Source organism: Vipera ursinii (assembly GCF_947247035.1).
Source record: "Vipera ursinii genome assembly, chromosome: 2".
Classification (NCBI taxonomy): domain Eukaryota; kingdom Metazoa; phylum Chordata; class Lepidosauria; order Squamata; family Viperidae; genus Vipera; species Vipera ursinii.
Window position 1 is genome coordinate 87049573 of NC_139513.1, and position 72089 is coordinate 87121661.

Sequence of the window (72089 nt, forward strand, 5' to 3'; positions counted from 1 at the left end):
TTCTCTCCTTGACTAGTTTCCATCCATTGCTTCTTGTCCTGCTTTCAGGTGCTTTGGAGAATAGCTTGACTCCCTCTTCTTTGTGGCAGCCCCTGAGATATTGGAACACTGCTATCATGTCACCCCGCACCCTTCTCTTCGTTAAACTACACATACCCAATTCCAGCAACCGTTCCCAGTGTTTTAGCCTCCAGCCCCCTAATCATCTTTGTTGCTCTTTTCTGTACCCTTTCTAGAGTCTCGACATCTTTCTTACATCATGGTGACCAAAACTGGATGCAGTATTCCAGGTGTGGCCTTACCAAAGCATTGTAAAGTGGTATTAGTACTTCACTTGATCTTGATTCTATCCGTCTGTTAATGCTGCCTAGCACTGTGTTGGCTTTTTTGGCAGCTGCATCACACTGCTGGTTCATATTGAAGTGATTGTCTACTAAGACTCCGAGATCCCTCTCACAGTTACTACTATTGAGCAAGGTACCACCTATACTATACCTATGCATTTGATTTTTCCTGCCTAAATGTAGAACCTTACTTTTTTCACCACTGAATTTCATTTTGTTAGATAGTGCCCAGTGTTCGAGTCTGTACAGATCCTTCTGTATCTTAAGCCTATCTTCTGGAGTATTGGCTGTTCCTGCCAGCTTGGTGTCGTCTGCAAATTTGATGAGTTCCCCATCTATCCCCTCATCCAAATCATTGATGAAGATATTGAAGAGCACTGGGCCCAGAACAGAGCCCTGGGGCACCCCACTACACACTTCCTTCCATGTAGATGCGGTTCCATTGAGGACCACACGCTGAGTACAGCTTGTCAGCCAGCTACGAATCCATCTGGTGGAGCAGTGGGCTAATGCCTCCTTAAGTAACACCAGCTGCCTGCACTTAGTGCAGGTTCGCATCCCACCAGGCTCAAGGTTGACTCAGCCTTCCATCCTTCCAAGGTAGGTAAAATGAGGACCCAGATTGTTGGGGGCAATAAGCTGACTTTGTAATAATGCCGCTTGGGGGTGTATGAAAGCCCTAATAAGCAGGCATATACATAGAATGAAGGCTACTGCTAAGCTTGTAAGCCGCCCTGAGTCTTCGGAGAAGGGCGGGATATAAATGGAATTAAATAATGCTATCTAACCCACATTTTTCTATCTTATCAAGTAGTAGGTTGTGATCTACTTTATCAAATGCCTTACTGAAGTCCAAGTAAATTATATCTACAGCATTCCTCTGGTCCACTAATTTTGTCACTTGGTCAAAGAATGTAATAAGATTTGTCTGGCACGATCTGTTTTTGACAAACCCATGTTGACTTTTAGTGATGACTTTTGTTTGCATCAAGATGTTCGCTGATTTGTTGTTTGATTATCTTTTTCAGAATCTTCCCAGGTATTGAGGTCAGGCTGATAGGTCTGTAGTTTCCTGGATCTATTTTTTTCCCTTTGTTCTGCTTATTGCGAGGTTCAATTACATGGAAAACGGGGAGCTATAACATTCAATCCTGGATCCCCGTGGTCTGCACGTTTTGAATAAGTTTAATTTTATTATATTTGTATACCGCCCTTCTCCCAAAGGACTCAGGGCGGTGAACAGGGCACATATAAAATACAAAGTACAAAAGTTAAAAGGGAATTAAATATAAGCCCGAGCTAAAACAATAAGTAATAGTGTAAAAAAACCGCAATAAAAACCCCAACACATCCCCCATCAGGCCAGTCCGGCTTGTTCAAATAAATAGGTCTTCAGATCGCGTCGGAATAATTGTAATTGTAATTAATAATTGTAAAGAAGCAGCCTTCTTCAAGCAGTTGTACCAAGGACAAAGGGAGAGGCATCAGCTAAGGAGAGGCGGCTTTTTTTTTTTTTGCGCAGCAAAAGACGCCAGCGGGTCTCCTCGGGGACAGGAGAGGGCCAGAGAGGGAGCCTTTCCAGCCACTTGCCAAGCCGCCGCTCCCTCCTCTCTACCCCAGGCTCGTCCCGGAAGGCGGCCGTCGAGCCAAGGGAGACCCAGCAGGCGGAGCCGCAGGGGGGCTTACCTGCGGTCCCCTCACCGCGGAGGCCGGGCAGCAGCGCCCTTTCGCCACTGCCCGCCGTCCACGCCCTCCCCCCCACCCGCTGACCCAGGGAGCCTCCACGGCCGCTCGTCAGCCGAGAGAGGGCAAGCGGCGGCGGGGTCCTCTGTGCGGGGCCTCCCGCTGGGAGAGAGGCAGGCGGAGGAGGAGGAGGAGGGAGGAGCGCTGCCCAGCAACGCGGCGGTGTTCAAAACGCCGCGGAAGTGAAGGAAGGAAGAAGGAAGGCCGAGACCACCGCCGCGTTAGCGAGCGAGCGCGCCGCGTTTCTGCCCCGAGGAGGAGGAGGAGGAGGAGGGGATGTGACGAGCGCCGCGCGCTGTGCATTGTGGGACGCCCTTGCACGTTCGGCCGAGTCGTTCCAATTCATGCGCGACTGAGCTCAGAAGGAAGCGGGAGACGCCGGGGGACATATTGCTGCTGCTGCTGCTGCTGCTACCGCTGCCGCTGCTGCCGCCGCCGCGTTGTAAGTGATCTACGCTGCGTTTCTTTCCCGGACCTTCCGGGAAAGCGAGCGCTGCCAGGCGCGGGGCTTGTCCTTTTGTATGCCCACCGCTCTTCGCCCGGTCGCTTGGGAAGGTGGGGCTGGGAACGGCTGGGTCTTTCGCTCTCTTTCTCTTCCCGTCGCAGCACCGAAGGTGGCCGTTTTGCAGGCAGCAGAACCTGTCTTGCCCCTGCCCGGGAGTCGCCGTCGAGTTAAGCTCTGTCTTGAGCGATCTTTGGGAGAGCCCAGTCGCGACTTTTTTTTTGGCAGCTGTGATCTCGGTGGGGGGGGGGGCTGGGGCATAGGAGAGAAAAGATCCCTCTCGATCCGCCTGAGAACGGGATCGACGGGGTTAAAGGGAGAGCTGGAAGACTTCTCCGCTGTGCCCTTAAAGAGAACCAAGAAATAAACTCTCTCTTCCCTCGCAGGGTCGTTGCATCTGTTCTCACTTTGACTTCATCTCGAGCTACGGGTAGGATTGGGAAGCGATCCGCAAATCCCGAGGAAACAAGCTCCGTTGCATCATAATGTTAAAACACTAAAAAAAAAATGGTTTGGCTTGCTCCAGTAACGTTTCTCATTCCCTCCCTCCGACCGTCCTTCACTTTACTCTTTCATCTCATCCAGGTCATTGGACACGAACAGATAATGAACAGAGATTGCAAATAGAAATGCTGGGGGGTTAATGGGGGTCATGTTCCCTGTTTCAGGGCAAAGGATGCTCCTGGCCCCAAATTATTGCCTTAAAAGAAGCTTTTTAAACTATATTATCAATGGGATGGCTGAAATAACACTAGAGAAAATACCATGTCAGGAAGGGTGGGGGGACCAAAACACACATCTAGAGGATATTTTAGAAATCTGAACCAAAGCTATGATGATGAAGCTGCAAGATTTATCCTATGTTCTGGAGCAGTGAACCATAAGAAAATGTATAATGAATGTGTTAAAAGGTTTTATAATTCTTGGATTATGATATGGTTGTCCCAAACAACTTCAGGACTTTAGAAGAAGGTGAATTGGGGAAATAAAAATTAAGTATCAAAGCCAGTCATAGCCCATCCAAGAGAATAAAGTCCAAATTGAGGTAGTTCTGCTTGTTTACATATGGTCCACTGTCATTAATAAGATACTGTTTGAATCTGTTCAAAGTATGAAGTACACTTCTTACTGATTAGGATATTTCTCTGAAGTGTACATGGATGAAATTTTAAACTTACTTTCTGGTAAACATATGTTGTCATTTTCTCTTTTGGGGACCAAATTGTACCTTGACTTAATTCGTAACTCCATATGCAGATTTTTGCAATGTCGAGTTGTAACAGTTTTTTTTCATGATCTGAAATTTTGTTCTTCTCACTAGAGTATTAATATTTATGCGTTACGCCTATTGTGAGAATGTCACTTAGCAACAGGTGCATGGGGATTACTCTAGCTTACATGCTACTTTTTTCTTAGGGTTTGAAAATAACAAGCCCCAAAGTTAGTCATTCTTTCATTCAGACAAGAAATGCCTGGGTGGGTGAAGAGAGATCTATAGTAGGACTCTGTATACTTTAGATTTGATTTCATAGTAGCCATTTGGAGCATACAGAGGAATAAATATAGCATCTGTGTGCAGGTTTTTGAAGCAGCTGCATTTTCTTTTTGTAAGAAAACTCTGTAAACTGCTATATGAACCCTGGAAAAGATGTGACTACTTGGTTGTTATAGGTATTACATTAATGTACCCTCATAATCCAAGGCAGTGTTTTGGAATCATATCCAAAACATTGCATAACCCTAATATTTAAGACAGTCAGAAACCAGAATAGCAGTTACTGATGTCTGAGAATACATTAATTTACTAAGAATTTTCTGTTGTGGGTTTATAGTATATTTTGTTCTGGACACATATTCACCAATTTTCTTCTTTAACTAAATCTTTAGATTTAACTAAAACTATGTTTTTCTTTCTCTCTCTAACCAGATTCTAAAATAAGAAATGTGCAGTAATGCCTATATTTTGTGTATAATTAAAATCTTAATTATAAGTATTGATTATTATCAACTGCTGTATATATTTCAACTGTTTCTGCTATTGCTTTACACTAGTGTAATTGAGAACAGAATGTGAATAACTTGGTTCAAGTGACAGTGACAAATTTGGAGTTTGCATCTGAATGCAGTATGTACATAGTCTTTGATTAGGGAATATACCGGCAGTTGCAGAGTCATTGAAATTTAAGACATACAGTTTGGAATTCTGCCAGTGGCATTAGTAGACTTTAAAAGAACATAATTGGAAATAAAAGGGGTGTAGCATTTAAGAACTGAAATAAAAGTGTGTATGTGCATGTAAGCACCATTCCAGAATATCAAAATGATTCAATAAAAACTACTTGACAAACTCGAGGAGGACGAATGGATATAGAATAACTGTGATTGTGCTCAGCGTTTTCCTGCATTCTATGTATTTATGTTGTCTCATGCTGAGAATATATTTAAGTAGGATCTCACACTAAAAGAAGTGCATACTTAAGTTTTATGACAGTTACAGAAAAATACAAAAACTACTGCAGAATGAGGAAGTAGAGAGCATATATATTGCAACCGTAAATATTGCCAACCACGTCAACGTTTTCTTTTACTTTGCCTCCTTGATTATACTTGGTAATGTTTAGCATAATATGTTTTCCCTTCAGCAGAGATAAAATGGAAAGGCCCAGTTCCACTTGTCCACATTGTAGGCCAAACCTTTGTTATTCCACCAGATATGCTTTCCTGCCTCCCTCTCTCTGTGTGTGTGTGTGTGTGTGTGTGATTAATGCTTCGTTAATAGCCTCAAAAAGGCAGATTTATACTAAGCTTTAAAAAAAAAGATTGTGAGAAGACTGTAAGTACTTACATATTCATTTTTTTCAAAAATAAGTTTGCCTAAGTACTTTATGTATACACTGTAACAATCGATGGCTAGGTTGGGTATCAAGTGTAAGTCAATTCAACTATGGTTTATTGATTTTAAGAGAAAATAAGATGAGAGTATTTAAAAAGATTTGCTTTTGGTTCAGTCTTCTTTAACAAAGAGAATTTATGTTCCATCAGGCAACTGAAAAACAGGAATTAAAGTTGAGGTTGACAGAGCCATGGGTAGAGAATATTTCTTTTGAATGTATTTAAATCTCAGTGCATCCTAGGATACTGAAGGAATGCTGATAGTCTGGCCGAAATGTTATGTGTTACCTTTCAGAAATCTGCAGAAGTGAGTACCAGATAAATGGAAAAGTATAAAGCTGTCTGTCTTCAAAATCAGTAAAAAGAGGGAACTCTAAACTTGTAAAGGAATGTGCTGTGTTGCTTACAGGCGCACACTTTTCTTTCAGTTCTTAAATGGTGTGCTACTTTCATTTCCAATTGTCTTCTTTTAAAATCTAATACCACTGTTAGAATTCCAAACTATGTGTCACAAATTGAAGAAAGTATGTGGGAAGAAGTAAAGTAAAAAGACAACTCAGTTCTGGAAAAGGGGAAAGTGTGAGAAAGAAACTCAAAATAATCCCGCTTTTATTCTGTGTGCTATATAAGAGGGGGAAGAGGGAAACTCTGCCAAAGTCTCAAGATTCAGTGCAATTCCTCTAATCCTTGCACTGTTTCATGACTTGGCCTACCTCAAAACGTAGACTCATATGAATACTTGGGAAGATTCTAGACCAGATCACAAAGAGATTTATGTGTGAGCACTTAAAAAAACCACAAATTAACAAATTTACAGATGACCCCAAATTATTGGGATTATTTTGATGGGGTAGAGAAATGGGCTGAAATTGCAAAATAAGTATTTAACGGAAACATATGCTTAGCTGTTTACATTAAATAAAATGAAATTCTCAGATGTAAGTTACAGGATAATCAGCTTGGTAATAATACTTAAAAAAGATAATACTTAAAAAAGATTTCTTGGAACATGTAGTGCAACTGAATACTTATTGAACATGAGTCAGCAGTATAATGTGGCTGCACGAAAGCAAATGCAAGAGAATGCTTGATCAGATCCCAGCTTGAATATTGATAGAATATTGAATATTTACAATCTCCAATTGCCTGGAGAAGTTGTGGGATCCCCTTCATTTCATAAGTTCAAGTTGAAGCTTGATGCCTGTATGGTAGGGATGCTTTAATTAAGACTCTTGTTGCACTAAACAAAGGATTGGACTTCATGCCCTAAGAGACCCTTGACTTCTTTCAGTTGACCTGAATCATGGTGGTTTTACACAAAACCCTAAGCCAGATATGTCAAACACAAGGCCCGGGGGCCGGATCCGGCCCGTGAAGTGGTTTCATGTGGCCCGCGAGGCCATCCTGGAAACAGTGAGGGAACGGCCCCCACTGCCTTGGCCCTGGCCCAGAGACCCTCCTTCCACCAGAGACCCTCAGATCTGTCCCACTCCTGCCCAGGCCCCCATAGGCACCCTTGATGCATAGGTTATACGCACTCTAGCCACACCCACCCAGTAGGCCATGCCCACCCTGGCCATACCCACCCGGCCCCTTGAGGGCAACCGCAATGCTGATGCGGCCCTCAATGAAATTGAGTTTGACACCCTAAGCTATATCCAAACCTTATTGTGAAGTACAGTGTGTGAAGCAAGTCTTCACCAAACTAGGATGCTTTAAAAAATAGGGAATTTATGAACATGCCAGTGCCTAGTTATAATTCTGGATATATTTTATATATCTTATTGTCAGTGACTTGTGACTGAGAGCCTGCTATTGTACTGTTACTCAGTTTGTAACCTTCAGCTTAGTGTCTAGATGGTCACCAAGATCCCTAATAACATAAGTCTTTTGTTTGATTCAGCAAGGGTAACCGTATGCTCTTAAAGCTTGTTCTTACTTGATTTTCTCAAGGACACCTAAAAAAAACGTCAGCAGTGGTGATTACTTTTTGTCAGTATTTCAACAGTTCAGGGAGAAAGATGTGGATAGTTCCAAAGAGATCTGCATCTTCTTTTGAAATAGCCGATTTATGATGGTCAGACATAGTTTTCCTGTGTCATAATAATTAGTTGGGGCCAAATGTATTAATCCTATAAATAATTTGAATATTCAGGGTTTATAGGCTTGAACATTGCTTTGATCTCACTGTCTTAAATATACAGTATAGACCAGGAGGTCTTCAAACTTGGCCCTTTTATGACTTGTGGACTTCAACTCCCAGAATTCCTCAGCCAGGCATGCTGAGGAATTTGCCTATACCAGGGGTCTTCAAACTTGGCCCTTTTATGACTTGTGGGAGTTGAAGTCCACAAGTCATAAAAGGGCCAAGTTTGAAGATCCCTGGTATAGGCAAATGATTCTGCATAGAGCTGGAAGTAGAACTTTCTTGAACAGTCTCGGTAGTAGAAAGTTGAATCTAAAGTTTCAAGTTTCACAATTCTGGGTGGAAAGACAGCTTCTAGCGTCATCTCTGTAGCAAGCACTGTGTTTTAAGTGCTGAATAAAGAGGAAGGAAACAGTGAGTAGTATGTACAGGTTGTTGTTTTTTTAACACAGCCCCACTTTACATTGAGTAACTTTCTTGATGCTATTATACAACTTCTGGTGTGGTGTTAATCTGGGATTCTACCATAACTGTCAATAGAGTGCAAGAGACAGTATTACACCTTGGAGAAAAAACAAGAAATTCTGAATAGCAGAACTTGATTGGCAGTAGTGTATTGTAAAAGGAACATCGTTCAGCTGAATACAACAGCAGAGAAATCAATAAATAGGTACACTGTGCTACACAGTGGCGGCCTGAATATAAATATTAGCTCTTAGTTTGCAGAAATATTTTCTTTCCATAGTCAACTTCACATGCTTCTTATGAAGATATCGTGGTAGTTGCAGCCCCTTAATTTCACACGACTAATATGGAGAGCCAGATAAATGAATAAAAAGAGTCAGGGGTAGGCAACCTTGGCTCTTTTATGACTTGTGGAGTTCAACTCCCAGAGTTGGCTGGCTCAGGAATTCTGGGAGTTGAAGTCCACGAGTCAGAGCCAAGGTTGCCTACCCCTGGGCTAAGTTGAAATGGTAGCCATCTGATGGCTATGAATTCACAATCTGGCTGTTCAAGAAGATGTAAATGTAGTTCTAGTTCAGCTTGGCTTTTATCCAGCCTTAGGAGCTGATTATCTAGTAGCGATGCCTTATGTAACAAAATCTGACGTGTATGCAAGCAGTCATTTTCCAAATGCATCCCAGAAGAAACAAGCCACTGCCACATAGACATTAAAAATGAACTCGGTTGAAATATGCCCATCTTCTGAGGGCCAGCTGTCAGTCTGTTATTAAGTTAACCTTCCTGCCAAAAATGCTTCAGAAGCTAGCTGTGTCAGTGTGAAATATGTAGCCCAACTTGCTCATTGGTACAGTCTTCATCTCTTAAGATTGTGAGATGATGTAGTGATATGTGAAAGTGGCCTTAGGAGAGGGGTGGGAGAGCTGCAGATTGGACAATCAGTGGGTAAAAACTACATCAGCCCAGAGAGGACATGGGAAACATTTCAGAAGTGACCCACCTTTGTTTTCTGGAGAATAAAAGGAAAGGAGGGAAGAAATACTTTCTTGCATGATTTTGTTACTATAACTTTAAAATAAACATAGAGCTACTATTTCTGGTTGTGCTTCTTGTCTGGATTACATTGCAGTGGTGACATCCTTCTAGTTGAGCTTGATTTCCGGTGACTTCATGTCTTGCCATATAGTTTTGTGGCAGTAATATTATTTTCTTCAAGATTTTATCCCCAATCTGACTTGTAGTCTTAGTAATTCATGAGGTATTCAAGTCCTAACCTAGTTCAATTCTGCTTAGCATTTTAAGATCAGTTGCATGCTATCACTAATGGGGATACAACATTGTAGCACACCCAATGAAACTGGAGCACTTCTGATTAGATATGACTCCCCCCCCCCAACTTTCAATCTCCTTCCTGTCTTCATTTCTGAGCTACCAGTGGAGGTTTAGCATCTTAAGGCTAAGAATATGTAGCTATGGCTGATTCCCTAAGAATATTATTTGAATTTGACCAAAATGGCTTGTTCCAATTCTGTGATTCTATTGGAAAATGCTAGATTAGATAGCTTTGTGAAAATTGTCACATTACAGCAATATGTACATTAATTTTAAGAAAATATGTTAAAAAATTTAACTTCAGATGGCATCTCAGTTTGTAATTGTTACTAGTAACACAATTACTGGTAGATTTTTAAAAATTTAATAGATGTAGCTTTAAAGTTGTTTTAAATGGTTTAGATTGAAATTTTAATTCAAAATATGAAAAATAATCCATTACCATTATTTTATTTAGAGGTGAATGGTTTTATAATGCTCGATTTCCAGATTGATTGAGGCCTCTATTGTTTTTAAAGACTGGTAGAAGACCCAGAATTAACCAGATGTTTTGTTAGTTACATGCCAGTATTCATTTTTGTTTTAATTCCAAAATGAAAAGAATAATGAGATGGGGTGAAGCTTCTTAACTTTTTTTTACAATGTTTCCATAAGTTTCTGAACAATTGTTGCTGCTGTGATAAGATAATATATTCAGTCAGGACTGTCATGATAGCCTCATTTGAAATAGTACATCTTTTCTGAAATGTAGACAAATTTCCCTATATGGAGTAAATAGAAGTTTAACTACAATCTGACATTTCAGCCTTGTATGAAAACATTCATAGAAATAGTTAAATATTGGATCAAACTGGATAAAATATTTTATTTGGAGATGCCTGTACTTGTGTTTTGATAGATCTTGGCTGCAAATACACAAAAAACTTAGTGAAATTGAATAAGGTGGGGACAAAAAAGAATGGAGAGCAACTAAATAAAAAATTCAAAACAGAGATACCATTATTTAATAATAGGGAAGGAAAAGAAAGTTTGAGAAGAACTATTGTGAAATAATTTCATTTGGTGTGAGATCACTTTTGCCTGACAAGGAGGTTTTCTTAAGGCCAATAAATGCCAACAGATTCTCCTTTGGTTTATAAAATTTTGTTTATGGAACTGTCTATCTCCACAAAAGCCACAGCACAAAATCAAAAGTATAAGATTTTTTGGAAAGTTTTTTTTTAAACCACCAGTTCCCAGCAGAACCACAGTTTCTGAGCTTGTAAACTACTACTCTCCATAGAGCTTTTTAGCATTTTATGGTAATGCCTATTGTCTTAGAAAAATGCGAGGTAAAAATTGCAGGCACTCCACAGAATTATCCATAAAAAGGTTGTTTGTGGTAGTAAATTAACTTGCAGTTTTGGGGCATGTTCATGGGTGTCAAGTGCAATTATGTTTGTGGAAAGTAGTTGTCGAACTGACGTTTATGAAACTCCATCTGGGGAATGGCATAAAAGCCTAGTTGGTAAGGAGATGAATTCTCTACCATTCCACATTCCAGGAATTTAATTGCAACTCTTTATCCTTTCCAAAAAGATAAAAGAACTATACATTGTATATGCAAGTGTTGTTTACAGGGCTTAGTAGGAAGTAGGCCTTGCTAGCCTTGGAATTTGCTTTAAAGGTCAGTCCAAAAACTTAAAAGATACATTGAAGTCTAGTATACTTTCAAGTGAAAAGTGCCTGTAGCAAACTTTATTCAAGTGGGACTAATCAGAACCATATTGTGTATCCTATCTTTGTCCCTCCCTCCCTCCCTATCTCTTGCAACAATCAGTAGAGGAAGTTTGCATGTCTTTATAAAAACAGGAAGCAAAATTGCCCATTTCTAGAAACAACTATTAGGAGGAAAAATAGGCTAGGGAGAATTAGTGTTGTTGTATCAACAGGCTTTTCTGATCTGGAAATTAGTTGGGAATGTTATTGGTACATTGTCCAAATCCCAGGCATGTTTTATATACTTGAGGCACGTGTATACACATATATATATAAGTATGCATTTTGAGTGGTTTTTGTACGTCTTTTGTTTCACCATTATAAATAAATAAATACACATATATGGTTTCAGTAGAAACTATTGAAAAATAATACAGGAACCCTGCTGTTTTAAACAACCATCTATTATCAGTTATATATATTTTTGTAAGAAAATAAAACATCAAATGTAAGCAGAAAGGTATAACAGGATAGAAGCCATGCTTTTTATCTGAATGATATTTATGTAATTATATAGGTAAACTTGGACAATCTTGGATTGAATATTTTCAAAGTCCCTATTAGGACTCTTGCTGGTTTTAAGAAAATATGATGCACATTTCCTGGAGATGAAAACTATTGAGATTTATTCCTGAATAAAGAATCACTGAAATGTATTTCTAAAACGTCAGATTAATTATTCTATTTTTGCTTTGCTTTCTTTCTCCTAAATACATCATTGTGGATGTACATATTGCTGTTGCAGTTATGCTCTGGGTTTTTAAGCTACTACAAAATAGCACAAAAAGCGCTGTTTCGTATGCTTGTAACTTGTTCTGACCCTGTTTTAAATTTAAGGAGTGTGGTCCTCTGAAATTCCATCATCTGTCAAAGATACTAACAATAAAATGCAAACATCAACTAATCTGCAGTTAATACTTTTTTTAAAAATGAGGCCGTCCACAACTGGCTGTTTTGTGATTTCTGTCTTGTGTTGCAGTGTTGTTTTATTTACAATTGTCATGTTTTATAGAGAAAATAGAATGAACAATTGCACATTACACATAAATAGCAAAATCTAGATCAGGGGGTGCAAAAACTTGGGTTTTCAAAATTATAGTGTACATGCATAATTTGTTGCCATTATTTTGAACTTTATAAGGGGTGCGAGAATATATCAGAAGCGTTCTAGGGGTATGGGGTATAGAAAAGGTTGGGAGTCGCTGCTCTAGAGAAGTGGATACGTATGTGCACCTTGGTATAACGTAGATGACAGTAGATGAAGAAATACTAAAATATGCAAATACTGTTAATACAAAGTAGTAGGTAGTGTGTGGATGGTTGTGAGGAATGAATGGCCAAGGAAGCAAAAGTGGCTTCTGTCAATTTTTTACATAGAAGCAAAAGTTGTGCATGTCAAGAGGAACATCACATCACATAACATTCATCCTACATGAAAGCTGTAGGAATGGGGCACTTTAAGATGTAAAGCAAGAAAGAGTCAAGGATGAATAGGTGGTGAATAAACGGCCTATATATAAAAGCGAGTGACCAGACCTTCATTGAAGTGGTATGGTTACATAAGTAGAATGAATGAGACTGTTATCCCATACCCCTGCCACACCTCACCATCCATCCAAGCACCCTTGTGCAGCCCCCCACCACACCCAGCAGCACTTTCCTGTCTGCTGGGTTGCTGACGAGCCGCCGAGGACTTACAACTTACAGGCTTCCCCACTGATTTTTTTCTTCTGAGAAACTGACAAAGTTGCAAGGAGATCCTCGTTCAACAGCCTCATCCTTAATGATAGCAATAGAAACTGCAAAACTTGCCATCACTAAGCAATGTGGTCATGTGACGTCAACTGCATCACTTAATAATGAAAGTTGTGGTCCCAATTACTTCAGGATCACCTGTATTACATTCTCCACCACATCTTGAAATGGTGATTGTGGACATCTGTATGCTTTATTATCAGAATTAGAATTATGTCATTTTGCAAAATTAATTGGTGCATATATGCTTTTCATAATTCACTTCTATAAGATGAATTCATGTTGGCAAAGAGTGATGTAGAATATTTCAATTCTGTAATGTTCTTTTGAATTAAATATAACTTTTGCTTTAAGAGATTTTATCAGGCCTTTTTTTATATCTCTTCTGTTATCTCTTCTTTGCCACATAGCCTAAAAGAAATCCACTCTCCCAAAAGCTGCATCATGTACTGAAATATTGATTATTTTGGAGGCTGTTTTTGCTTACATGCTAACGATGCTTAATTCCATTTCCATTGTTGAATTACGTTAAATATCCTTTATTTGTGATAATATGGCAATTGAAATTGCAAAGTGCACTTAGAAACCATGGACCTTATTTATTTGTTAATATTTTGTAATATTAAGGTTTTATTTATTATTTGGAATAAATATTATGGAACCTATGGGTAGTCTTACTTTGTTCTTTGTTTTTAGTGTGCTTATCCAGACCTCCTTGAAAAAAAATGTCCAGCAGGGGTGGAAAGAAAAAGTCAACCAAAACATCTCGCTCAGCAAAGGCTGGAGTCATATTCCCTGTTGGACGAATGCTTCGTTATATTAAGAAAGGTCATCCAAAATACAGAATTGGGGTCGGTGCTCCAGTATATATGGCAGCAGTACTTGAATACTTGACTGGTAAGTTCATTTTAATAGAATAGTGAGAAAGCAATTAAAAAATATAAAATAATCATAAAAGGAATTCATGAACAAAGTGAGGATGAGGTTTGGTATAGAAACATCATCCACATAATCCAGTTTGTCACGTTTTAATCCAGGTTCCTTTTTTCTAATTCTTGGAAGTACCATACCATATAATTTGAGCCGTTGTAAATGGTTTTTTAATTGGATTTACAGTAGATTTCTCTTAAGATTTGTAGCTTTTGAATAATTAGTTGTAATGCTTAAATACCAGTGCACCCCTACAGTATGTAAGCTTCTAATAAGAATCAAGGTCAGAGTGTAACAGTGATGTTTAATGTATATAATGTTTCTGCTCATAATCCAATTTTACAAAAAAAGAAAAAGACCACAAATAGAAATTTAAATCAACTTTTAAAATAGAAGCAGCTAAGGTAATATTTTTTTAAAAAATCTCTTTTTAAAATGTAAAGTATTAAAAAATTATTGTAAGTATCTTTAATGAAATTTTGTTAGTTTCACTTGGGCTAAATTCTTGTGAGGTGCAGGATTCTGCTTCCTTATTCTTTATAAGCTTTTAAAAGTTAAACATACAACTTTTAAGAAAACTGAATTATGTTTATTTTTAAAAAGATGTAATACGGAGCTGCTTTTAAATATGAAGTAGATCCATATTAAATAATATCAATATAAAACTAAAGTATTCCTACTATTCAGTTTATGTGCCCTTAAGTCTAATTTGATTACTGATTACATGGATGCATCCATATTGTTTCTTGATAAACTATGCAAATGGCTCTCCATTATTGTCTTTAGGATGTGGGGGATTTTTTCAACTTTTTGAGACCTGACATTTCCTAAGTCTTTCATCCAATTATTAATCAAGCTGGACTCTGCTTAATTTTTCAAGACCAACCATGGTCATCTAGAAATTGTCACGTTAAGGCTGCCAGGTCTTCTATTTGTCTCTAAACACGTCATTTGAGATCAAAATAGTGTATTCTTGAGTTAGTCTATTATTGTGATCTAAATATCTAAATTTGTATCATGCATTTTTCTTGGGAATAAAAGGAATCAGACGTGAAATCGAAATCGAAATATTCCAAACTGCATGTCCTTTTACAAAATAGTCTTCGCCGTGTGTCTTATTTAAAAGAACAACTTGCAACTACATGTATTGCTAGAAATGTTTATGAGCAACACATGCCTCCAATTATGTAACTGTTTTCATCACTTCTGTCAGCTGAAGTATCTTGAGCAGAGAAATAAAATGAAGCATGAAGATCAAATTTGGGGGTTGGCAAGGATTGGGGGTGGGGGGGGTAGAAGAATCCGGCATCTTGGGAATTTGTAAACATAGTCTGCATTCACTAAGGAAGGTATTATAGAAAGAACTGAGAAAAAGGCATTGTCTACTTTTAATTAGTTCCATTATGAGGAACTGTGATTACTCTGTGCATGTATTCATGCACATGTTTTCTTTTAATTGCCTTCATGGTTTTTCTGTTTGACTAATTTTTTTAAAGAAGCAAAGTTCAGAAAAAGACGCTTTCATTTGACTGATTACTCTGATGGCTGTGCCCATTTAAAATGCATTACGATCAAAAATGAAGTTGTTTATTTGCAGTGGCAATGTGTCATTATAGCTATTTGCTTTTATGAAACAAACAAACAAGAAGTACTCCATTTCACGGTCCTTTGAAATGTCAATCTAGAGTACTGTTTTTCAACCTTAACAAATTTAAGATGTGTGGACTTCAACTCACAGAATTAATGCCTAGCTGAATTCTGGCTGTGAAATTCTGGGAGATGAAGTCCACACATCCTAAAGTTGTCAAGGCCAGAAACTAGTCTAGACGATCAAGTAAAATTCATCCATTAGACAGCTTCGGTTCCCTGTAATTAAGCAATGCTACCTAGCAGTAAGTAAGTAAGCAAGTAAGCAGCATGTGTCCTCTGGAACAGCACCCCCACAAAGGTTTACAGGACCATCTCCTACCTCAGCAGCCTTTAAAAGAGCATTAAAACCATGGCTTTTTCTATAGGCCTTGGGGTTCCCAACTGGGGGTGTGAGACGATATTCCAGGGGGTGCAAAAACTTGGCTTTTCAAAATTATACCGTGCATAATTCGTTGCTGTTGTTTCAAACTTTTGTAAGGGGCATGAGAATATATCAAAAGTGTTCTAGGGGCGCGGGGTATAGAAGAGGTTGGGATCCGCTGCTGTAGGCCTTGGGGTTGGATGATAGAGCAGGGCCGTTCATTTTTTATCTCCACTGGGGAAAGAATTGGTTGATACTCCAGATGATGATATCTTTTGAATTCTTAAGGGTAGCCCTCAATGTATGACCACAGTTGGGACCAGAATTTTGGCTGCCAAGTGTTGCGGTCGTAAAGCGAAGCATCAGGTGACAGCATCACTTAGCCACTGCAGTCTAGGCAATCCCCACTGCTGTCATTAAGTGAACGTTACTGGTCTTCAGTCAATCTAAGGCATTTCAAGCTTAGTCCCTCCCAGTCCTGAGCCTCAGTAAGCCTCAGTAAAGGTAAAGAACCGCCTCCAACCCCACCCCACTCCCCCCACCTTTCTCTCCCTATTACTGTTCTTTTGGTCACTCTGAGAACTGTATGGCTCTGGGGCTGCTTGCAATGCCCCAGAAGCTGCAGCCACCCACTGTTCCCAATCACCCTCATCACCCTGTGCTATGGGACCCCTGCCACTCTGTGTTGTGTTGCCCCAGGTCACCTTTGCTGCTGCTGCTTCTTCTCTTTTTTTGGCTCCTGTAGCTGCTGAGACATGCCTAGCCTGGTTGCTGGGTCAGGTTTGGGCTTTGCACTATGCCATAGTAACAGAGTGAGCACCTGTTACTCGTCCCAGCTTCTGCCAACCTAGCAGTTCGAAAGCACATAAAAATGCAAGTAGAAAAATAGGGACCACTACGGTGGGAAGGTAACAGCGTTCCGTGCGCCTTTGGCGTCTAGTCATGCCGGCCACATGACCACGGGAGACGTCCTCGGACAAGCGCTGGCTCTTCGGCTTTGAAACGGAGATGAGCACCGGACCCTAGAGTCGGAAACGACTAGCACGCATGTGCGGGGGAACCTTTACCTTTTACCTTTTTATAGCTTAGGGACTGCTCCCCCTACCCCCCCATCCCCAGAGGTGCAACACGCCAAAATACCCCTTTGCACCATGCTACCAGGCAGGGCTGGAGCTGGCTTTGGGCTGCAAAAAAAAGAAAAGAAAAAAAGCTGGGCATTCATTATTAGCAAGGGAAGCCACAAATCAGCAAAGTCCAGGTGTTGTGATGGAGGGCAGGCAGCAGGGGGGCAAAAGGGCAGAGATGGAGGAAGATAAGTGGGCGAGGGAAGATGCAGCACCCCTGCAATCACTAAGCACACGAATTGTGATCACATAACTGGGGTGGTGTGTGTGTGCAGCGGCTGTAACTTCAGGCAAGGGTAAAAAATCCAGCACCATCTAACAGTCACTGAATGAATGGACGTAAATCAAGGACTCCCTGTATTCTGGATTTTACTCTTGATATGTGTTAAACAGCCTAGAGTTGTTAGAGCTGGAGTTGGTTGGCCTGGAAAACTGATTAATAAATAAAATGTTTACAACCTTTGTCTCCAGTCCTGTCAGTTGTGCATTGTGGCTAAGGCTAAGATTTGGGGTACAAAAATCCATTTTAATCCTAGATGGCACTTCAAACTTTCTGTAGGTCTTTTTGTTATCTAGTAGCCATCTGGAGTTGGGCAGCCTATGTATATTCATTTAATTATTCACTTATTATTTACTGCATCTACACCACAGCTTTCCACAGGATAACATGCAAGGCGCACCACCCTTAATTTTAAACTAACAATAACCTTGTGAAGTAGGACAAAGTCAGAGATAGTGACTTTCCCATAGTCAACAAGTTGTCCTTTCATCCCTGAGAATAAATAGGAATCTGGATTTCTCTACTCCTAGTCCAGCTCCTAAGTTCAATGAACACGTTAAGATGCTTGTGAATTTAAGATTTTAAACATTCAAAACATGGAAAGAATTCAAGAAATAAGAATAGGTGATTATAAATATCTTATATGTATTTCTTTGACCTGAGAAATCATGACAGTTACAGAATATTGAAGTTTTGTTCAAAAAGGAGCTTTAAAATAGCCTTGGTCTGTTTGCTTCTTAACTTCCAATGCCGTTTTTCTTCTAAGATTATTGTAATTCTAGAACATTAACAAAATGTAGAGGCCCTTAGAGCCATTAGTCTATGGTGAATGGATTTGTGACATACTATATTTATGAATATGTCAAACATATTTTGCTTTTTTCTTTAAACTAAAATTATTTTATATGCTGTATTGTGTTAATGTAGTCCCATTTACAGTGACCCCATGTGTTCATAAAACATTAAAAAAATGCACACATAAAAATCTTGTAGAAAAAATTTAAAGTCAACAGAAATGAACTTTATGGAAATTTCTGTTAATTTCTTGCTGTACTGAATTGAAGAAAACCACAACAATGAAAGAATGAAATTTATAAAACTGCAGGTGATGTACAAAACATACATTCCTCAAATACACTTGTGTAAAGTGCAGTAGGAAGAATCCTGGAACTGTCTGCTTTGCCTATTAACATTTTCCTTAATTGGAAATGACTTGCCAATACATGCATTTTATAAATTCAAAACAAACAAGTGCCAAAAAAATAGCCTAGTATTGTAATTTCCCCTTGGAGGTGCTGATTTTGAGGTTTTATTCTTGTGTCATGGCATCACCAAAATCCCCAAGAAGTCTCAGATAGTATAGTAAACAATTAGACTTCTGTTGAATCATAATTCATTAGTAAAATAGAGATTTATGCTAAGTCATTGAATGCTTGAACAATAAAGCCCTCTCCTGCTAGTGTGTTTTACTTGTCATTTTAAGTCCTTATTATATTAGTTGTCAGAAGTCATTAGCTTGAACTCGCTTAATCCACAAAGTTACTTTTTTTCCTTCTGTGGAAAAATTGAAGTAATTTAAAAACATGGGGCATCTGTGCCCAAGTCAAAAAACGTAACTGTTTAAAGAATGTTGATTGCAGCGTCTGAGATGTGTAAAAACTAATTTGATTCGATGAATAACATTTAAAGGTTTTGAGTATTACTTAAAATGCATCGTAAGAGGGAATAAAAAGTTTTCAGTGGAAAATGACAGTATCCTTTTGAACACATGCCATTCATGCATATGTTGTGTGTAATGATTTCTATTTATGTTATGCATGTCCAAGTTAAATGGCTCAACTAATACTGAAAACAAAATATATTTTCTTGAAACATTCTCAGATTGGTACAGCCAACGATCCCCTTGATAGGTGGCAAGGATGATATTGTTCTGATAACAAAGGTCTAAAGAGGGTTCCGTGTTATGTGTGACAGGGGATGTTGTTGAAGGACTGAAGTCTCAGAATTGCTGACTCCCATCCAGAAGGCTTTCCACTGTAGTCACACGACTGACCGCCTGTTCTGAAAGAGGTCACATAAATAAAGCAGGCACCAGAGAGCAGAACAGTCAGAGAAGTTAGGAGGAAATTACAAAAGGTAATGAAAGAAGTGAGATTGGAATGAGGACATGCAGGGCCTCTTAAAAAGGACTGCCATTGTTGAACTGTTGGCTCTGTATGCTGTTCTCTAACAAGGCAAAAATAAGCAAAACACTTTTATAGTTAAAATTATTGAAGTTTGCTGCTGTCTTTGAAAATGGAGTCATGTACCATTACAGGTAGTAATGGTTGACTTAACAACCATTCGTTTTGTGGATGAGAAGCAAAACATTTTCAAGAAAAAAACAAGAAAATCCAGTTGCCATAGGTCATGAATGACCATAGAAAGTTACAGCGGCACTGAAGACAGTGACTTATGACCATTTTTCACTCTTAACGACTGTTGCAGAATCCCCATGGTCATGTGATCAAAATTCAGATGCTTGACAACTGATTCATCTTTGTGGCAGTTGCAGTATCCCAGGATCATGTGACCATCTTTTGTTACCTTCTGACAGGCAAAGTCAATGGGGGAGCCAGATTCACTTAACATCCGCGTTACTAATTTAACAATTGCAGCGATTCACTTAACAACTGTGGTTTTTAAAAAAAGTCTTAAAATGGAGCAAAACTCACTTAATAACTGTCTCACTTAGCAATGGGAATTTTGGGTTCAACTGTGGTCATGAGTCGAGGACTACCTTGATTCTGTTACCGTTCCTTTTAAGTGAAAGCCAGTGTGAAATTATGAATTAGGTGCATTTGCAGCTTTAAATATACACAAAACAAAGAGCTTACAGTTTGTTTTAATAATTACTTTTCTGTCTCCTGACTATGCTTTACTTGTTTGGATTTTGGTTCTAATTCTTGTTTTTGTTTTCATCTTTTCCCTAACTTTCGCCCTTGTCTTTTCAACAACTATTTATCCCATCTAAAAAGCAGCAATATTTATTTCTGTGGTTGCATCAGATAAATGCTGATGGATGCCACATTGAGGGTGTTTGGAAAACATAATAGCTTGCCAATGTCTCATGATCACTTTGGCAGCAGGGTTAATAGACAGTATCAATATTTGAGATTAGAATGTTCCTTATTATCTTAACTACTAACTCACACTTTGTATTCCATAGTAGAACATCTCTGTGGTTAAGCATTAGATTCCTTCCATTATATCCCTCATATTTAAAAAAAATCTGTCTTTTGCAAAAACAGATGTAAAAGCATTATTTATAACACTGATTTCAATTGGATTTTTTTTTCTGATTCGATATTTCAGTGCTATGCTTGAATTTAATAACAGACTTGGTCAGGTCTTTTAGCAATGCATTACCATTGATTATTGACATAAACTTTTATTTGATCACTTTTAAATATTCTATATTTTAGTGGTATATTTCACATTGTAGTTGTTTTTTCTTCTGTACACATTTTTTGAAAAATTGAATAGGGACAAATCTCTCTTTCTCCTCCCCACCTTTCTTTCTCTCTCACACACAAATCTGCCTGACAGCCACACATTTGAATGTTCTGTTTCTGCTGCTTTTCAATTAGCCTGGTTCATTAAGGTAAGGAAATCACTCATGAGCCCTATTCCTGTGAAATTCTTTATTGGGGGTCATAAAGTTAGAAGTGGATAAGGTTCCCCCAGATCTCCCTGTGGTGCCAGCAACCATAACTGTGCCACTGGTAAATTTCTTTTTCAAGGTTGGGTTTTTTTAAAATTGGTGAAAAAGGAAAAAAGAAAGCGAAGCTCAAAGACTAGCTTTCTTTAGGAGGCTTAGATTATTGAAAAATCTTGTCATTGTAGTACAAATCCAGCTATTCCCAATTTGTGTGATGGCAAATCTGGTGCAAGGGAGATTTATTAATTTGTTCAAATCATGGAATAAGCACATAATAGGAATGAATGACTGTGGCTAAAGTTAGGCCTCACTTTCTTTCCTACCTGTAATGTTCCCTTAAGCAAGTGTGACAGAGGTAACCGTCTGCTCCAGCAGAAGGTACAAGGACTTGTCCAGTGTTGTATCCAAAGAAATTAGTATTTTGTAATTATTGATGTTAATGCATAAGGGGACACACTTTCAATGTGATTGGTGTCTAATTCGTGTAATTACTAGTTTATAACAAATGCCCTTGGAACTTAAGGATGTAAGCCAAGAGCAAATTTAAGAGCACAAGACCGGTCTTGAATTGTAAACTAATTGAGCCAAAACTTGCATACTGCTTTCACTCAAGCAACATCTGGCAGTTCTTAGTCTAATCATGTTTAGATGTGTTTAAAAGGGGGAAAGGCATGTGTAAACTGTTAAAGAGTAACAACGAAGTGTAAACTGGTAGGCAAAGGAAACACCATTTTACAGACTAATTGAGAGAAGGAAAAAGAAAGAATGGGGACAGAGGAAGCTAGTATGAAAGGATAAATGTTTTGACTTCCTTCTATTAAAGTCTATAAGAAAGCAGCTTATATTTACATTTGTTATCAGGTTTTGGTCCTTTTAGTTCTGTTTTGTTTTTGTTTTTTAAAAAAGCTTCTTCTTCAAATCATAGAATCGTAGGGATGAAAGGGACCTTGGAGGTCTTATAGTCCAATCCCCTGCCCAAGGCAGAAATCCTTATACTATCCTGGAAAAATGGTTGTCCAATCTTTTGTTGAAAACTTCCATTAATGAAGCACTCAAAATTCTAGGAGGCAGGCAATTCCATTGATTAATTGTTCTTACTGCCGGAAACTTCCTCCTTATTTCCAGGTTGAATCCAATGAGCTTCCATCCATTGCTTCTTGTCCTGTCTTCAGGTGCCATGCCACACTCTCTTCTCTGTGATAGCCTTTCAAGTATTGGAAGACTGCTACCATGTCTCTTCTGAGCCTTTTCTTCATTAAGTTAAACCTATATAGTTTCCTTAGCTGTTCATTGTATGATTTAGCCTACAGATATCTTAACATCTTTGTTGCTCTTCTCTGCAATCTTTCTAGGGTCCTCAACATCTTTTTTGTATCGTGGTAACCAGAACTGGATGCAGTATTCCAAAGGTGGCCTCAATAGTGCAGTATAGCTATACTACACTATATTTCTTGTAGTTCAAAAATAATTTGAGAAGAAGCTCCACTGAACTCCATTAAGAGCTAAAGTAATATGGTTTGATAGTTATATTCCCATTTGGATGACTTTGGCTAATTCATCTCTCTAAACCCAATTTACCACACTAGGTTATTGTGAGGATAAAAACAGGATTTGAAATTTCTGTATACTGTCATGAATTTCTAGTGAAAAATGTGATAGAAATGCAATAAATAATAATTGAATGTTTAAATATGCATATAGGGTCACACTCCTGTTGTAAAGTTATTAAGGCACAGCATCAGACATATCAAAGAAATGATTCCAACAAAATTTGTCTGATGCTGCTTCCAAGTAGCTTCTACCATGTGCTTGTCCTTGCTTATTGTTGGACGTTCACAGGAGTGATTCATACAAGAAACCTAAAATAGATTTCCACCTAATATTTTTTCCACCACTTCTTCTATAGCTTGTTAAGATGGAAAGAAGAATACGGCTGAGCAAAGCCTTTGAAAGAGGTGCTTCAAAAAGTACATTAACCTGAATAAAGGACTCTCTTATCAACCATGTCCTTGTATAGCTTATACGGCTGCTCCAAAAGCTACTCTTGATTGGTTTGCATGTGTTTTTTTCACAGATACTGCCTTATGCTTCAAAGGGAACTGCTTTGTTCACATCAGCATGTTTTATAAAACACTTAATTGTGTAGCACAGCCTTAAAAAATAACATGTTCTTCCTTACCTCCCTTTTGCTTTCTGGAAGCCTACGTTTTAGAAACACCTGCAAGGTTGAAGGAAAGGATAGAATAGTAATTTGGCTTGGGGGGGATTTTAATTCTGAGAGGTTTCTAAAGTGAAAATGTAAATTCCATTAAACACTGTTCAGTCAGCTGCATCGTTAAAAGCTGTCCCTTAAACATTTAATGCACAGGCTGGGTGAACAGGTTTGTCAGGATACATCCATGGAATGATGACTGTTGACTGTTAATTATGGCAAAGGTAACCCTGGCATTTTTAAAAGAATTATTTCTAGAGAAAAGAAGTACTTTTTTCAAAATAAAGGAACGTTCAAGAAAAACAGTGCTAATTCTGTTAAAAAAATTCAAACCTATAAGATGGTCTAATCAACTAGTCACTAATAGAAGACTAATTTATGTATGTGTATAACAGGGAAAGGGAATAAGAATAAAGTTTCTGTATGGCTTAGAAATTGTTTATTACAGTTTTTTTTAAAAAAAATTCTGAATGCTAATATCTCTCAGTTTGTTGAGTTTTTCTCAGATTTCTTTTTGGCTGAAGGGTTGAGTTTCACACACTTTTTACACTTTTCTCTTTTTGGCTTTGAGGGTGTTGGAAATGCTGGCAACTGCTCAGCATGTCATCTGTTAGCTGTTAGAAACTAAATTCTCAACATTATGACTTCATTGCAATGAAGTAAAGAAAGGCAAATGTTTTTGAAATCAGAGAAATGGTTTTACTCAAGACATAAAATTTCTACCCAGAAGGGGAAACAAAATCTAATCAAACTTTAGATGAAGTCAGAATTCCTAGCTGTCAGGTATATTCACATTTGCATAGCAAAAATCCAGGTCCTGAACACCTGACAATTACCAAGGACTTTTTGCTTGAACTAAGTATTGAGAAAAGAAACCATCATGCAAATTTAGCATTTAACTTGTGTTCTGTAATGAACAACAGATTTGACTTGAGAGCTGACATTTAACCTACGTTTAAATTTCAAAAGTATGAAATTGCAGAATCGTTCCATATAAATTTCCATAGTGTACATCAAACTTTGAGTTTGATCAGTTACTTCCATTTCAGTACTGTTTTATATGTAAGACTCTGCTTTAAAACATCATGGGAGTTCTACAGTATTTGGAACACCATTGTGAAAAAGAATGAATGCAGTATGTTCAGAGCTCTGACCTTGCTTATTACCATATATCTTGAATCTCATTAGCAATTTATTGTGCATGTAAAAATGTTCACAATCAGAGATCACAGATTTACAGAGTTTGTAACCAAAGTTGCTAGAAAATACCTATTTCTCCCAGTTGTCTGAGATTATAGCAAATAATAAGCGCATGATTATTGTGAAAAGTACTACTCTTCTTAGAAAATTCAGAATTTTCCAAATTATGATATCCACTTTGTATTTTCTATTAATTTTTACAACAGTGAATAAAATTGTGAGAGACAAAAAAACCAACAACAGGTTAGCGTGCAAAAGAGGAGGGAGGCATGTAATTCTTAACATGTTTTAACCCTTTTAAAGCAGAATCCTTAACATTGTCAGGTTGTTATCTGATTCCTGAGTAGGAAACTCTCCAACTGAAGTTCATGTGGAACTGGGAAATATCTGCATTTCAAATATTTGCTAGTAGCCTTACCTTCTCCTGGTATATTGCTAGTAGCTTGGATCTCAATTTTGCTTTTAACCCTGATTGTTTATTTGAGAACTAAACATGACTATGGTTTTGGATTTTTATGCCTCCCTGGATACCAGCATCTGAATGGACTTTCTACACAGTAATGCTGTTACTGTTGCTGATTTGATTATTTGCTCTCCATTCAAGAGTTTCAAACAAGATAAATATTCCCCATCTCCAACTCCTTGGAATTGAGTAAGAAAAAATAACTTGGAGGGAAGTCACGATTTCCAGCAACTGTTAAGCACGTTGTTTAGGCATGTGTTGCGGAACAGTGTCTAAGTGTACATATGTATATTTTTCCTGTGATCCAAGATACCCCTATTAAACCTTGGGATTTTCAATCTCGTAGGCTTTCCCTCCTCTGATATTTAATACATACTTTCAAATTGGGCTAGGCCTGTGTCAAACTATATTAATGGAAATCTGGTATAAAAACCAGAATGTTTCATGAGAACCAGTTAAAGAATTGCAGGTGTAAGTTACATGTGAAGTTTCCTGGAAAAGTTCTGTGTGTCTGTTTCCTATCTTGAAGAAGTTGCTGGCTTGGAGGTTCAGGTTTTTAAGTAGTGGTTTGCAGGCTTGGTTTGTTTTTTGTAAAATATAACTATTGGTCACTTGTTGTATTAAAAAGAAAAGTTCCTCAAACAATCTGTAAAATTCCCCAAACTAGATGGAAAAATGTACTGTTGTTATATTGTGTCAATCAAGGACTGTGAGAATGGGATGCATGTGTTTCTCTTCTGTACTTGCATTCTTTTTGCTGTATCTCCAATTTAAATTCTCCCAGTATATTTGCATCTTGTATTTGACAAGAGATTGAGATATCCAAAGATCTCTAAATGATTATTTGGGGTGGGGGGGTCCCTTTTACAGAGATAACCTTAGAACATTTTAAGAGATAGGTGAAGAACAAAAAAATTATTCCAGTAGAATTTTAGAGAATACTCGTAGACTGTATGTTATGACTTTTTCTATGTTAGATCAGATGTTAACTTAAAATCTGTTCCTAGTCTGTAATAAAGGCAAGGAATGGAATTGCTTGCTACCAAGTAGTTATTAATATAGCTATGGAAGAAAATCCTATCTCCAAATTGAACAGTGCAATTCATCATAATGGATATTGATAACAAGTAGAGTGGAGTATGAATTAGGTAGAAGATAAAATTAGTAAGACTGTCATCATTTTGACTGAAGCACTGAAAAGTTATTTTCTTATTAATGAAATATATTCACAGCTTGTCACAGATTTCCCAATAAACTTTAATGACCAGATTATTTGTAAAAAAAAAAAATCCAGAAAGCATCTGATAGAAGTATACACCCTCTTGACGTTGTTAAATGTATTCAATAGTCTTTTATTACTGAATTTACCTCAATTTTCATATATTCCAATGCTGAAGCAGCTTACAATGAAAATTAAGTTTAAGAAATCACAAAACTGATATAATTAAAAGCAACATTAAAATGAGCCATTAACATAATTAACAGAATTTCCATAGAGTAGGGTGCTTAGTTGAAGTTGTTTAAACAAATTCTATTATTGCTTTTAAATATACCAATAACTAAAGATATTTATGTATACAGTAAGCTTATTTTAGTTATTTATTAGATCTTCTATATCCATTGAATATCTGCTTGCTGATTTTGCATTCTTGATCTATTAACTATCTTTATAATTATCTGTGTGACTCTTTCCATTTAAATCTTCTTGCTTCCTTTACCTGTAGTTGCTTTTTAGTGTTCATTGCCCTGAAACATAGAAAATTTGGGTATTTCCATTGTTTATTTAGCTGGACAGCTAATCCTTGCTCTTTCCTTACATATGTTATGTATCATCTGTGTACAGAGTTATTAATTTTTTTACAGATCAAGTTGTTATTAGCAAAACCCTTAAAAATCTGGTTGATTTTCAAGACTGTCAGATGTGTAAAATACATTTAAAATACTTTCTGAAAGTATTTTTAGAGAACATCTTTGGAGAAAACTAGCACAGATGAGTACCTCTGATGTCACATAGAATTATATTGTCCTCCATCCCTATGCTGAAACAAGATGTTATCAGATTATGCGCAATTAATTCTTATCAAATGTCTTTTCCTATTTATTTTATCCTTAATGTTGTTGTAACAGCTATAGTTCTTTTACTGATTTTAAGATTGCATTTTTTTTTAATTCCTGGATAATGTTATGCATTCTGTTTTTAAAATAAGAAAAAAAGACTTAAAACAATTTTATCTTTCTTTGCAGCGGAAATTCTTGAATTGGCTGGAAATGCAGCACGAGATAACAAGAAAGGCCGTGTCACCCCTAGACATATCTTGCTGGCTGTAGCAAATGATGAAGAGTTAAATCAGGTGAAAATACATTCCATGGTTTTAAGGGTTCATTTTTCTTTCTTTTTTAATTTCCTGCTTATTCTGCCTAAAATGTAACATCTGTTAAATAAGTCGAAATTGCTTCAGTTGAATTATATCATTAGAAAATATATCAGCAGTTGTTAACTCTGAAATTGTCATAGAGTCTCATAACTCAGTAGGGACTTGACTCTTAATTTGGGTATTTCATTATCTTTTTCTTCAGAATCAAAATCTTAGTGTCTTCAAGTTTTAAAAATCCTCAGAGATATCTTTTTGTTCCGCTTCCTTTTAAGTTGTTGAAAGGTGTCACCATAGCCAGTGGTGGTGTATTACCAAATATTCACCCAGAGTTGTTGGCCAAAAAGCGGGGTTCAAAAGGAAAATTGGAAGCCATCATCACTCCACCCCCAGCTAAAAAAGCAAAGTCACCATCACAGAAGAAAACCACAACAAAGAAAGCAAGTGCAAAGAAAGTAGCAAGAAAGTCTAAGGTACACTTAATTTTTTTCCCCCCTATAATCCAGTCTTAACGCATTTTTGCTCAGAAACAATTAAGTTGCTAGATGACGTAGTAAAATATATCTCCAGTCTAATATAATGTAAAAGGCAATTACACTGAATTATTCTAATTCATAAAAATATCTACATTAGTTCTAGGTCATTCAAGAGGGGATATGTGAAATACTGACTTTTCAGATACACGCTAATAAAAATTCAACTTCTTTTATAGATTTAGATGTATAGTTAGACTTTAGGGCTGTGCAGGAGTTACATTTTCAATTCTAGTTTATCTGCTCATTCATTCCTGGCTATAGAGAGAGTCCAAAAAGCCAACTATTCTTGGTGCTATTAACACCAACTATTATTTGTTTTTTAACACAAGAAAATAGATGCTGCTCTTGAAAAAAGATGTGGGAGGGATGGCCAGACTTCAGCATTTAAGTTCTAAAATCAAAATTGTGCTAACTTTCTTTTCTCTCTGGAATCTGCTTATCCCAGCATATAGTTGCTCTCTCTCTCTGTCTCTCCCCCTCCCCCTCCCCCTCTGTGTGTGTGTGTGTGTGTGTTAGTTATATAATGTTTCATTAAAGTTGGATTTGCTAATAAGCTGATTGGTTAACTGATTTATATGTGAAAAGAAACAGGGAGAAGTCAGTAAATCAGCAAGTGCTGACAGCACAACAGAAGGCACCCCAACAGATGGTTTCACTGTCTTATCCACCAAAAGTCTATTTCTTGGGCAAAAGGTAGGTTTGTGCATTTAATCAAAATATTCTGTGTGTGTGTGCGTGTGTGCGTGTGCGCGCGTGTGTGTGTGTAATACATGCACTTAATTGAACCTAGAGGTATACATGAATAAAAGTGCATATCTGCAACTTATTTTACATGTATTGTAAATTATACATATTAAGTACAGAATGCCATCAATTTATAAAACGTAATCGATTAAAAAAACCAGACCCCACTTCGAAGAACAGTAAAATTTAAACAGACATAAGATTAATAATAAATATGAATGAACACAGTTACGTACACTTGAAACTTGGTTACAATTGGGAATAATGATTTGGAGGTTAATCCAAAAGTCACAGAAAAGACAGGCCTCTAGGTGAGGCATCCCCAATCCCCAGGCTGTGGACCAGCCCTGATCCACAGCCTGCCAGGTACTGGGCTGTGCAAGCGAGCAAAGCCCCATATGCCCATATATGGGGTCCAGGCAGCGTGTAAAACCATGCCCTCTCCACGAAAGAGTGCTCTCCCTGGAAGCGGTCCTTGGCATCCAAAACGTTGGTGTGGGGGTGTGTGCTGCTCTAAGCATTTGTAAGAGGAAGACGTGTTGCTTTTATTTCCAAGAAGAGAGAGAGAGAGAAATAGTCTTCAAGTGGATTACTCTGGCAGAATAGAGGGAACCAAAGACTGGGCAGAAAGTTTAAAAAAAATAAGTGAAAGTACAGCCATGAAGAAGTAAGGACATTGCATTTATTTTGGATATAAAACAGAATGAAAACCTAGTAAAGCATATTGATGAGGAACACCATTTGGCTAAGTAAATTATTCATAAAACTGAAACATTTTGGTTGCCATTTAATGGAGATAAAAAGCCTGAACTATAATTGTAAGGAAAAGGTTTCAGTAATCCAGAGTAGCAATAATTCAGCACAAGAGAAAGAGGGAAAGTGGGCAAAATCAAGCTTAGAATATCGTCCTCGAAATAAGTTGCAAGCTTATTTGGGGATTAATGTAGTAGCCCAGAGTCACAAATTAATGTGAATAGAATATAAGGCAATACAAGAAGCGTGCATCAGTTTCTAAAAGGGATGTGCTACAATATAGTAAATGGTAATTTTGTTAAGTGGAGATATTGCAAGAGGATTCAAGGCCACAATTCAAAGACCTTTCACACAGGCTTTTTTTTTTTTTATTGAAAAGTTTTAAAGGTACAGTTTTCCTTTAAAAAACCCCCTTCCCCCTCCCTCCTCCCCTCCCTACCTCCCCCCTTCCCCCCCCACCTCCCCCCAACCCCCCTCCCCCCCCCCGGACTTCCCAGAGCTAAATACAAGGTATATATATATAAAAAAGCAATCATAAACAACCATATACTAACAACTATAAATTCTAAAATCCATCACTCTCTAACTTATATAGGATCAAACAAAACTTAGCATTATTAAATATATATAGAAGACAAAATAGAAAAAGAAAAAAGAAAACGAAAGAAGACTTATTCAAATGCTAGATAAAACTTCTTAACCCTATACTTATTCTGGATAAACTCAATCCATTTTCTCCATTCCATAATATAATGTTCTTGCGAGTAATCTTTCAAATAGGCCGAGATCTTCGCCATCTCAGCCAAGTCGGAGACCTTTAAAATCCACTCTTGTATAGTCGGCAGTTCCTCTTTCTTCCAATATTGACCTATCAAAAGTCTTGCTTCCGTAACTAAATTCAACATCAACTTAGAGTCCACCACTGTAGCGTCAACAATTATTCCCAACAAAAAAAGTTGCGGACAAAACTTTATCCTCTGTTTAAAAATCTTCTGCATGTTCCACCAGACTTTTATCCAAAAAGCCTTGACCTTTTTACAAGTCCACCATATGTGAAAATATGTTGCGTCTTCATCACCGCACCTCCAACATTTAGGCTGATAATTCGGATACATACTTGCGAGCTTTTTAGGATCTAGATGCCATCTATAAAACATTTTGTAAAAGTTCTCTCTTAAACTTTGAGCTTGAGTGAATTTTACATTCCTCACCCAGATCTTTTCCCACGTGTCCATTGTAATAACTTCCTGAATGTTCTGGGCCCATTTTATCATACAATCCTTAACAAGCTCTGTTTCTGAATCGATCTCTATCAATGCAAGATATATCCGTTTAATATGTGCTGGTCCTTGATTTCTAATTTGCTTTATCAAATTTTCATCAGTCATTGCAAATCCATATTTTTGATCTTCTTTCCACCTGGCCTGTAACTGAATATATTGAAACCAAGTCTGAACAACCTTCTCTTCTCGCAAGAAGCTATATGATTTCAAGCACCAAATATTCCTTTCCAAGCTTAAAATTTCCTTATAAGTAGTCTCATCATGTTTGAAACCAGCATGTATATTTTCTATTGCGTGTTTTGGGATTGCCCACAATGGTATCTTGCTGCTTAACTTATGTCTATACTTCTTCCAGACTCTCAGCAGTGCCTGTCTTAAAATATGCATCCTAAACACAGTATCTACCTTCTTATCATAAAACAAATATGCATGCCAGCCAAACAACAAATCATGGCCCTCAAGATTTAATAACCTCGATTGTGTCAAATTAATCCAATCACTTATTCCTACTAGTGCAGCAGCTTTCACACAGGCTTAACCCAATCCCAACTCATACGCTGAATACATCCAAGGGAGGAAAGAATTTTGAAAACATTGGGGGGATTGGTGGGTGAGAGAGACATTAAGCAGGTCTTCGTACCTGATCTCTCCACTTCTTAGGTTTTTCAAGGCATATGTGAAGGCATACAGGGAGTGCAGAATTATTAGGCAAGTTGTATTTTTGAGGATTAATTTTATTATTGAACAACAACCATGTTCTCAATGAACCCAAAAAACTCATTAATATCAAAGCTGAATATTTTTGGAAGTAGTTTTTAGTTTGTTTTTAGTTATAGCTATTTTAGGGGGATATCTGTGTGTGCAGGTGACTATTACTGTGCATAATTATTAGGCAACTTAACAAAAAACAAATATATACCCATTTCAATTATTTATTTTTACCAGTGAAACCAATATAACACCTCAACATTCACAAATATACATTTCTGACATTCAAAAACATAACAAAAACAAATCAGTGACCAATATAGCCACCTTTCTTTGCAAGGACACTCAAAAGCCTGCCATCCATGGATTCTGTCAGTGTTTTGATCTGTTCACCATCAACATTGCGTGCAGCAGCAACCACAGCCTCCCAGACACTGTTCAGAGAGGTGTACTGTTTTCCCTCCTTGTAAATCTCACATTTGATGATGGACCACAGGTTCTCAATGGGGTTCAGATCAGGTGAACAAGGAGGCCATGTCATTAGATTTCCTTCTTTTATACCCTTTCTTGCCAGCCACGCTGTGGAGTACTTGGACGCGTGTGATGGAGCATTGTCCTGCATGAAAATCATGTTTTTCTTGAAGGATGCAGACTTCTTCCTGTACCACTGCTTGAAGAAGGTGTCTTCCAGAAACTGGCAGTAGGACTGGGAGTTGAGCTTGACTCCATCCTCAACCCGAAAAGGCCCCACAAGCTCATCTTTGATGATACCAGCCCAAACCAGTACTCCACCTCCACCTTGCTGGCGTCTTGAGTCGGACTGGAGCTCTCTGCCCTTTACCAATCCAGCCACGGGCCCATCCATCTGGCCCATCAAGACTCACTCTCATTTCATCAGTCCATAAAACCTTAGAAAAATCAGTCTTGAGATATTTCTTGGCCCAGTCTTGACGTTTCAGCTTGTGTGTCTTGTTCAGTGGTGGTCGTTTTTCAGCCTTTCTTACCTTGGCCATGTCTCTGAGTATTGCACACCTTGTGCTTTTGGGCACTCCAGTGATGTTGCAGCTCTGAAATATGGCCAAACTGGTGGCAAGTGGCATCTTGGCAGCTGCACGCTTGACTTTTCTCAGTTCATGGGCAGTTATTTTGCGCCTTGGTTTCTCCACACGCTTCTTGCGACCCTGTTGACTATTTTGAATGAAACGCTTGATTGTTCGATGATCACGCTTCAGAAGCTTTGCAATTTTAAGAGTGCTGCATCCCTCTGCAAGATATCTCACTATTTTTGACTTTTCTGAGCCTGTCAAGTCCTTCTTTTGACCCATTTTGCCAAAGGAAAGGAAGTTGCCTAATAATTATGCACACCTGATACAGGGTGTTGATGTCATTAGACCACACCCCTTCTCATTACAGAGATGCACATCACCTAATATGCTTAATTGGTAGTAGGCTTTCGAGCCTATACAGCTTGGAGTAAGACAACATGCATAAAGAGGATGATGTGGTCAAAATACTCATTTGCCTAATAATTCTGCACTCCCTGTATTTTTATGCAGTTCCCATGTTGCTACATATTTCCCTTGCAGTTTAAATTCAACCTGAATTACATCAAGAAAATGTTTAAAAATAAAGTGTACCATGTTTTGTTATAAAAATTGTAAACAGATTTCTTCTGGTGTCATAGTGTCACATTTCATTGGCTATTATATTGCATTGAAACACTAGAGCTTGATATACATACAAGAAACCTTCAGAGATAAAATTTCACAGGAATAGATAAGATTGTAAATATGTTCAGAAAATATTTGTCTTTTAACATGATTTATATTGATATGGCTTCTAATCATATTATTCTACTGTACTGGTATGATGAGAATTGAAATTCTTCATCAAGATACATCCATAAGTATTAAGAGTTGTTTCCTAAAGGTTGAGCAATAAATACTGGTTTATAAATAATAATGTATGGAGATATACAAGATAATATGAGACTGTATCATAACAAGAATCCATATATACAAATAAGAGAATTTTTTTGTACCTAAGAAGGCATTGCGTATATATTTAGCCATATTTACAAAGTTTAACCCTGCTGTTCTAAATGTTATTGTTTGTTATCATAAGCTTTGAATACTGAGCTAAAATATTATTTTATATTATATTATTTATTATATTACATTTATTATATTTATTAGTCATATTATATTACTTTACTATGTGTGAGGCCAAAAAAAATATTTGTTACGAATCAATAGTGGTTAAATGAAATTGATGTCAAAAGACCATTATGTGGAGCATTCTTAATCTCAACCCTCTTAATCCTGTTAATGTCATGGTGTTCTAACCACATTCATTTCACAAGCTGCTAGTAACATACATGGAAGCCTGTAAGAAGTCAAAGAAATCTTTGGCTCCTGGAAAGACATAATCTGAAATGGTGGCAACAGATAATAACAATAGAAATACCTCTCTTTTTTAAGTTGTATAATTGGAATTATACCATGTACAGACTGGTTTCGAGTAATGCTTATCCATGACATAATCAACCCATGTAGCTATCATGTGCCGTACAGTATAAATTGAAGAGAAAAACATATTTTGTGACAGTGGGAGGAGCCTAAGAGACAATATTCCCATCTGCCATGCTTCCATTCAAAAGAACTCCTTTCGACAAGCAGGAGAATGTTCTGCTGTCTAATGGGGGAGGGCAGGGAAATGTTATGTACCCACTGAACATTTCCTTTGAGAAAAGAATTGTTTTGCACAAAATATAATTTGTTGTTTACAAGCTTAAGCATGCAAACTCTCCACTAAACATACAACAGGCTAAATACATTTTCTTTTCCTATGCCTTTTTTATTGGGTCTAAATGCATAATTGGAAATTTATTTTCAAATTAAGATCCTGCTCTTACTGGATTTGTACAGTAGGCTGTCTTTCAGTATGTGCTTATTACTTATGGCATTTTGAAAACAGTGGAATGTAAGCAATGGATTGATTCAGACGTAACGTGTTCATTTAACTGAAGTTCAGAAAGCAGGAATAGATGACTGGTATTAGCATTTCCATGCTTTCTTTGCTTTAGGCAAGTCCGCTATCTTACCTCTCATTTAGTTACAAATGAAATATTAAAACAATAATTAAGACTATAATCCAGCTAGAATTTCGTACATATACATATAACAGCATGAACCCTTCCTTCATTAATATTTCATTTCCTTTTTAAATGAGCCTGATTTTTTTTCTTCTACCTCCCCCCACTTTTTTTTTTGCAATCTTAGTACAAGTTTCAAACAACAGAACATGAAAAAAACAACCCAGAAAATATTAGAAAAGAATAAAATATTTTACCATATCTCTGGTGGTGTTTAAGAATGGATATTCATATCATTCATTTTAATCCAAAAGTAAAATTTTAAAATGGAAGTATTACAATCAAACTTTTCAGGGTGTCTCTGCCCTGTTTACAATGCAGTCCATCCCATGGCTACTGGGAAGTACATCTTACTGGCTTTAGTTGAAATTACTCTTGATTTTAGGATGCTTTTTACTGTTTAACTCAAAAACTATGTAGTGATACTCATGCACTCTGCCAAAATAATTTGAACAAAAATGACCTTTCTACCCATCACAAAAAATAACAAATGAATAATGTGAAGGAAGGCTATTGTCACATCAATTTAAATGGATGCCCTGTGTAATCTCAGCTATTATGATCAATAGGGTTGCATGAGTAAGGTTTAGTAGCAATTCCGAGCAACTTAGCATCCTTGGACTTTTCCAGACCCTTCCCCATCTGGCATTACAATTTGTAAACTAAGCCCTGTTCTGTCAAATTTTGACTTCCCATGTGGAGAATCACGTTAATGTCTAGAGTTTGAAACATACTCTATGTTTGTTTATAAGCAACTTTCTTTATGACCTGCTGTTTATTTTTTGCACATTTGCCTTCAGAGATGCTATCCTCATCTATGTTGCAAAGCTTACTTTGACTGCAGCTTCTCTGTGATTTCCCAACTGTCCTGTTGTTATTTCCCACCTCATGCTTTTCTTTTCAGCTGAACCTAATTCACAGTGAAATCAGTAATTTAGCCGGCTTCGAAGTGGAGGCCATTATCAATCCCACCAATGCTGACATTGACCTTAAAGATGATCTAGGTAAATGGGGAATGGGTGGCTATAACTAACAGTCACATGGAAATTATGGAATTTGCAGATTATTTTCATGTAATAAATTTAAATATTTTATCGTGCAACTGAATGCATGTTCCTCAGATACAAATCCCATTTGATTGCACAGGGACTTAACACAGGTAAGAAGATAGAGGAGTGCATCTTTAGTATTCAAAATACATAGTGGAAAGACTATTAATATGTGGTAGCTTTCTCTGGATACTACTTGAATGAAAATGACTCTCTGAGTAACTCTGAAATCATTTAAATGTTGTTCCATAATAATCAGATGTGACTGTTGGTTCCCTTGGGGATATTTTGCATATAAATTCTGAGGACTGAAATAGCTCTTTATATCATCAAGTTGGCTTCAGACTAAGCAGCTTCTCCATTCTGATTTCAGTTTTTCTATTTTCATTGTTTTAGCTAAAGACAAAAATGGATAGACCTAGATAGTTAAGGATGCAGTGCTACACAGACTTACATGGAACAAACTCCATTCAATAGAATGGAAATTGGTTAGGATAACACTATAAGCATTGTATCCTTCTGTGGGTTTTCTCTAGGCAACTGTCCTATATAAAATATAAAAGTATAAAATATAAATATAAAAGTATCATATTTTGGAACTTAAACTAGGAAGCTAGCACTTTTTTCATTAAAATGAAAAACCGTGGTGAATTCCATACAGTCCCATGTTTTTGTTTGTTTAGAAATTAAAGAACAAATATGCTGAAATCTCTAGATATATTTATTCTTGGATTTTTCAGTTCCTTAGACATAAATCTACTAGTGGGAACTGTAGAGTAAAGGCACATTATAATCTATTTATTTGCAAATTATTTATATCCTTCAAAGACCCAGTACTCAGTCATACAGTTTTTTCCTATTATTAGTGTCAGAGGAAGAGTTTAAGAATTTTGCCTCAGGATAACATCGCCATTGCATTCATCACCACCACTGCTTATTCAGGCCCGAATGACCCCAATGAACTGTCAAAGCAAAAGGCTATGTTTCGTTTCCTCCCTTGTCCCCAAGCCATTCAGGATATCTGCCCCTTTCAACAGGGTTAAACATTCAGTAAGTAGCTATAGTACTGCAAGCTGAAAATGCTCCCAGAACCTCTGGGAAGTTAAACTGCACCCTGATTTCTATAGGTCTTAATGCATAAATATTCACAACGTGATTAATACATTGTTAGAGGGAAATAAAAATCAAGGAATATTGGAAAGATAGTGTATCAGAATGGAGAAAGTTGCTTTGTTAGATTTGATGAGCCAGATTGGATGGTGTTATCATCATGTTTTTTAAGATTACATTTTTACAGGTTCTGCAAAACCAAGAAGATGCTAGCTGTTCTTTATACTTCCTTCCTGAAATGCAGTGTCTTTGACCTATTGGTCAAGTATTAAAAGTTATGTATTTGATGTTTCTCTATCTTCTCCTTTCATTCTCCCTTTTCTCAGCACATACCTGTACACAGACTCTTAGGCTTTATTGTGATGGTTTATTATACATATTTTGGATCCCAAAAGGTAGGATAAAGAAGGATGTTGGTATGTACATAAATGTAGATCCTGTTCTGGGTCTTTGACCAACATGGTTGATACACATTTGTTTACCTGTTGTAGTTGCAAGTTGTTCAGGCTGACATTGCCACAATCGACAGTGATGCTGTCGTTCACCCGACAAATTCTGACTTCTACACCGGTGGTGAAGTAGGTAATGGAGAGTTCAGTGCTGCAGACTTTGTGTGTGTATGCATGACCAATCAGCAGCAGCAACCTTGTCTCTGCTCTGCAGAGCTGCATTCTTTTCTCACTTCCAGCAATCCACCTCAATTCCAAAGCAAATTCTAAATGGTTAAGTGAAAAAAAAACCCTCTCTTTTTTTTCAAAGCAAACTTGATTGATCTTGGAAAAAAACTAAACAAGGTTGGACAGGGTTGGTGCATAGAGGCAAATCCATCTGAAATCCATAATTCTCTACCATAAACTAGCAAGTGAATATAAAACAGTTTTAGAGAAAACACAAGGCAAGAAAATCTAGGTGTATTCTTGTGGTTACTAATAATTAATTTATTAATTTTTGGGAAGTTTCAACTTTACCTCTATCACATAAACAGTGATTCTGCCTCATTGTGTAGTAAGAATGAGTTACATCTCTGGGCATACAACTTCTTGCCCTAAAAACTAGAGCTACATGTGTAACATTTAAGAAAGGCACCGTTTAACAGAGGCATCTTGCCAAAGTGTAATTTTTTTGAGAGAACACTAATTTCACAAGCTTAAATCCAATTTTGATTGTTCAATTATATGACATCAAGTCAGTGTGGACTCTTAAAGACCACATAGATAGGTATTCTCCAGCACAAATATTACTTATTAATAATTGTGAAGATTAAATAATACCATCAAAGCATAATAATACTGGACACCTGTTCCCAATTGATGTTCTGGAGGTGTGGCAGATCTGAAGAAGAAACAATTTGGGAAATGTGTTTGGAAAGATGAGCCTGTGGGAAGCATGGAATGACAGCCTACGAATGTATTATCAAATTAAGGGACTGCCAGTATTAAAACAATGATATTTGGGAGGTAAATTCATAGCATAGCAAATTACAGTGATAAGAAATACTAGGAACCACTGCAAGATCAAGATACAATAACATTAGTATTTGAATGCCAATAACTTTAATCTCCTTAAATCAACTATGTTAACAATCTTACCATAGTCAGTGCATTTATTACTGGGTGTTATAATGTTTTAATACCTGAATCTCTTAATTTGGAAAGTATATGACAACTTAATCAGGGACACCATTTCAGTAAGGCAAATAAAAGTCCATCATAAAACTCAAAGGCCACATTGTATTTTTATATACATTCTCGATATAAGGTCGCAAAAGAATCTCTGTGGTAAAGTATTGTAGGTACCGGATTCTTCAGACAATATAAAGAATATAACTTTGGTTACATTTGGAAAAGTTTTATCCCTATAATTTATCAATAACAAATTTGCAATTTTGAGAACCATGTACATTTTCATTAAGCTGCCATATCCAGTTCCCACCTTTTTCCCCCCCTGCATATTCTAAGGACGTAAGAAAAATGGCCAAAACTAAGTTTTGTGCAGAATTTCACATGGAATATCATAGATCAGAAACCATATACATTTTAAAGTAATCATTTGATCCATTCTACCTTGGTGGTGCTTATTTCCATTGAAATCAATGGAAAAATTTACATATATATTATATCCTTTATTTTGACTTAGAGAACCCATAATTTCTAAAAATAGATGTGTTTGAGTAACAATATTTGATTTGGGAGAGGAATACCCGAATTGTCTTCTAATTCCCTGTGGCTGCTGGAAGAAAGAATAGAACTGCATAAATGCTTAGCTTCAAATGATTAACTTTTATTTCTATATAGACCTTTCTAACCGCAGTGTATGTTGGGGAAATATTTCACAAATTTTATAGGCATCTGCTGTTGTCACCGTTATACCAATGCCTGCTTTGACAGCATGAAATAGTGATATTATTCTATGGGAGTAACACATATATTTATGCTTGTATTGAGCAAAGAGCCCCTCAGCTGAAAGCTGTAGAGCATGATGAAAACAGAAAGACACTCCATCCTTCTAATGTAAAATGGAGACCGCATTTCATTCCTTGAATACGAGTTAATACTTCTACAATACAACTATATATCCATCAATACTAAAAAAAATGCTCATAGCTTTTTTAAAGTTGTATAAAAATATAGACTCAGGAAAAATTTTGAATAATAATTTAAAAGACCTTGTCAGCCCAGCCTGAAGTGGTAAATCATCTGTATAAAAATTGCCTTAGGAAATTGATAAAAGCCCTCTCTACATTCCTCCAATCAGCAAGCTTCCCATTTTAAAGTAGCAAAAGAAAAGTAAAAATATATTTTTTAAAAAATCATTTCAGGCTTCCAGAACTGATTCCTGCTGAATGTTTGCGTTTGGCCAGTATAGCATCTTTCAAGGAATATTTTCAGTTACCTTTGAGGAAGTTACAGTACACAGTTCCTTTATAGCCATTGTGATCACTTCCTAATGGTCACTGTTCCCATAAACATTTCTGTCAAGTTTCTTGACACTGAGTCAATGTAGCTTGAGACTGTCCATTTTCATTTAGAGTTCTGTGCAATGAGTTTCAGCAGTTTCACACATGTCAAATCTTAGGCTCTCCCTGTCTTTTCAGATATTAGGGGAAAAGCATGAAAGCTTTTACATGCAAAACATATGCCTTACCATTTGACAGACAGTCCTCATTTCTATTTATTTATTTATTTATTTATTTATTTTTATTTAATGGGACTTATATGCCGCCCTATCTCCCGAAGGACTCAGGGCGGCTAACAACAATAAAATACAAGTAAAAATACAAATATTAAAAATTAAACTATATCTATAGCCCCAACTACAACCAATAAAACCTTAAAACCATATTAAAAACCCCTTATCAGTCCAGGTCGGCCTGTTTGTTATTACTACTGCAAAAATTGTTTGAAAATCAAGAGTCTGTTTGTTTGTTTGTTTGTTAATTTATTTATTTATTTATTTATTTATTTATTTATTTATTTATTTATTTATTTATTTATTTATTTATTTATTTATTGAATTTTTATGCCGCCCATCTCGCCTGCAAGGCTACTGTGGAGTGAATCTGTTAATCTGGAGTTTCCTACCTGTAGTTCAGCAGTATAACTCCTGTGGAACACAGAAGCAGTGCAAACAAATAAATAAAAAAGATCAGGAGCCACAGCTTATAGACAGTGGACTAACAATTAATATTTTAAAAAATGTGTGAGTCGTTTATATTCTTTTCTTTCAAGAACTTGATTTTGCTAACTCCCAAGGTCAGTTTTCCAAGAACTGAAGATACGTGGACCTAGCCCATGCTTGGAGAAGAAAACACTTGGGACCCTCCTTAATGTTAGAATGGGTCCGTGATAGAAGGAAGGCAGGTTATGCATGTATCAAACTCGTCAATTCAACTCCCAGAATTCCCCAGCCAGCCAAATTAAAAACAATAAATACCTTCTCAGATTAATCAAATAAAGCATAATAGATTCCCAGTAGTTATATATAGATACTTGGTTTCAGTACCTACTACCAAGTTAAGAAGTATTTTTCAATGAGCATATAATATGTGGACTTCCATTAGAAATTACAGCTGCCCCCCCCCATATCACTTGAGTGAATTCATTTTGGAAATATTGTTCTAGAGCATCAAAAGCCTGACCCTACGCGTGTTTACCTGGAAGTAAGCTTTGCTGAATTTGGCAAAGGTTGCAACCTGAGGCATTGTTTCTAAGTATCTTCACGAATTCTCTTGAAATAAGCCCTGAGTTACTTACTAGGTAAATATGTTTATGATTAGGCTGCAGAGATCAATTTACAAAGTTACTGCTTTAATCCAGAATTAATCCAGTCTCACTGTCACTGTTTCTTTGCCTCACTCCTTGTATAATCATGGAACAAATGCAATGTGTTTTGGGTGCTTCATTAGGAATGAACCTTTTCCAGCTACGTTCTATTTTCTCTGTATTAAAGTAAAGCTGCAAAATAAGATCTAAACCAGTTCATGGTGGACTGCCTTTGCGCAAACCTCAGCCAGTAATGGAAATGATGCAGCTCCCTTCCTAACTCGAGCAGCATTTGTTACACTTCCGTAGCTGTAGTGGAGGGAAGGGGGTACCCTAGAGAATCTCCTTATTTCTGAGGCTCTTCCTCTTGGTTAAAGGTGGTTCAACAAGCTGGGCAGTTGTCAAGTAAAGCAGCCAGTTGCACTCACAAGACTGTTACACTCCCGGGGGCCACCTGTTGGGGTCAGGGATGAAGATGAGGTGAGTTTCAAGTTCTTCTTATGGCAACTTTGTCTTTAAAGCAGTCTGTAACAGAAAGGGGGAACCTTACCCTCCATGGGAAAGCGTTGGTACAAGAGTCAAGTCTCATTGCATTAGCCCATTCCCCGGAAGACATGTCTACTGTGGTTCTATGGAAGCAGCAGCAAGAAATGTCACTGCCCTGCTGGTTGGCATTGCAAATTGCATCAGGATAAATCCCGTGGGAGGGCAAATCTTTAAAAAGATGGAGATCAAGAGGGAGTTGTTACTTTCGGACCAGTCCTCAAAGGTTTAGATCTTACTTTGCAGTCCCCCCCACCCCCGTTTTTTGTTCAGAGAAATCTGTGATGTGTAGCCACCTGAAGTGATAAATGCTGTGTTGGATGTGGAACAGTCACTGCTCTGTTCTTGCACAGGGAGCACATTGGAGAAGCGGGGTGGAAAAGAATTCCTGGAGGCTGTTGTTGAACTTCGCAAAAAGAACGGGCCATTGGACACAGCAGGAGGTGCAGTTTAAATCCTTGGAAAATGGGGAACATTTTACCTATGTGTACCATAGATGGCAGTTCAGTTTAGCTTGGATTCTGTTAAATAACCATAATGTCCTCAGCATGTCATTGATGGGGATTGTGTCAAAAAGGCCTTCGGACCTGATTTTATAAGAAAGTATTAACACTACATTGAAAATAATAAAACAAGAGAAATGGGAAAAAGAAAATAAACTATGCATACATTCAATTTTAAATCACTACTAGCATATACACTACTTCAAACTGCTATATTTGTAAAATTTAATAGAGGCATATAGTCCTATGCAAGTCAACTGCATGTGGAAGTGTGAATGATTGAAGGAGTGTAGAATCCTAGATAATCAAAAATGAAAAACTAAGTAAGTATGTAGAGCTTACTTACTTATATAGTATTACCTATATATTAATGGTAAGCATTATGCCATTTGAGGGGGAAATCGGGGTGAATTTGTAATGAATTTGTGTTTCACTACTGACCTAACTCATGTGAGTACAACCAAAGAGTATAAGTATGTAGAGTACAAGGCATGTTTATCCACCCCAGCACCAAATTCTAAATTTGTGTCCAAACTTTGTACTGGGCATAAATATAGTCACATTCAGTATGCAGAATAGGTGATCCATTGGAGTAAAGAACTATATGTATCCTTCATTGCTGAATTATACTGTTCCAATTATATTTTCCAAAATTTAAATACAGTCTATTTTTTTCCTCAACCAGCTGTTGTCAGTTCAGGACATGGATTGCCTGCAAAATTTGTGATCCACTGCAATAGCCCCAGTTGGGGTTCAGACAAATGTGAAGAGTTGTTGGAAAAGACAGTGAAAAACTGCTTAGCACTGGCAGATGAAAAGAAGCTGAAGTCAATTGCATTTCCTTCCATTGGAAGTGGCAGGTAAACCTGGAATTCATCCAGTTTGTCCCCAAATCTATATTCACACAACATGCTAGACAGTAAAGTGATTGTTTTTTGTGGCTTGGCAACATTGTGATTTATAATCCAAGGTTTGTGTTTTGGCATGATAAATTACTTACTATAAACCATGATTTAGGGTCAATATGATCCCCGACAGTTCTGCTTGCTTCTTATTACTAACCACTGTGGATTATATTAAGCAACCATTTCCTTCTGTTGATTTAAGATGAAGTCTTTATAATTTCCAAACATAGAGCTGAAAGGTATTTTTTCTTTTCTATAAAACCTAAATCCATACAAATGTGCGATAGCTATAACGATCCTAAGTTATTGCATTATAATGGCTTCTGCGTCTCAAAAAATGCTATGTTGCAAAATGATTAAATCCTTGCAGTTTATATGTTACAGCTTGCTATATACCACGGGTATCAAACTCGCCACGTCACATGACGTGTCGCAACGTATCGCGACTCTTGCATTGCCGGCAATGGGGTGGGCGCAGCTTCGGTATGATGAAACCGCCCTGTGAGCCGGCAGTTTGACACCCCTGCTCTACACTGTTCTTTAATATTGGCTTATTGCTTTGCCATGCTTCTGAACGGCCACTTAGTGAGACAAATGACTAAGCTGGGTGACTCAGCAGTGCCCTTTTTATCTTTAGTGGTGCAAACAATAATGATGACATTCATTTCTGTCTACAATCTTTAGTGAGGTCAGACCTATAACCTTGGTAACATATTAGCCATGGCTAGAATGATTAAATGTTAGGAAATGGTGCAGTTAGAGGAGCCAATATTATGAAAAACATTTTTCCAGGTAAAATGTTTACAAAACAATTTTACACAGTTTCCTTGATGAACGGAGTTTTCTCTCTCTCATCTCTGAACGTGTTATATTTTGAGAAATTGTCCCAAATGACCAGGAAGAGGAATGTCTTAAGATTTTAAATATTAATTACAACATGAAAAAAAATGTTTACTATATGATAAAGTTATCTTGTGTAGCACTGTTTATGTATATAGAGGGAAGTTTAATAGTATTGAATCAGATATGACATTCCAAGAGAAAATGTGTCCCTTTAAAGAATAGCATACTCATCTTGTCAGTTGAGTTCAACAAATCTGAAGAATGGTAAATAAAAATCTTAAAACATAAGAAAGTTTTTTAAGAGCAGCATTTTTCTCTCAGTCCCAACACATGTACACAGCTGTTCCAGGACAGACATCTGTCAAGCAGACATTACTCGTTAAATCTATATAAACAATTCTGTCCAATTTTATGGATAAAACATGAGTTTACATGGGGTGATTCATTATAAGTATGTGTATTTCGAGAAAAGAGGGAAAGGGGGGAGGAGGCACAATGGGCAATATATAATTGTTGTGCCAGATGTTCTACAATGTCTGATTTCAGCAAACCAAATTTGTAGAATAGTATTTTAAAAGTTCAAAGTTCTATATACTCTTCTCTAAAGTATCAAGTACGGTTGTTTAAATGTAGACTTCAGAGCATATCTTCAAAGTCCTTTAAAAGCTTACATTATTCAACTGTTGTTATTGGAACTGATCAAGAATCCCCTTTGTCCACTGCTTGTTTCTTAGGATTTGCAATCACTCGGTTAGTTAGGCATTCCCGGAAAATATGAAAAAACTTATGTGAGTTGTTTCCATAAGTTCAACATTACTGTAGCGTAGCGGTACACAACATTTTTAGGTTAAGAGGATAAGGACATACTGTAGACCCAGCAACCCCCAAAATAAATCCAGCAAAATGATAATAATTTGTTTCAAATTAACGCACATGTTCGATTTAGCATGACATGAAATACAATTAATTAAAGTTTAATTTGTAATATTTCCCATTCTGTCACATTCAAAATTAAAATTCATTCAGAACATTTGGAGTAGGTTTGGAGGGGGGTTAACAATAAATTTGTAGAGATCCACTGATTATATATTGCTGCCTAAGCTGAACTGAGCCCGGCTTTTACAAGCTCTTCCATAGCTTATGTTTGGTTATTAAGAATGACTGCTTTACAAGCCATGGTGGTTTAAGAAGTCAGTCTACAAAGAGAAGATGGGGCTTGTCAAGAAGGAAAGAGCTGCCATTAATTCCTGCTTTCTGTTTTTGTCTCTGCTCTTCAGATAAGTGAAAAAGAGAACCAGGGTCTCCCTCATTTCCTTTTGAATCTCATTCCATATATTTTTCCTTCAAGCTTCTGCAAGCCGCACAGCACATTCCTATACACACACACACACACACACACACACACACACACACTGAGAGAGAGAGAAAGAGAGAGAGATTTCAGTGGTTGTACTCCCAAGCATGTAGATACAGGAATTTATAAAATTCCTTTGGTACTAGGAAACCACATTTTGTTGCAAGCCTCATTAGGATTTTGTGACATTTCTTTAAATATATTGAGATTCCTATGCATCTTTCAACTTTTTTAAAACAAACTTTAATTATCTTTTCTCTCCACAATTCTGTGAATAGGAATGGTTTCCCAAAGCAGACTGCTGCTCAGCTGATCCTGAAAGCCATTTCCACCTATTTTGTATCAACGATGTCCTCTTCAATCAAGACAGTCTATTTTGTTCTCTTTGATAGTGAGAGTATAGGGATTTATGTGCAAGAAATGGCCAAGTTAGATGCCAACTAAGTCTAGAAAGCAAATGATACTTGCCTCTTTGCCCAGACCCCTCTCCTTAAATTCCTCATTGTAAAACAGAGAGCCCCTTATTTTAAAGTTCATTCATCTAGGGAATTAAAGATGGGCTTTTTTTTACTTTAAAAATATTTTATGTTGGCACTGATAGTTGACATTACTGCTGTTCAATGCACTGTATTCCAGGCATTGTCTGAATGTAGTGTAATCTAGGAGATTTTATAGTTTTATTTTAATGAATTATGCGTTGATGGAAAGTTGTTAGCAGTCCATAGTCTTTTTATTTGGTGAAAGAAGAAACCGGCAGACCCTATTTTATAACAGTGTTGTGGTGCTTTTATCAGGTGGCACTCCTTTCTCATCTTTTTAAAGAAGAAAAAAATGCTACCTATCTATTTTGTGTTTATTTCATGTCTTAATGATGGATCCAAGGAGAAAAGTACCCTGTTGACCTTAATTATATTTGCAATTTGGAATTTGTGTGAATTGATTTAGTAAAATGTTTGAAATGGTCTTGGTGTTGTCTGAATTAATGATTTGCAAGTCCTAGGTAAAAATGATGGGTGGAGCAGTGTCTCAGCGGTTAAAGATGCTGAGCTTGTCAGCTTGAGACTCAATCACCACACGACGGAGTGAGCTCCCATTACTTGCCTCAGCTCCTGCCAACCTAGCAGTTGGAAAGCATGCATATGCAAGTAGATAAATAGGTACCACTTTGGTGGGGAAGTAACAGCATTCCAACAGCAAGGCCTGGAGACTAAAACATACGAAGAATGGCTACAGGAGTTGGGTTTGGCTAATCTAAAGAAAAGAAGAAATAGGGGTGACATGATAGCAATATTCTAGTATTTGAGAGGCTGCCACAAAGAAGAGGGGGTCAAATTATTCTCCAATAATGGTTGGAAACTGATCAAAGAGAGTAGCAACCAGGAATTAAAGAGAAAGTTCCTAACAGTGAGGACAATTAACAATTAACTAGTGGAACAGCCTGCCTTCAGAAATCGTGGGTACTCCATCACTGGAGGTTTTTAAGAAAAGACTAGACAGTCACTTGTCTGAGATGGCATAGGTCCCTTCCAGCATTCTATTCTATTCTGTTCTGTTCTGTTCTGTTCTGTTCTATTCTATTCTCCGTGTATAGTCATGCTGGCCACATAACCATGGAAATGTCTTCAGACAAAGTCTATGAAGAGTCTCAGTCATCCAGGTCATAGTTATATCCCAAACATGCTTTTTCAAGAGGCAACTGGACTTTCTTGTTTTTCTTTGAAGACGTTTTGCTTCTCATCCAAGAAGCTTCTTCAGCTGTGACTTGGTGGTGGGGAGTGGGAGGATTTATATTGCTTGCAGACAGATGATCATTTGCATTCCTTTAGAGAGTCGTTGAAACCATTTTGGAGGTGAAGAAGCTTCTTGGATAAGAAGCAAAACGTCTTCAAAGAAAAACAAGAAAGTCCATATAAAGGAACAGCAAAAACATTTGCTAGCTCAACCAAAATTAGGGAACTTATTCGTTTCATTAGACCGACAAAAGAAAAAGAGAGGGGTGGCATTATATGTAAATCAGAAATTGGCAGCCAAACAAATTTATAATGACAAAGAGGGTAGAATATTGATAGTTGATGTTGAAATAAACTATAGGAAGGTGATGATGGTAGAGATATATGCCCCAAATCGCAATCAAGAACAGTTCTTCAAAACACTACACAATAAGATATGTAGCATTGATCATGATGAGATCTGCTTGCTAGGAGACTTTAATGCTATCTTAGATATGAATCTGGATTATATGGGCAAGATGATTAGGAAAAAGAAAAGAAGAACTTTACCGAGATCTTTTTTTAATTTGGCTAGAGACTTAAACATTCAGGATGTTTGGAGGGAGAGAAACCACAAGGCAAGACAATATACATATAACTCTAATCGGCATAATTCATGGTCTAGAATTGATATGGTATGGATGACAAAAGAAATCAACTCCGAAATTGAAGAGGTGTGTATTGAGACAGGTACTTGGGCAGACCATAACCCCATGAAATTTAGCTGGAAAGGTTCAAAAAAATATCTAGATGGACCTTACAAAGATCAATCCTAAAAGAGAATGATTTTAAATCAAAGATGGAGAGAGAATTAGATCTCTTCTTCAAGGAAAACAAAGTTGAAGACACCTCTGTACAAAATAACTGGGACACAGCCAAGGCAATAATGAGAGGGGTAGCAATGGCATATATGATAAATAAGAACAAGGGGAAAAAACTACAACGGAAAAGGTTAGAAGGGGAATATAAAAGTTTAGAAACAATACTCCAACAAGATCCACAAAAAAAGAATATCAGACAATCAATGGATTTGATTAAACATAAGCTTAATATTCTAGATAAAGAGAAACTAGCACAACGAATGAGAGGCATAAAACAAAACTTTTTTGAAAATGCAAACAAACCGGGCCGATAGCTCGCATATAAATTGAAAAAACAAAAGGAGAAAAGTTGGATTAGCAAATTATGTGATGACAAAGGGAGAATACACTATCAGGAAGAGGAGAAAAAAACTATAGCCCAGGAATTTTATGAGCAATTATACAAAGAAGATAGTCAGGTAAATGTGGAGAAACTGGAGGAATGTTTCCAAAAAGCTAAATTACCTAAGGTTACAGAGGAAATCAGAAATATGCTGAATGAAGAAATTAGGTTGTCCGAGGTGATAAAGGCCATTAATGAACAAAAAACCAATAAAGCATCGGGTCCTGACGGTCTCCCGATAGAAATCTATAAGGAACAACAAAATATTTTAGCACAACCCTTACTGGAGGTGTTTAATGCAGTATTAGAAGATGCAAGAACGCCTAAATCTTGGTCTGAGGCAAATATAGTTCTCATCCCGAAAGACAATACTGATCATACATCAATTCAAATCCTGCCAGGATAATGCATGTGTGACATGTAGAAAGGGGAAAAAGTTTTGATCATGTAATTATGGCCATAATCTATCTATCTATCTATCTATCTATCTATCTATCTATCTATCTATCTATCTATCTATCTATCTATCTATCTATCTACAGTATCTATCTATCTATCTATCATTATTATTATTATGTGTGGGTGACTTATAGTTAGATCCACAATCTAAGATGGGTTGAAACGGAATTCAAGTCCTAAGCATGCGCACCTAAAAACCTCCTCCACCACTTCTTTCTTTCTTTCTTTCTTTCTTTCTTTCTTTCTTTCTTTCTTTCTTTCTTTCTTTCTTTCTTTCTTTCTTTCTTTCTTTTGTCTCTCTTACACCCACGCACATACACACACAAAGTGAGACAACTTTTCTTCTGTTTTTTCTGTCTGTTGCTTCCGAAGGGTATTGGAATTCTAAAAGAAGAGCCTATTAGATGAGATCCTAATTCCGAGACAAAGCAGAATAATTTGGATAAAGTGTCCATCTAATAAAGGATCCTTCTTCCAGAATGGTCACCCAGTTGATTCTGGAATGTCGACTGCAAAGTTAATAAATGGGTTTTAGATATCATACAAGAATATATAATTCAATTAGTCTTTCCAATTCATGCAATAATTCTCTATATCTTTTAAAATTTTACACTTGAAATAGTGTTAACCTATTATTTGTCCCTAGCATCCGGTATTCTCGCAAATAAAGCATTTGTTTTTATTATTACAAAATTACATCCTGTTATTCATAATGTTCTCAATGGTATTAATGTTATCAATATATTAGCAATTGAAGCCATTTGGGAGTCAGTTAACCTGAATTTATTTGATGCCTGCATATTCCAAAATTCAGCAAAATCAATAAAAAATATAGAATGGGATCTAGCCTTTTTCTGTTTAGAATGATTGAATTGAGTATATCAAATTGGTCTAACTTTGCTTGTTAGCAGTTTTGTCCTATATGAGCAATTGTGGCTCCAATCTTTAGACACATGGCTAATTAAAACAAATATTCAAGTCAGGGGAGCTGCTTAAAAACTGGATCCAGCCCATAGATCAGAACTGGAGATCTATGGCTCATATAATCTTTAGCCAGCCTAGCCTATTAGACTTAATGATAGGATACCTAGTGCCATTGTTTTGACAAGAAAACACTAATGTTCAGAGTGGGCCAGGTTCTCTTACCTCAATAATAATTCATAATGATTTATTAAATTTATATAGCCACCCATCTCACAGAAAGTGACTGGGCTATGTATAACAATCCAATAATCCAATAAATCAATTCCTATTAATTTAAAACAATCATTACTTAAAACCATTATATAATATTTAAAAAACTATAAAAGCAGAAACAAGAAAGGAATAGATGAACGGGTGGTAATGATAATGGAGCCACCTCACGAATTGACACATTCCCTGGCCATAATGAGGTCTTGTTTCCTTTAAAACTGCCTCTTAAATTACTTTTTAATTTTGGCTATATTACACTATTGTGAAAGTTTTCCCATGTAATAGAATAGTTTATCATTAATTGACATTTTAATTATATCACTCCTTTTAATAAATCTGCTAGCATGTTATATACGTGTCTGTATTTGATCCTCTAATGTCCACTAGATGTCACTAGAGGGATTGTAAGAATCTGGAAATCATCAATTACTGCTTTGGAATATTTCCTGTAAGAGGCCAAATTTAGTTTGTCAGTAGCTTTCCGATGCACATTATATTTGCAATCTCCCAAACCCAAATGGAGAATTAGATGCCTTATATGCTATTTGTGAAGAAAATGCTGTGGGTGTGAGAATTTGAAACTATAATATTGGGTGTCAGAATTGTGAAATGACTGGATGCCGTCTTACATCATTTTCAGCCAGCAAATGAACAGCAAATGTTCTTCCTTCAGCCCAGCCTCATTGCACAATTCAAATGCAATAAAGAACAAAATACAGTTTATAATATCCTTCAACCCGAATAAATTCTTGATACATACTGTATGTGTATTTCTCCAGTTCCAATGAGGATGAGCATATTGAGAACCCTCAAGCTGTTTTCAAGCTGAAGTTAAAAATACCTACAATACATGTATGGAGTTCTATCTCTGACAGAGAGATGCCTGTGCTATTTCTTTCATGAACACCAAAAGCTAATGCAGTTGAGTTCAAACCTATATGTAACTAAAAGTGAGAGTCTAGCTCTCAGGAGTGGGCTTCCACCAGTTTGCACCAATGCTTGTCTTTTGTTCTGAACCAGCCCTCTTCTCGCACCCCTAATCAAAAGAAGAGTCTGGAAAGCGTCCAAGGCTAAAAGGCTTCTGCCAAGATTTAATTACGCAGTTAACAAAAACACAAGAGCTTGTCTTCTCAAGCGGAAAAGTTGCTTTCAGCAACCAGCCCCTCCCCAAACACTTCTTTTATAGAGAGCTCAGGGCGTGGTCTCCCTGTGCCTCCTCCCGAGGAGTCCCATAGCCTTTCTTTGTTTGTCCCTGCTCGTCTGCCTCCTGCGTCGGGCGTCCTTGAACAGGGCCAGCTGTGGGTCATCATCCTCCGCACTCTCGGGCTCACACAGCTGAGAAGAGGTCCCCGGCTGAGGACTCTGCAAAGCCTCCAAATCATCATCAGCCGGTTCGTTTCCCTCCTCCCCCACATCTGAGTCCTCCGATACATCGGACCCGGCTGTCGGACCCACAGGCTGGCCCTGAGTCACAACACTATCCCGCACCGCAGGGCCCTTCCCCCGGGTCTGCCGATCCGGATGCGGTCGGGATGGGAACTGTTCGTGAAAAGCAGTCACCAACGCAGGGGCATGAACGGCGGTCGCGTCTTCCCATGTGAAGTCCTCTGGCCCGTACCCCTTCCACTCGATCAGGTACTGGAAGCGACCTTTCAGCCAGCGGGAATCCCTGATGCTGGCGACCTCGTACTCGGGGGTGCTGTCGCCATCACGAGGTCCTGATGGGGGAGGTTCCGCTTGGCGAAGTGGACAAGCCGGTTGTTCGGGGACCAACAAGGACCGATGGAAGACGGGGTGCACGCGCAGGGAATGTGGCAGAGTTAAACGATAGGCGACCGGGTTGATGACGGCCTCGACTGGGAACGGTCCAAGGTAACGGTGGTCCAGCTTCCTCGCCGGCCGAGTGGATGGTAGGTTCCTGGTGGACAGCCAGACCCGATCCCCCACCGATAATGGAGGCGTATCCCTTCTCGACCGATCGGCGAACCTCTTGTAGTCGGCCTTGGCCTTCTCCAGCTGCCGTCGCACCAACCGATGGATCGCCTGTAACTCCGCCATGAATTCGTTCGCTGCCGGCTCCGGTGAGTCCACGGGAGAAAGGGGGAAAAACCGAGGGTGATAACCCACATTGGCCAAGAACGGTGTCATCTGCGTGGAGGTGTGCTGCGAGTTGTTAAAGGCAAACTCGGCTATGGCCAAATAGTCCACCCAATTGTCCTGCTGCAGGTTAACGTAGCAGCGCAGATACTGCTCTAAGATGCCGATGGCCTTCTCGGTACCCCCGTCGGTCTGAGGATGATGCGCGGACGAGAGGCAAACCTTAATGTCCAACGCCCGCATCAACTCCTGCCAGAAGCGGGCTGTAAACTGGGCCCCCCTATCGGAGACGACTCTATCGGGAAGGCCGTGCAGCCGGAACACCTGTTGGATGAACATGCGACTAGTGGCGCGAGCTGACGGTAAGCCGCGACAGGGGATGAAGTGCGCCATCTTGGTCAACATGTCCACCACCACAAACACTGTCGTGAAGCCGGAGGATGGGGGTAGATCCGTCAGAAAGTCCATGGACACAGCCCCCCAGGGTCTCTTGGGCGTTGGCAAAGGCTGCAGTAAACCAGGCGGGGCCCCTGTCGCTGACTTGGCCTGCCTGCATGGGACGCAGGAGGTGACATAAGACTGGACATCGTGTCGGACTCGGGGCCACCAGAATGTACGGGAGACCAGGTTCAGAGTCTTGAACAGGCCAAAATGCCCCGCAGCCGGGTTATCATGACATTGGCTGAGGACGAGTCCCCTGAGTGGCCCTCCTGGAACATAGAGCCGGTCACGATAATACAGGAGTCCATCCGTGACCGACCAAGGCGAATCTGGCCCCACCTCTTCCTTCCGCTGAGCCACCCACGCCTCCTGCTGCTGCGCCTCCCGGATCCGAGCCCGTATATCCACCGGCTCCCGCACCGCAGCAAAAGACTCGACGGGGATCACGGTCCTGGGCGGAAGCTTGTCTTCCACTCGGGTGTACTCGGGCTTCCTGGACAGAGCATCCGCTCTCTGGTTGTGCCCGCTTGGTATGTACCGCACCCGGAAGTCAAACCTCGCAAAGAAGAGGGACCACCGGATCTGGCGTTGGTTCAAATTCCGAGCGGTCTGCAGGCTTTCCAGATTCTTGTGGTCCATCCGGACCTCGATTTGATGCCGCGCCCCCTCCAGATGATGCCTCCAAGCCTCGAACGCCGCCTTGATGGCCAGCAGCTCCTTCTCCCAGATGGTATAGTTGCGCTCCGAGGGATTCAATTTCCGTGAGTGATACGCGCAAGGGAAAAGGGTACCGTTGGGCGTCGCTGCCTGGAGTAACACGGCCCCAATGGCAATGTCGGAGGCGTCCGCCTCCACGACAAACGGCCGTTGCGGGTCAGGATGCTTCAAGATGGGCTCCTTCATGAAGGCGTCCTTCAAAGCTTGGAACGCCTGTTGTTCGGGGGCGTTCCACTGGAACCGAGTCTTCTTCTGCAGGAGCCGGGTGAGGGGGGCTGTCAAGGCAGCAAAGCCAGGGATGAATGTCCGATAGTAGTTGGCAAATCCAAGAAGTCGCTGAATATCCTTCACGCGACGCGGGGGTTGCCAACTCTGCAACGACTCAACTTTACTCGGTTCCATGGCGATGCCCTCAGGAGAAATGCGGTGACCCAAGAAATCAATGGTCACCTGGTAGAACTGGCACTTCTCCAACTTGGCAAACAGCCGATGTTTCCGGAGGCGCTGCAGGACCTGACGGAGATGCTGATGATGCGCTTCACGCGACGGGGAGTAAATCAGGATGTCGTCCAGGTAAATCACAACAAACTGGTCCAACAGATCCCGAAAGATGTCATTCATAAAATGCTGAAACACAGCGGGGGCGTTGGTCAGGCCAAACGGCATCACCGTGTACTCGAAATGTCCATAGCGAGTACCAAACGCCGTCTTCCACTCATCACCCGGCCGAACCCTGATGAGGTTGTAAGCTCCACGCAGGTCCAGTTTCGTGAAGATCTTAGCCTCCCGGAGTCGGTCCAAGAGCTCGGGGATGAGGGGCAGCGGGTAGCGGTTACGCACCGTGATAGCGTTGAGTTTCCGGTAGTCACAGCAAAGCCGTAACTCGCCCGACTTCTTTTTGACGAAGAGCACGGGCGCAGACACTGGCGAGGACGAGGGCCGGATGAAACCACGAGCCAAGTTCTTTGTCAGGAAGTCCCGCAATGCAGCCAACTCGGGCTCCGACATGGAGTACAAACGCCCCACTGGGAGAGGCGCATCAGGGACTAGGTCAATGGAGCAGTCGTAGGGCCTGTGCGGGGGTAATTGGTCCGCCTCTGACTCGCTGAACACGTCAGCAAAGTCGGACAGTTCGGGAGGCAAGGAAACCCCTGGGGAACCCTCCACCTGGCCGGCACAGATATGGCGGGTGTGGTCCACGCACTGCAAACTTGGGAAGGTGACCAAGTTCTGAGACCAATAGATCTGTGGATCATGCGCCCGGAGCCACGCCAGTCCCAAGACCACGGGGAAGTGCAGATCCGAAGTGACGTAGAACTGAATGGCCTCCACATGGGTACTGATGGCCATACACACGGGTTGCGTGGCGGCCGTGATAGGCCCGGACAGGAGCACTCGACCATCGATGGTCTCCACAAGCATGGGCGGATCCACTGGACACTGGGGAACAGCCCATTTGGCCACAAAGGCCGAATCCATAAAGTTAGTGGTAGCCCCAGAGTCAATTAAGGCATGGACCGGAATCCCCTCTGGCTTGCCAGGGAGGATCAGTCGTGCCTCCAAAATCAAATGCCGTGGAGGTTCACAGGCACCGTCGGAACGGCGTCGCTCGGCGTGATCGTTGTGGGTCGCCCGATCTTTCACACCGTCTAGATCGGGCTCGGGCCGTTTCCCGATAGCAAAGCAGGGGACTTTCTCGGGGCAGGCTTGGTCACTGACGCCCGCTGACGCTTCTTCGGGCAAGAAGCAGCCAAATGTCCAGGGTCCCCACAGTAAAAACACAACCCCTCCGATCGTCGTCTGTCCATTTCCGTCACCGATAGACGGGACCTGGCGGCACCCAGCTCCATTGGCTCCTCCCTCTGGACTGGGGGCTCACGCACAACAGGGGCGGCAGGGGTCTGTGGGGTGGCACGGCGACTCTTACGCTGCTGCAGCCGGGCATCGATCCGCAGACAAAGATGGATCAGCCCATTCAGGTCTGAGGGAATGTCCACGCGGGCCAGCTCATCCAACATCTCCTCTGACAAGCCATCCTGAAAGGCATCCACGAGCGCAGCCTCATTCCAGGCGGAATCCTGGCTAAGCAGCCGGAAATCGCTGATATAGGCCTGTAGAGGGCGCTGACCCTGCCTCAAAGCTTTCAGGCGTCGGGTGGCAGTCTGCGCCTTAATCGGGTCCTCGTACATGAGGCGCATATGGTCACAAAACCCCCCAAAGTTATCCAACAAAGGGCTAGGCTGTGCCAACAGAGGCGTGCCCCAACGAGCTGCATCTCCCGACAGAAGGCTCAACACGAATCCCACCTTATCTCGGTCAGTGGGGAAATCAGCTGCTCTCACGCTGATATAAAGCTGGCATTGTCCCAGGAAGGCAGGAAACAGTTCTGGTTTACCAGCAAATTTATCCGGCATAGCTATCTGACATTTCCTCCTGGGTGGGGGGGCAGCATGTACCTGAGCCTGCAGTTGTGCCACCTGAGTGGCCAGCAAGGTGAGTTGCTGGTTGAGCTGGGCATTCTCGGCAAGAAGCTGCTCCATCGTAGTATTAAGGGGTGGGTGGCTGAAAGCAAACTGTTCTGAACCAGCCCTCTTCTCGCACCCCTAATCAAAAGAAGAGTCTGGAAAGCGTCCAAGGCTAAAAGGCTTCTGCCAAGATTTAATTACGCAGTTAACAAAAACACAAGAGCTTGTCTTCTCAAGCGGAAAAGTTGCTTTCAGCAACCAGCCCCTCCCCAAACACTTCTTTTATAGAGAGCTCAGGGCGTGGTCTCCCTGTGCCTCCTCCCGAGGAGTCCCATAGCCTTTCTTTGTTTGTCCCTGCTCGTCTGCCTCCTGCGTCGGGCGTCCTTGAACAGGGCCAGCTGTGGGTCATCATCCTCCGCACTCTCGGGCTCACACAGCTGAGAAGAGGTCCCCGGCTGAGGACTCTGCAAAGCCTCCAAATCATCATCAGCCGGTTCGTTTCCCTCCTCCCCCACATCTGAGTCCTCCGATACATCGGACCCGGCTGTCGGACCCACAGGCTGGCCCTGAGTCACAACATCTTTAGGGATCATAAATACAATGAATGTGAAGCTGTGGGACTAATTCACAGTAGAAATTGTGGGGGTTACCTCTTCCTTTTCACCATTTGTAAAATGTGGCTTGTCAAAGAGCTTCAATTCACTGCTTTAACTTTGTACATTGCCCCAAAAAAGATATGTGAGACGGGTGACTATGTAAATTTATCAAACAAACAAACAAACAGACAAAACTCAAACCAAGGTGCACTTATTTTTGGCCACTCCTGTTTTTAACTATTACCCCTATGTCAGAAAAAGCAGGATCAGTGCAAAAGAAATCAAGATGTTGCTACAGTTTCTGTAGGAGAGCAGATTTGCATTGGGCTTTGTATTGTAGAAGAATGACAGTTCACAAAAACCAGGGCTTTTTTTCTCATAGAACGCTCAGAACAGAGTTCTGGCACCTTTTTTGGATGGAACCTTGTAGGGTAGGCAAGGCAGGTTGTATGACGTGTGAGTTCCGGCACCTTTTTCTTTTACAAAAAAAAGCACTGACAAAAACACCCGGGTCACCTACTTAAAAGAATTTGCAATATGCTCAAGAGAAATTGCCTTACATAAGGCTGACAGAGTTTAGATTTGTTTATGACTGCTCGTGTAGAAATTAATGAAGGGTGGCTTTCTTAACACCTATTAGCTGGAGAGACTAATGGATTCAGCATAATTCTCATACTATATACCACCATAAAAAAGAGATGAAAGCCTTCCACTGCAAAGGTTACTAAGCAGAGGTGTTTGTCTTAATGTGGTTGGAAATGAGATGCTGAGTCAGACTGGTGTTGGTTGGATCTAGTAAAAACAAGCCTTGTGTTCTTGGATTGTATCCAATCTTACTAGTGGGAAAGTACATGAGGTAAGAATTATCTGCTAGTGTTTGCACAAACACTAGAAGTCCAACTGGCACAGGCCACACCTAGCCCAAAGAATGAGTGAGTAATGAAGTAGTTTGTGCATGTAAAATCAAAGTATTGGGACTTAATAGCTACACAAGGATAAAATGAGGTTTGCATAAGATCTAGGAGCTTTGTGGTTGCTGAATTATTCTGTTGATTTATACTCTCAAGATAAAGGGTGGCTGTTGTTTTTACATGCCTTCATTGGCCATGGTAAAAGCTCAGGATGTTTTTCCACATATCCCACCTTCCAAAATGTTATCTGCAACATACTAATAACATACAAACCCATTCAAACAGATATTATGGCTTGATCACATAGCTGACAACATTCCCTCCAACATATACACATACGGATATTTTGAATGCTGTTTACTCCCCACTTCACCCAGAGATTGAGAGTTAACTGGGAGGATAATCCAAGCAGATGTATTGCTGTGAATTTAGACCCATTCTGGCACTGCCTTTGCATATTCAGATATCCCACATGTTGGATTGGATACCCAGAAGCTATGCCTAAACAGGCAACAGTTTTTGCCTAATAAGCAGGGTTATCAATATCCACTGATATACTCAGGAGCTGAAGTAGGAGAATGATTTTGTAAGAACAAAGAAGATGATAGGATTTCCTTCTATGTAATTGTAGGCAAAATCAAAGCTTTTTTTCAGAGCTAGAATACACATGAAGTACAGACAGCAATGCATTCATACTTCAAATCCTATTCATAGAATTAAGTATGTTATGACAAAGGGAAACTGGCTGTTTGAATTCTGCCATTATGTTTCTTCTTACAATTCTAAAATTAAAACATTACATTCAACTTTTTCTCCCTTTGAGGGATATTTTAGTTTAATACAAAGTCCATTCCTGAGTAAGAATTGAATGTTGTTGTTTTTTGTTGTTAGCTGCGAAGTTGTGTTCGACCCATCGCAACCGCTGGACAATGTTCCTCCAGGCCTTCCTGTCCTCTACCATCTTCTGGAGTCCATTTAAGCTCACACCTAGAATTGAATAAATCTGACTAATTCACAATTTTGTGGATTCCAGTAAGGCATCCTGCATCCTGCAACTGTTTTGTTTTTAATCTAATGCGCCAGTATAACAAAAGTCAAAGTAACTTCAAAGCTTTGTTTATGTGGCTATTTTCCTTGTAAGATCATGATGCAGACAAGTTATTCTTTCTCATTTACTGGGAACTGAGTGAGTATTTTCTGGATGTTTAATCTGATCCAGCAGATCTCTCTTATGTCCATAGAATTTGAAGATAATGTACTCAACAGGGCCAACTGATGCCGTAAGCACAGCCCAAACATCATGCCCCTCACTCTTTTCATTGCTTGACTGACAGGATATTAAACCTCAGTAAAACTAAGTGTAAGAATGAAAGAGTTAACTGCATGATAGCTGTGGTGCCCCTCTTCCATTGGTGCCCTAAATCAGAGTTCCCCAACCTTTCTGGTTTGGTGACCCGGATGGGGAAAAGAGGGGATGGTTGTGTGGTAGGGGCAGGTATATGTGTGAGCATGAGCACCTGTTGCTCATGCGAGTGATGCCTTGACCACCTGCGACACTCACACAAAAGGGGCCACAAGCCCCCGCAACGCTTGCACAAGTAGGGGTGTGAGTGTCCACGAGGCTTGTGTGAGTGGGTCTGTGCGTGCGAATGCACATGCACCAGCTAGCCACTTACATGACCCAGTTACAAATAGGCCATGGACTTGTAGTGGGCCATGGCCCACAGGTTGGGGACCCCTGCCCTAAATATTAAGCCTTTCTTTAATGGTTCATCCAAGGCAGTCCTCTATAAGTGCTTTGGCCTTGCTGAGAATACTGAATAAGCCAACTAGGACTCAATTACACACAGATAATTGAAGAGAATTGGGACGCTGTGGCTCAGTGGGTTAGGACTCTGAGCTTGTCGATCAGAAAGTCGGCAGTTTGGCGGGTCAAATCCTGAGTGCCGCGTAACAGAGTGAGCGCATGTTACTCGACCCAGCTTCTGCCAACCTAGCAGTTCGAAAGCACATAAAAATGCAAGTAGAAAAATAGGAACCGCTACGGTGGGAAGGTAACAGCGTTCTGTGCGACTTTGGTGTCTAGTCATGCCGGCCACATGACCACGGAGACGTCCTTGGACAAGCACTGGCTCTTCGGCTTTGAAACGGAGATGAGCACCAGCACCAACCCCTAGAGTCGGAAATGACTAGCACGCATGTGCGGGGGAAGCTTTACCTTTTTAATTGAAGAGATGTGATAGATTCAGCAGAACCAGGGCACTGGAGATTTTACTGCACAAACTGTACAGAGTAAGTTATCATTCAGGAAGACAGCTGTTGTTGAAGCCTTTATCTGTGATCAGCTGAGACTTAAGTAAAAGTCCAAGTAATGTTTCATCTCCAAGGTTTCCATTTAGAAGAAAAAGGCCTTGGTCCTTTCTAAGTTCAGGTTCCTGAGAAACCTCAGAAGAAATATGGAAGAACCCTTGCCTAAGCAATCAGATAATGCGAAGACTACAAACTGAAGTTGCAGGACAAAAGAGGTGAAGGCAGTAGTGGGATTCAGCTGGTTTGCACCACTTCGGCAGAACCGGTAGCTAATTTTTTCTTGCCCAGGTCCAGAATAGAATTCCGGAAGCGGCATCCACACAGAGAACCATTTGTTCACATATTTGAATCCCACCACTGGGTGAATCCTTGTATTCAGGATCCTACTGTTGGTGAGGTTTTTTTTTTCATTCTCCTGAGTGGGGGAAAAACTTCTAATTTGTTCTTATGCTCATTATATTTTTTCCATAATACTATGTCAATATATGCAGTTGCTTTTTCTTCAAGACTTTTTACTGCCTTATTTAGCTTCGTGTGAAATCTCTACATGGGGCTGCCCTTGAGGACCACTCGGAGGCTTCAGCTGGTGCAGAATGCGGCCGCGCGAGTTGTGATGGGGGTCTCCCGATACTCCCATGTAACGCCTCTTCTCCGCGAGCTGCATTGGCTTCCAGTTGCCCTCCGGGTGAGATTCAAGTTGCTGGTGATGACCTATAAAGCCCTAAATGGCATGGGTCCGGATTATCTTAGGGAACACCTGCTGCCAGCATCCACTTCCCATCGTCCTGTGCGCTCCCACAGGGAGGGACTCCTCAGGGTCCTGCCGATCAGGGAGTGCTGGCGGGCGATCCCCAGGGGAGAGCGTTCTTGGTGGGCGCGCCTGCCCTATGGAATCAACTGCCTGTGGAACTCCGGATCGCCCCCAACCTTCGCTCATTTCGCTGGGACCTAAAAACCTGGCTATTTGAGTTAGCTGGCCTGGACTGAGGGGTTTTAAGGTTTTAAATTTTAAATTTTAAACTCTTTTGGGGCTATTAATTTAATTTAATTTTAATTTGTACATTGCATTGTTTTAATTTGCCCTGTAAACTGCCCTGAGTCCTTCAGGAAAAGGGCGGTATATAAATCGAAACAAATAAATAAATAAATATGACTGTATACAATTTAGGTGTGTGTTTATTTTTGTTGTTAGCTGCGAAGTCGTGTCCGACCCATTGCGACCCTATGAACAATGTTCCTCCAGGCCTTCCTGTCCTCTACCATCTTCTGGAGTCCATTTAAGCTCACGCCTACTGCTTCAGTGACTCCATCCAGCCACCTCATTCTCTGTCGTCCCCTTCTTCTATTGCCCTCAATCTTTCCCAGCATTAGGCTCTTCTCCAGTGAGTCCTTCCTCCTCATTAGGTGGCCAAAGTATTTGAGTTTTAGCTTTAGGATCTGCCTTCTAAAGAGCAGTCAGGGTTGAACTCCTCTAGGACTGACCGGTTTGATCGCCTTGCAGTCCAAGGGACTCGCAGGAGTCTTCTCCAGCACCATAGTTCAAAGGCCTCAATTCTTTGGCGCTCAACCTTTCTTATGGTCCAACTTTCACAGCCATACATTGCAACTGGGAAGACCATAGCCTTGACTATACGCACTTTTGTTGACAGGGTGATGTCTCTGCTTTTTAGTGTGCTGTCTAGATTTGCCATTGCTTTCCTCCCGAGGAGCAAGCGTCTTTTAATTTCTTGGCTACAGTCTCCATCTGCAGTGATCTTGGAGCCCAGGAAAATAAAATATGTCACTACCTCCATTTCTTCCCCATCTATTTGCCAGGAATTGAGCGGGCCGGAGGCCATGATCTTGGTTTTCTTAATGTTTAGTTTCATCCACAGCTGAGCGTCCTTTCGACTTTGGCCCAGTCGCTTCATTCTTTCTGGCGCTACTAGTACTAGCCCTCTGCTCTTCCCCAGTAGCATATGTGTATACACATGCATATATATGCAAGCTCTGTAATTTCCATTCTCATGTATAGTTTTGAATAAATATATTGAGACTTTGCATCTAAAGAATTTAATAAGAAACATAGGCAAATATTAAGTGAATTAATAACTATTCAAAACAAAAACAAACAAAGAAGTAATAAATTAAGCTTGGCACCAGGATCAGATGGGCTTATCAGTCAATATAATAAAGAAATGGAGGATGAACTACTAGAATCCCTGCAAAATGAATGAACTCTCAGAGATAATGGCAGTACCAGAAGGAAATATAATTTTGGTTCATAAAGAAGAGAAACCAATAAGATGGACCAATCTTCTTACTGAATGTTGATTACAAAATTTCCACTATAGTGTTAGCAACCACTTAAAGAAGTAATACAATAGAGACGCATCAGACAGGTTATATTCTCAAGCGGACCAGCCAGGGCAGCAGTAGATCCATAAAAAACGCAATAGGTTATCAATAAATGATGGAAACAAATAGCAATAATTTTTTCTGGATGCAGAAAAGCTCTTGAGAATTTGGAATGGCCCTTTTTACTTGCAGTATTGAATAATAAATGCCACCATACAGTTTAAAGCTCTAGTTAAAAACATATATCAGTGACACAGAGCTAATGGAACTTTATGAATTTTTTCAATCAGTAAAGGTACCAGATAAAGATGTCCTCTATTTTCTCCTATATTTTAGACATATTAGCAAATATTGAAAAAAATACACAGCGTTATTCAAAATTTAAAGAAAACAAGCATTTGAATTGACACCCCCTCCAATTTTTCCTACTAGAATCTTTCCAGAATAAAAAAACAGAAAATATCATAGCTGATGGCTTCAAAGACAAATTTGATTGAACACTGGAAAAGCAATAGCTTGTTGACAATATCAGACTCAGAAAGTAAACTTGAGGAATACACTGCAATGGCTAAATTAATGGTCTGACTAAATTTAAGCAAGAAGAGCTTCCAGATATATTACGTATCATCCAACGAGACAATTTCAAACATTTAGACTATAGTTTTAAGGAAAAAATATTCAATGTAAAGGTGATAGCCAGAAGCAATTTTAACATTTCTAAATAGTTGATGTAATCACCAGTCAAGCAGAGTAGAATGCAATTTAGAATTTAAAATTGTTTTTATCAATTCTTTATCATTTATTCATTTTTCTTTTCTTTTCAATAAGGTCATGTGCATTTATTTTATAAATAATGATAAATACTGGTGATATTTATATAAATAGTAATACAGTTTCCTAGTGATTTTCAATTAATTATTAAGATGATATAAGGAGTAGCTATAAATATTCAGTTCATTATCAACAAAATGATGAATTTTAAATATTTCAAAATGTAAATTCTTGTTCATTTACTGATATTTTATTTTATATCATTATGTTTTTAATATTTCTTCTTTTTTTTCTTTGTATGTAGTCATTTGTTTGCTTCCTTAAATGTTTAAAAATAAAATTTAAATATTTTTTTTTTAAAAAAGATAGTCATTCACTGAGTTTTGTGGCTGAAAAAGGACTTGAATTTTGATGTCTTATGTGCCAGTTCGAATGTTGGGAGATTTAAAACTAATTTCATATTTTATACTGAAACTTTATATTCTACAATTCCAAGTAAGCAAAGATGAAATGATTTCTTTGCTCCCGAGAATCTTGTTTTATTTTAGCGGGGGGAAAAACACAAATTTCCAGCTGTTATAGATGCAAAAAGAGATGTTTTGAATTGTGGAGCCTATGTCAAGAAGACCAAAAAAACAACAACACCCAAATGCATGAAAAAAAATTAAATTGGTTTCCAAAGTTCCTCAGAGTGTTCTGAACTTGTGTTGGCCAAGCATGAGAAGATCAGCTTCACCATGACTTGAATGGAATGCTTTTCTGTTGTTGTTTTAATAATTGCTGAATGAGTCTATTGATTCTCAAGGAGTGTGCTGAACAAAATGTAATTCAATCAAAATAGAGTATTGATTTGTTTATTCATTGAGACATTTTTCTCTGAAAAGACAATTTATGTTTCAGTGCATTTGGGACTTTGGAATCCTGCTGGTCAATAAATCTTTCTTGCACCAAATCATTTGCCTTCTCATCATTGTTTTAAATCTTCTTTCCCAAACATTGGTAGCTCAGATGCAATGAGGCCCATTATATGTCTAGATCTATATATCTATAAATATATCAATATCAATCTATCATCTGTCTATATCTTTTTCCACCTCTTATGTTAATGTTATATTTTATCAATAAGAATAAAACTCAAAACAGAAAGACAACAAAAAAAACATACAGCCAGCAGTAACAAAAAAAATGTGTACAAAAAAAAGAAAAAAAGAAAAAAATGACCCAAACATCCAATATTAAATATTAAAAAAATCCACCTTGGCTGGATGCTGAAAAGAAACAAAAAAACCCTGATAAATTCTCCTCCCCTTACATAATGGGTCTGTAAATAGTTATAATTTTTTTCTTCCCTATTTAAGAAGAAAATATATAAACAAGTATTTCAGATGAGGAGGTCTCTAATACTCGAACTGGTGTCTGTCTGTCTGTCTGTCTGTCTGTCTGTCTATAGAGATACACACACATTATTTGTAAGTTTTATCTCTCAGTTTATTTCTGTATTATTTACCGGCATAGGGAGAACATTTGGCATGCACTTCAGTATATGCAAAGCATTGGAGAATTAAAAACAAAGGGTTGTGCCAATCTTCAAAAAATATTTGGACGATGAAACTTTGATTGAAATTCCAAAGTGAAGAGATTCATGAAGTGAAGGATGGATGTACTTCAAAAAACCCGAATCACATCAGGGGGTTCCAAGGCACTTTGTAGACTTTTGAACTCCTTTGTAGATTCAGTGGCTTTTCTACTGTTTTTGGAATGGCTATTGACATACCTGATGCTCTCATTGAGCAAATGCCACTGTTAGTACTTGCATCCTGGCACTGTCCTAGGTACCATCACAGGTACCATTGTTTGATCCTCAGTTGGCCATTACAGGAGTTAGCTAGGGCATGGCAAGACTACTTGACAAGGCCTCTTATTCTCTGCTAATCTATTTATCCCATCTTGTCAACCTACTTCTACAACCAACCTGCTTTTGCTGATTATCTAAATAACATAGAGCATTGCCAGCATGCTGCAACTTTGCAGGTGTCTTATGTTCTGCTAGTGAGGTAGAGACTCATCCCCCAAAAAGCAATTAGCTTGCCAACCAGCTGTGCCAATTGTCCTTGCACCCCAGAAATGATGTTCACATTCAAGAAAGCAAGCAGGTCCACTAGATAAACCAGCGATCCTTTTTTAGTGTCATGTCAAATCCAGTATCAGAGAAAAAGCAGTGGAAAAGCAAGAACCTAACTTTAAAACGGGTTTTTCCCCTAATATTTTATTTAAATTGGGGTAGGAAACTTGCTGCATTGGTTCAATATAATTTCGTCTCTTTATTGGACAGTTTGGATGCTGATCAATCATTTCTAGCCCAGCTTTAAAAGAAGAACTTTCAAAGGTATATTAGGGTGAATCCCTTGAAAACATGCAGCTGAATCAAGGCAGGGTTGTTGTCATCTAAATGGTCAATCTTCCCTGCTCTTTTCATTTCAATCTGTCCAAACTGAAACTTGCTTCCCCATTCTAGACCACAGATCTTTTTTTTCAAGGTTAAATCGTGAAACTTAGCACAACTTAACATCACTTTGCTGCTGAATCAGAACCTTATACTGCATCATTCCCTTTTAATCATGTCATGTCAAGGTCTGCAGGGGAGGCAAAAAAGTCAACATGGAGGTTATGATTGCAGCCCTGCCCTTTCCTGTGTTTGTGTAACATCAGCAGTACAGGAGAAGGAGTTGCTCAGTCACAGCCAGGGTCTTGCTTTTTGTGAAAACCTCCCCCGCCTGGATGCTCAGCCTTAAATCAGGCTAAAAAAACTAGCAAATTTATTAAAGTCAAAACAAAGAATTTATAGAAGAGGAACATGAAAAAATACTGCTTTCCACTGACTTATCAGCTTCTAAAATTGTGAATTGTGAACTAATATAGCTTGTTCATTAGAAAGAATGGTTCTCTTAATGTTTTTTTTTTTTGCTAAATGTAAGATAGATGAATTCTATGGAGATGGGTTAATATCTTCTTAAAGTGTGATACTTCGTCCAATTATTTCCACACAGAGTTTTCATCAGCCCTTCATGGTAGGCCAGGGAAGGAATATACACCACAAATTCTGTAAATCTGCTTTTTTGTTGCAGGATGTAATAATAGAATCTTAAAAGTATGGCATAGTCTCTCTCTCTCTCTCTCTCTCTCTCTCTCTCTCTCTCTCTGTGTGTGTGTGTGTGTGTGTGTGTGTGTGTGTGTCTCGTCAAAGCAAAGAATCTTGAGATTTTTCCTCATTCTCTCCTCCCTTTTAGAGCTCTGCTGTTGAATTCCTTCTTCAAGGCCATTTCTATACTGTATAATATTGTATTTTGCAATTCATTGAATAAAAATATGAGTGGGATCTCTCACTCATGTAGCTATCAAATGTCTAGCTCACAACACAGATTTATCACTAGACAACTATAAGCTTAAGCACAGATAAAATAATGGCTCATCTCAGCTTAATACAAGACATGAAACTTGGATATTATCTCAGGCAGATATATATTTCAGAAAAAAAGCACTAAAATGCAATGTGCTAATGTGGGAAGAGATGAACCGCATCATTAGTACTGAGGCAACCTGTGTGGCATTATTGTATCAATGACCCTTGGATTGTTACTTGTGCAATGTTAGGCCCCGAGTGCTTGAATTTTTTTCCCTCAAAAGGTCTATTAAACAATACAAAAAGTATGGAAGAAAATTAAAATTGATGCATTTGTAGAATACTTATTTACTGAATTGTGAAGAATAACATTAAATCCATTAGATAGCATGAAAAATTATATTTTAGTAAAAAAAAATATATAATGCAAAGAGTGACGTTGTTTTAAATTTTTGCAAATATCTTCGATCACTGGCTAATTATTTTGATTTTGCAGAGCCCTGAAAAGTTCTTGAAGGGAGGCATGGGTCCTTGGACCACACTTTAAGAAGACTGATCTGATGATTTAGACAAGGGGATTAAGAATGTCTGTGAATGGAGAGAAAAGCCACTAGGTGAATAGAACTACTACCATCTGAAGATGGGTGAAGGTGAAAAGACACACAGTCCTATCTGTGTAGAAGGTTAGAAAGTAGCAATCTTATCGCTAGTGCAAAATTATAGGCTGGCTCTTGTAGATAAATGAGATTTTCCAGTTGATAAATGTCAGGAACCCTGTGAATCTCCAGCCATCACAGTCTTGATAATCTGCTGAATTTGTTACTCTGTAACATGAATACATTATATTGCAGAGCTTAATTGCTTCAATGAGCATAAAGGGTGTCCTTTTTTTTGTTTCAGACTTGCAAGTTGACAACACTTATTTGATACGAATGTGATCATTTTAGTCTGGATATTAGTTACATTCAAGGATCAGTCTTCCCCTCTGCTTAACTAGCTGTATAGTTTGTTCTGTATGTCCTTTGCAGACAGCCCTAATACCTAAAGCTGGAACTGCAACTCAGAAGCAACAGCAGCATAATTGATAGGCCTGAAGAGTGCAGGTAAGTAGAAGAATTGTATTTACATCCCTGCTCTGAACTCCACAGGGAACAAGACTGGTGCTCAATGGCTACAAAACTTGAAAATTGCCACAACTTCCTTTCTGTATTTTGCTCTTCAGAGCTTTAGTTCATTCCTCCATAGAATCCAACTTAATGCCTTCACAGTTCATGTTTAACCATTATCACTAGCAACCGGTTCATAAGTGTCTTTGCTTTGGGCTGGATCTTGCAAATAGGAATCAAGGGGAGATGACATTTGCTGTTTTTTAATAGCAAATGAATAGTGACAACATCTCCGAGCGTAGCCTATGAAATCCCAGCTCTACCGCATGTGTTTTTCTGCCGACTTTGGTTAACACAGGAAAGTTGATATTTCTGTACCTTGAAATGACTCGGCTTCTTAGGCTTAGGAGAATAAATTAAAGTTGAGCCAAAGTATGCCTCAGCTGCAGTGGATGGGCAGATTGATTTGCTTTCCATCTGGGAGATTAAATTCTGCTGCCAAAAAAATGGCACCAACATAATTAGCTGTCAGTCAAGTTGCAAAGAGACAGACTATGTGGGATAATTGAAAGCCCTGTAGCTTCTCATTACTTACTACAGTAGCTCTATTTGCAAATTTCCACCTTGAGGTGGTTCTCAGGATGTTGTCAGAAATTATATTCATCCCTGCTGGCACATTCTTCCCAATGCAAAAGAGGAATATCAGTCAAGGTGTGGATTAAAGTTAAATACATTTTCACTTAACCTAACTTCATTGTAATGTATTTGTCAACAGCTGTTGACAGCTCCACTAGGCTTGAATTACAGTCTTATCCACACAGCTAGAAGGAAATTATGGGTTCTCCACTCCTTTGCATCCCATAGAGATGTTTTGCAGACAGAAAAATCTCCTCCATGATTGGGCAGTGGACAAAATAGCATGACCTCATGTAAACATTTCCTGAAGGATCATTGTTACTTACAACAAAACTCACAAAAAGTTTTGTGTGGCATCTTGGAGATACACAAAATATGATGGTGTAAAAAATTGAGGGTTTCTAAAGCATTCCATCAGATGCAAATGAGATGTGGAGTTTGACATGTGTTGATGGAATAACTCATAGCTTTAAGCAACACTCATTAACCTGAGTGAGCTGAAGACAATGATACTGAAAACAAGACCATTACATTCCTGTCTTGGAAAGGTGCTAGAGAAGAAATCGCAGACTAGAAGGCTTATGACTTGATCTGGAAGCCCCACTCTCATTAAGCATTAGGTGATGTGTGGATTGTGGATTTGATCCAGTTCAATGATTTAGATAAATTAGGAGCACCAAGCTAATTCAGTTCAAGGCTTCAACACAAAACGATATAACAATATGTGGGGCGGGGAAGCAAATTGGCCTTTCTTTGGAAAAAATGAAGAAAAAAATGAAAAAAACTGAGAACATTGCCTGGTCTGTCATTAACCACTATCCATTCTCAAAATGTATTTATCCAGACGACTGCTATGACTCATCTCCTGAAGAATTATAGCTTCCCACAGAAGAGGGAGCCCATGTCATAACACCAAACCTGAGAAGACTGTCCCCCACCACCTCCCAGTCTACCACACTGTTAATTTCTAAATTAATTATTTGTTTTAAGAGACTTTTTATGAAAACTGTAGTTGGATATCTCACAGGGCTGTACTATTCCTTGCTTTTTTGGTACAGCAAAGCAAGTCAGATGCTCAGTTTTCCTAGTTACCATATTCTCTTTGAAATCTGGATTTTGGTACTGAAGATTTTTACATTGAAAACAAGTCAACCGTGAGAATCTCTTTTACCATTCTGAAGCGGTACAACCCCCAAAAACAGCTGTAGCTACTCTTTCCCTTCATCTGGAATTTGTCAGCAGGAACTTGCCAAATTATTGTACCACTGCAGTGAATGTTTTCCATAAAAACAGGATGTAATGATCAGGAGAAAATAGGAAATAAAATGAATTGGCTTAATATCAAAATGTGGTAATATGCACTGATCTTATGTTATGATATTCAGACATGACTCTGGTTCTTCAGCCTGATTGCAACAGATTGTTAGCCTCGGAATAAACAGACTAGAGACAAGCACAAGAATCACAATTGGTTTTCTCCATCACACATTACACACAGTTCCCATTCTTCTCTATACCCTACCAGAAGTGTGTGTGAGAGAGAGAGAAGAGAAGAGAAGAGAAGAGAAGAGAAGAGAAGAGAAGAGAAGAGAAGAGAAGAGAAGAGAAGAGAAGAGAAGAGAAGAAGAGAAGAGAGAGATGGGTGTGTGATATAGATTTAGATATAGATATAGATGGTACAGAGAGAAATAATTTGCATGCACACAGTGTATTTGTATGTGTATGTATATGTATATGTATATATACTGTATGCACATATACTAATGAAGTGCAAGATAGAGTTGGATGTTCTTTAGTTTTAAGAAAACATTACATTTCCCTATATTATGTCATAATGATTTTCAGTATTTATTATTTCATTTTTAATACATGTAAAAAATTTTCCCTGTGCATGTACTTACCAGGAACTTTGCCTGGGCATTTATTTTTAATTCTCATAGAAATATATTTGAGCAATGTGTCAGAAGGCAATAAGGCCACAAAATGGTCAGCAAGGTCAGCATTTTCCACAAAAATGAAAGTGCCAATGTTGTAGTTGGCATTTCACATTTCTAGAAATATATTGCAGAAAATACTACAATTTTTTTTAATGACAAAAGCATACTGTCATGGTTCCGATAGATGAAAAAAAGTAGAAGAACTTCAAGGCAAGGATTCTTCCTTAAAGAACATTTTATTAGGATAAAAAGTATCGGCACTTACATTGTTGAACCCAAGACTGACCTTCCCTCCCCCCAGATACAAAGTAACAAGTCACAATTCCCACCCCACAAAAGCTGTCATAAATCATGTACACCAATTAGTTTGCGGGCTTTTCTCTCCAGCTCCTCAGCCCAACAAAAGCTTATCAGACCATGTCCTTGAGTTCCCGTACTTCTACACTAGCTAAACCCTCAAGCATTTACCCTACCCCCACTTCCACATCTGAACTCTAAAATAATAGAAAAAGCATATTAAAAGCAAAAGTTAAATGGTTGCTGATTCTTAGTTGTCAGAGCGCCGACATCAGTTGTCACAGCGTTGACACAAACATTTGGTTAAGTGGGCTAAAGGGACAATAATAATATTTCCTTGAGGAAGTTGCCTGAAGGATTGGAGAATATAAACTGTAGAAATGGCTTTGCTACTCTATTTTGCCTGCCTGATCTGAATGGTGTTGGAGATTGCAAAACCTTCTTTTGTGGTGAGAGTCCGTAGAGCACGGGTGTCAAACATCACATGATGTGTTGCGACTTATCATGACTTTTTTTGCATTGCCGGAGCTGGAGTGGGCACAGCCTCCGTATGATGCAACTGGCCCATGGGCCAGCAGTTTGACAGCCCTGCATAGGAGTTGCTCCAGTGGTACTCATGGAGTAAAATCTCTCCCTTTCCTAACCATCTTATAGTTAGCAGAACATCAAATAAGACACTTCCACAAGGAGACTGATCTTCTGCATTTATTTCTTGCTGGTCTCCTCTTAATTAGACTCCATGGTTGAGGCAAATGATTTTTAGAGGGGTCCGTTTGTTGTCAGAAAGTGGCTGCAGCAGATGCTTCAGCTTGAGTTTCAAGTACCACACAGCTGTTCCACAAGCAATTAGTCTTCCTATGTGCGCATGAAACTCCATCATTTTCCTCTTTCCTGTCTCCGCCTGAAGTTTGTTCAGTCTAGCAACCTGTCTAAACTCAACATCTGCACATGTCTTCCATAAATCCACCAAATGCACATTGTGATAACATTACTCCTAACAGCTCGGTAAGTACAAAACAACTAGGCTGTGTTGGATTCTGGCTCATCGTTCCAAAGGTTTATTTGCCCTTTTCTCTTAATGAACCTTCAGGCATGAGCTCATTTCTCGCAATAGAGGAGGAATAGCTTCATGGAAGCTGACAGAAATTGTGTAAACAGAAACACAATGAATGGTAAAGTCTGACCTTTTCACCTATGCTTTAAATGCGACACTAATAATTCTTAATTGGCAATCTCTTCTGATTTTCTTTGTATATGTACCTCAGATTGTATATGTACCTCAGATTGTATTGTATATGTAACCCAGATTGTTGGGGGCAATTAAGCTGACTTTGTAATAATGCCGCTTGGGGTGTGTGTGAAAGCCCTAATAAGCAGGCATATACATAGAATGAAGGCTACTGCTAAGCTTGTAAGCCGCCCTGAGTCTTCGGAGAAGGGCGGGATATAAATGGAATTAAAATAAAATAATAAATAAATAAATAAATCGATTTTGGCTCCTTCTTCTGAGCCTCAAGAACCAACATGATTATATTTATGCTTGGTAATTTCATTTAATTTGTTATCAGCAAGCACACATTTATCCTAAGTCAAGGAATATTGCTATATGTTTTACTTACTTAACAATGTCAGTAATTTTAAAATATGTGAATTTTTTTTAACATTAACCTTTAGCAAAATAAAATATGTGAATACATTTTTAATAACTGTACTAATTGAAGGATCTCAATAATGTATCCCAGATTGTGGTTGTTTTCCATCGTGATCATGAAGATGGCGAGTTTCATCATGTTTTCTTCAATGGTCACCTGTAAAATCTCAATAGCTTCCTTTAGCTTTTGAAAACTCCTTTTTTTAGAACTTTTTTATTGCATGCAGAATATTCTTTGGTAAGGATCAATCCAGAGATTATTTATAAATGGGCCTGTATGTAAAATACTTTTTAAAAAATGCAAATAGAATTTTTTGTCATAACTGCAAATATGAAGAACTGGAAGTTTTCCTTTACTAGTCTAATGTGATTAAGAAGGCATAATTCACTTTAGAACGGGGTCCTCAACTTTGGCAACTTTAAGACTTGTGGACTTCAATTCCCAGAATTATCAACAATTATCAGGAATTCTGGGAGTTGAAGTCACAAGTCTTAAAGTTGCCATGGTTGAGGACCCCTGCTTTAGAAGAAATTATTGCATGGCATCAATAAACGATTGTCTCTTGAAGGGGAGTTTTCTCAGAATGAAAGCAGATATGGAAAGGTTAAATAATAACAGCTCATCAAAATTATTATTTTGTTGTTCTAGATATTTTTGGATTACACCCAAGGCACCTGTTACTCTTGGTGCTATCTTGCTTTCTTTTGCCCCAGTTGTTCTACTTCCATTTGTAGGTTTTTGTATGTAATTTTCTCCAATTCTTTGTCTTCTTTTCTGCTGACTCCAGGTACTGCCACATCCACTATCCAGACTTTTGT

The 72089-nt window shown here is 38.9% G+C and overlaps 1 protein-coding gene across 4 annotated transcripts; it reads left to right on the forward strand.

Moving 5' to 3' along the window:
* The first annotated feature begins 2510 nt into the window (after window positions 1-2510).
* Window positions 2511-45936, forward strand: MACROH2A1 (macroH2A.1 histone). Of its 4 annotated transcripts, none has more exons than XM_083352693.1 (9): window positions 2511-2529; window positions 13631-13831; window positions 27099-27205; window positions 27502-27699; window positions 28348-28455; window positions 35309-35408; window positions 41722-41811; window positions 42557-42731; window positions 45252-45936. In XM_083352693.1, exons 2-9 carry the CDS (start codon window positions 13660-13662, stop codon window positions 45415-45417), a joined length of 1116 nt encoding a protein of 371 aa, XP_083208819.1. In that variant the 5' UTR covers window positions 2511-2529; window positions 13631-13659; the 3' UTR covers window positions 45418-45936. The 4 variants fall into 4 exon arrangements, with proteins under 4 accessions (XP_083208819.1, XP_083208822.1, XP_083208821.1 ...); XM_083352696.1 differs by lacking the exon at window positions 35309-35408 and adding an exon at window positions 37055-37145; XM_083352695.1 differs by having other exon boundaries at window positions 28354-28455.
* Window positions 45937-72089: the final 26153 nt, after the last annotated feature.

Coding starts and splice junctions, on each gene's coding strand:
- MACROH2A1 (XM_083352693.1), top strand. CDS start 13,660: ATGTCCAGCAGGGGTGGAAAGAAAAAGTCAACCAAAACATCTCGCTCA. Junction 27,700..28,347: donor AAGTAGCAAGAAAGTCTAAG/GTACACTTAATT, acceptor ATATGTGAAAAG/AAACAGGGAGAAGTCAGTAA. Junction 28,456..35,308: donor GTCTATTTCTTGGGCAAAAG/GTAGGTTTGTGC, acceptor TTTTCTTTTCAG/CTGAACCTAATTCACAGTGA.